The sequence below is a fragment of the Staurois parvus genome, unplaced genomic scaffold (assembly GCF_062004578.1).
Source record: "Staurois parvus isolate SC_StPar_1 unplaced genomic scaffold, SC_StPar_1.0 ptg000917l, whole genome shotgun sequence".
Classification (NCBI taxonomy): Eukaryota; Metazoa; Chordata; class Amphibia; order Anura; family Ranidae; genus Staurois; species Staurois parvus.
The window spans coordinates 2,192,669-2,264,757 of NW_028318713.1; the positions used below are offsets into that span (position 1 = coordinate 2,192,669).

Here is a 72,089-nt window from a genome sequence, read left to right on the forward strand (position 1 = left end):
TAGTGACGTGTGCTTTGGGTCATTGTCCTGCTGGAAGACCCATCACCTCTGACACTGGAGACCCAACTTTCTGACACCGGGCCCTACATTGCATCCCAGGATTCTTAAGATCTCTGGAGATCACTCGTCACCTTGAGCTCGTCCACAATTTTTGTTCTCCAATCCTCAATTCTTTGCTGCTCTTCCTCTCCTCCATGCTCCATGTGACACCCAACAGAAAGGTGGCGGCCATTTTTTCACCATTTTCGGTGGTTCCCGGAGTGATTTCTATATGGTCCGCGCCTGGTCCCTGATACGGGGAGTTCGATGACACAAACAGGAACATCACAGACTTGGAATGCCATTATTTCTTAGAAGGTGCCAATAATGTCCATTTTGGGGGGTTTTGCCTGGAATGGGTCAGATTTGTCTTTTTGTTTCTCCACTTTTTTGTGTCACAGCAATACAAACAAAAGAAATAAACATGAGAACTCCGAAACATTTGTCATGGCCATTGACCCACTAACAGAGCAAAAATCAGCCGATTATTCATAGGTCCGATTTTCAGATGAAAAATCGGTCGAATTTCGACCCATGTATGGCCGGCCTTAGGTTCCATGTACACGAGCCTATCCTTACCGCCGGCCCGCAGGAAAACACAAAAAACGGTCGAATTTCAACCCTATGTAACTATGTCATGATTTACAGTGAAGGAAATGTGTATTTGCTCCCCAGCTGATATTGAATGTTCACCCCTCACACAGAAATGATCGGTCTAAACATCGAATGTTCGGTGTATTATAACACTGAGAGACAGAATATAACAACAAATTCAGCAGAAATGCGTCTAACAAATGATGACTGATCTGCATGTTCATGAGGGAAATAAGGATTTGATCCCCTTTACAAAATATGACTTAGTACTTGCTGGCAAATCCCTTGTTGGCAATCACAGAGGTCAGAGTTTTCCTGGAGTTGGCCCCCAGGTTTGCACACATCTCAGGAGGGATTTTGGCCTACTCCTCTTGGCAGATCTCTCTCCAAGCCAAGGTTTGGTGGCTGACGTTTGGCAACCCGAATGTTCAGCTCCCTCCACAGATTTTCCATTGGATTAAGGTCTAAAGACTGGCTAGGCCACTCCAGGACCTTAATGTGCTTCTTCTTGAGCCGCTCCTTTGTTGCTTTGGCCGTGTGTTTTGGGTCATTGTCATGCTGGAACACCCATCCACCACCCATTTTCAATGCCCTGGCTGAGGGAAGAAGGTTCTCACCCAAAATTTGATGGTGCATTGCCCTGTCCATCGTCCCTTTGATGCGGTGCAGTTGTCCTGTCCCATTAGCAGAAATACACCCCAAAGCAGAATGTTTCCACCACCATGTTTCACAGTTGGGATGGAGTTCTTGGGGTCATAGGCAGAATTCCTCCTCCTCCAAACACGGCGAGTTGAGTTGATGCCAAAGAGCTCAACTTTGGTCTCCTCTGACCACAACACTTCCAACCAGTCCTCCTCTACATCATTCAGATGCTCAGTGGCAGACTTCAGACGGGCCTGGAAATGTGCTTTCTTGAGCAGAGGGACCTTGCGGGCACTGCAGGATTTCAGTCCTTGTCGGCGTAGTGTGTTACCAATTGTTTTCTTGGTGACTGTGGTCCCAGCTGCCTGGAGATCATTGACAAGATCCTCACGTGTAGTTCTGGGATGATTCCTCCCTGTTCTCATGATCATTGACACTCCACGAGGTGAGATCTTGCATGGTGCACCAGACCTAGGGAGACTGACATTTGTTTTGTGTTTCTTCCATTTGTGAATGATTGCACCAACTGTTGTCACCTTCTCACCAAGCTGCTTGGCCATAGTTTGGTAGCCCAGTCCAGCCTTGTGTAGGTCTACCATCTTGTCCCTGACATCCTTGGACAGCTCTTTGGTCTTTGCCATGGTGGAGAGTTTGGAATCTGATGGTTTGATTGCTCCTGTGGACAGGTGTCTTTTATACAGGTAACACAATGAGATTAGCAGCACTCCCTTTAAGAGACTGCTTCTAATCTCAGCTTGTTACCTGTATGAGAGACACCTGGGAGCCAGAAATCCTGCTGAATGACAGGGGATAAAATCCTTCTTTCCCTCATGAGCATGCAGATCAGTCATCATTTGTTAGACGCATTTCTGCTGAATTTGTTGTTGTATTCTGTCTCTCAGTGTTACACCGAACATTCCATTGTTAGACCGATCATTTCTGTGTGAGGGGCGAACATTCAAAATCAGGGGAGCAAATACTTATTTCCTTCACTGTAGCTATGTAACCATATAATTATGCACCTACTGTCTATACAGTGACCATGTGATGATGAAATCTGACTTTTTCACAAACTTCTACAGTTGCAAGAAAAAGTATGTGAACCCCTTGGGATTACGTGGAGTTTTGCATGAATTGGTATAAAATGTGCTCTGAACATCATGTAAGTCACAACAATAGAAGAACACAGTCTGCTGAACATAATACTACACAAACATTAGATGTTGCCATGGTTTAATTGCACATAATATGTAAATATTCACAGTACAGGGAGGAAAAAGTATGTGAACCTTTGGACTTAATAACTGGTTGACCCTCCTTTGGCAGCAATAACCTCAACCAAACGTTTCCTGTAGTTGCAGATCAGACCTGCACAACGATCTGGAGTCATTTTGGACCACTCCTCTTCACAAAACTGTTTCAGTGTAGCAATATTCTTGGGATGTCTGGTGTGAATCACTCTCTTAAGGTCATGCCACAGCATTTCAATCGGGTTGAGGTCAGGACTCTGACTGGGCCACTCCAGAAGGTGTATTTTGTGCTGTTGCAGCCATTGTTTTGTTGAATTACTTGTATGCTTTGGGTCATTGTCCTGTTGCATCACCCATCCTCTGCGGAGCTTCAGTTGGCGGACAGATGGTCGTACGTTTTCCTGCAAAATGTCTTGATAAACTCTGGAATTCATTTTCCCATCAATGACAACAATCAGTCCAGCCCTGAGGCAGCAAAGCAGCCCCAAACCATGATGCTTCCTCCGCCATGTTTCACAGTGGGGATGAGGTTTTGATGTTGGTGTGCTGTGCCTTTTTTTCTCCACACATAGTGTTGTGTGTTCTTCCCAAACAACTCAATCTTGGTGTCATCTGTCCACAGTATATTTTGCCAGTAGTGCTGTGGAACATCCAGGTGCTCTTTTGCAAACTTCAAACGTGCTGCAATATTCTTTTTGGACAGCAATGGCTTCCTCCGTGGTGTCCTCCCATGTACTCCATTCTTGTTTAATGTTTTCCTTATTGTAGATGTGTCAACAAAAATGTTAGCATGTGCCAGAGATTTCTGTAGGTCTTTAGCTGACACTCTGGGATTCTTCTTTACCTCATGCAGCATTCTGCGCTGTGCTCTTGCAGTCATTTTTACAGGATGACCACGCCTAGGGAGAGTAGCAACAGTGCTAAACTTTCTCCATTTGTAGACAGTCTGTCTTACCGCGGACACATGAACATCAAGGCTTTTGGAGATACTTTTGTAACCCTTTCCAGCTTCATGCAAGTCAACAATTCTTGATCGTAGGTCTTCTGAGAGCTCTTTTCTGCGAGGCATGGTTCACATCAGACAGTGCTTCTTGAAACCAGTAAACCCAAAACAGGTGTGTGTTTTTTAAGGGCAGGACAGCTGTCAGCAACACATCCAATATCATCACACTGATTGGAGTCAAGGTTGGCTCACTCCTGGCTCCAATTAGCTCTGGGAGAAGTCATTAAGCTAGGGCCTCACATACCTTTTCCTCCCTGCACTGTGAATGTTTACATGTTATGTGCAATTAAACCATGGCAACATCTAATGTTTGTGTAGTATTATGTTCAGCAGACTGTGTTCTTCTATTGTTGTGACTTAGATGACGTTCAGAGCACATTTTATGCCCAATTCATGCAAAACTCCACGGAATCCCAAGGGGTTCACATACTTTTTCTTGCAACTGTATTCTAGTATCCATTGAAAGGATACAATTGTATCTGTGTGATGTTTTTGGACACACGTATAAAGCCCGGTTCCATGAGGTCCGGCTGTACAGCTGATATATTGGTCGTCCTGACTCTTGTGCTGCTCCATTTATCTCCGTCAGTAAATACTCCTTCTGTGCGTTTATTCAGATTCTATCCGAGTGTTTATTTGAAATGAGTTTATTATCCACATAGAGGGGCGCATTCTACCCTCCGCCGCCATAAAAAACTGGGGTGGTGCCATAAAATAGACTGCGGTGGGGTCTCTGTGTTTTCCCAACGTTACGATCTGACGTGTTACGTTGTTTCAAGAAACTTTGTGATCCATAGAGGGAATATTTTGGGTACCGGCAGGACGACTACCAGTGGAGGAGCTGAAAGTTGTCAGTTCTGAGATGGGATTTGCAGGTTTTCAATAAACCAACAATTGACTTCAGTCTCTGTCTTCAAGAGCTTAGAATCTAAGGCTTCATACCAGGGGCGGACTGACAACTCATGGGGCCCCCGGGCAATAGGGGATCATGGGGCCCCTGTGTCCTTGCCAAAACTCAAAAAAGCCTATGAAAAAGGTACCAGGGGCATCTCATGGGGCCCCCTACTGACCCCGGGCCCTCGGGCAGTGCCCGAGTTTCCAAATGGTCAGTCCGCCCCTGCTTCATACACACAATAATAGAGCCAACTTGGACAGGAGCCAATCACCCTACCAGCATGTCTTTTGGAGTGTGGGAGGAAACCCATGCAAGTACAGGGAGAACAAACTCCATGTAGATAGCTTGTTGACCAGGATATTAACCCGGTACTGCAAAGTAGATGTGCTAACCACTAAGTGGTGGCGGACTGACAACTCATGGGGCCCCCGGGCAATAGGGGATCATGGGGCACCTGTGTCCTTGCCCACACTCAAAGCACACCCAAAAAAGCCTATAAAAAAGGTACCAGGGGCATTTCATGGGGCCCCCTACTGACCCTGGGCCCTCGGGCAGTGCCCGAGTGCTCGAATGGTCAGTCCGCCCCTGCCACTAAGTTATTGTGCTACCTAACTGATATACACTATCTTGCCAAAAGTATTGATCGTCCGGCCTTTCCACGCACATGAACTTTACTGGCCTCCCAGTCTTAGTCTGTAGGGTTCAATATTGAGTTGGCCCCGCCCTTTCCACCCACATGACCTTTAATGGCCCCCAGTCTTAGTCCGTAGGGTTCAATATTGAGTTGGCCCCGCCCTTTGCAGCTATAACAGCTTCAACTCTTCTGGGAAGGCCGTCCACAAGGTTTAGGAGGGTGTCTATGGGAAGGTTGGACCATTCTTCCAGAAGCACATTTGTCAGGTCAGGCACTGATGTCGGGGGAGGAGGCCTGGCTCACAGTGTCCGCTCTAATTCATCCCAAAGGTGTTCTATGGGGTTGAGGTCAGGACTCTGTGCAGGACAGTCAAGTTCCTCCACCCCAAACTGGCTCCTCCATGTCTTTATGGACCTTGCTTTGTGCACTGGTGCGCAGTCATGTTGGAACTGGAAGGGGCCATCCCCAAACTTGTTGAAATTGTCCAAAATGTCTTGGTATGCTGACGCCTTAAGAGTTCTCTTCACTGGAACTAGGAGGCCAAGTCCAATCCCTGAAATACAACCCCACATCATAATACCCCCCTCCACCAAACTTTACACTTGGCACAATGCGGTCAGGCAAGTACCGTTCTCCTGTTAACGGCCAAACCTAGACATGCTCTAGAGTCCAGTGGCAGCGTGCTTTACACCACAGAATCCGACGCTTTGCATTACACTTGGTGATGGAAGGCTTGGATGCAGCTGCTCGGCCATGGAAACCCATTCCATGAAGCTCTCTACGCTCTGTTGTTGGGCTTGTTGTTGGGCTCATCTGAAGGCCACACCAAGTTTGGCGGTCTTTAGCTATTGACTCTGCAGACAGTTGGCGACTTCTGCGCACTGTGCACTTCAGCATGCGCTGACCCCGCCCTGTCACGTGATGTGGCCTACCATTTGGTAGCTGAGTTGCTGCTGTTCCCAGTTGCTTCCACTTTGTTATAATCCCACTAACAGTTGAGCGTGGAATATTTAGTAGCCAGGAAATGTCACGGATGGACTTATTGCCCAGGTGACCACCTATCACGGGACCACGCTTGGAGTCACTGAGCTCCTGAGAGCGACCCATTCTTTCACCAATGTTTGTAGAAGCCGTCTGCATGCCTAGGGGATGATTGTATACACCTGTGTCCATGGAGGGGATTGGAACACCTGAACCCAATGATTTGGAGGGCGGGGACAATACTTTTGGCAATATAGTGTAGATTCCCTTGAATTAACAGTGGCTCCAGCTGTTTACTTTCTGAAGGTTCTTATTGCCGTCTGTGTATCCACTGGGGAGAGTTCATCTAATTTCCTGTTCTGAAAACACACTGTTACACTGAGAGGGTGTCAGTGGTAGCAGAAGTGAAAATCTCAGGGCAGAGACACTGCAGAAGTTTAGTCAATGACAAAGCTTCTAGCCTTTCCCTGCACTGCACTCCATTAAAAAGTATAGAAAGTTTGAAAAGTTCAGAGGTTAGTAGTAAGTAACGCACAGGGCAGGGGTCAGTAGTAAGTAACGCACAGGGCAGGGGTCAGTAGTAAGTAACGCACAGGGCAGGGGTCAGTAGTAAGTAACGCACAGGGCAGGGGTCAGTAGTAAGTAACGCACAGGGCAGGGGTCAGTAGTAAGTAACGCACAGGGCAGGGGTCAGTAGTAAGTAACGCACAGGGCAGGGGTCAGTAGTAAGTAACGCAGAGTTCAGATGTTTGTAGTATGTAACGCAAAGTGTGGAGGACAGCTGTATGTGGCACAGAATGCAAAGCTATGTAACAGAGAGTTTATAGATCAGTAGTATGTAATGCAGAATTAAGGGGCCAGTAGTATGTAGTATGTAATGCGGAATGCAGGGGTCAGTAGTATGTAGTATGTAATGCAGATTTCAGAGTTTAGTAGTAAATAAGTAACACAGAGTCCTTCTGTCAGTGGTATGTAACACAGAGTACAGAGGTCAGTAGTATGTAATGCAGAGTGCATGGTCAGTAGTATGTAATGCAGAATGCAGGGTCAGTAGTATGTAATGCAGAATGCAGGGTCAATAGTATGTAATGCAGGGGTCAGTATTTTTTAATGCAGAATTCAGAGGTAGTAGTAAATAAGTAACATAGAGTCCGTCTGTCAGTGGTATGTCATAGAGTGCAGAGGTCAGTAGTAAGTAATGCAGAGTCTATGGTCAGTAGCGTGTAATGCAGAATGCAGGGGTCAGTAGTATTTAATGCAGAATTCAGAGGTAGTAGTAAAGAAGTAACATAGAGTCCTTCTGTCAGTGGTATGTAACACAGAGTATAGAGGTCATTAGTAAGTAATGCAGAGTGTATGGTCCGTAATGCAGAATGCAGGGGTCAGTAGTATGTAATGCAGAGTGCATGGTCAGAAGTATGTAATGCAGGGTCAGTAGTATGTAATGCAGAATGCAGGGTCAGTAGTATGTAATGCAGAATGCAGGGTCAGTAGTATGTAATGCAGGGTCAGTAGTATGTAATGCAGAGTGCATGGTCAGAAGTATGTAATGCAGGGTCAGTAGTATGTAATGCAGAATGCAGGGTCAGTAGTATGTAATGCAGGGTCAGTAGTATGTAATGCAGGGTCAGTAGTATGTAATGCAGAATTCAGAGGTAGTAGTAAAGAAGTAACACAGAGTATAGAGGTCATTAGTATGTAAAGCAGAATGCAGAGGTCAGTAGTAAGTAATGCAGAGTGCAGAGGTCAGTAGTATCAGTAGTGCTCAACACACAATACTACTGTGGACGAGCTACTTTACTGGGGGGGGTTCCACCTGGCAAGGTACCCCCTGCATGCTGAGTTCGTGTGGCCTGGTATGGCTCAGGAAGGTGAAGGGGGTGCATGCCTATTTCCCCTCTTTTCTGGCCAGACAGGCTGCATGTTTGGATTAATGGTCTAGTATGGATTTTTAGGGGCACCTCAAGCATTAAAAAAAAAAAATTGAGTAGGGATTTCCCTTAAAATCCATCTTAGACCAGAAAGGGTCTAATAGGCACTTCCTGGGGGACCTCAAGCTTTGATTCGTTCTGGGATACACAAGCGTAAAAATAATGGAGGATCCAGGGGCAGACTGACAACTCATGGGGCCCTGGGCAATAGGGGATCATGGGGCCCCTGTGTCCTTGCCCAAACTCAAAAAAGCCTATGAAAAAGGTACCAGGGGCATCTCATGGGGCCCCCTACTGACCCCGGGCCCTCGGGCAGTGCCTGAGTTTCCAAATGGTCAGTCCGCCCCTGGGAGGATCCCATTGCTGTCTATTGTAATATGTCAGGAAGATATTTATACAGACTTGGAAAGTTACTAAAAAGTCCACAAATGTTGAATTTGGAAACAAAATGTGACTCTGCATAATGAACATAACTATAACTATACCCCCCTAACTGTCTTGATGCCCCCCCTCCCCCATTACACCCTGACAGCCCCGTGTAGAGACATACTAAGCTGAAGAGTCACATTAAGTGTGGATACAAAGTCTCAGCTGTCAATACAAAGTGTGGAAAGAAAACCTGCTAAGGAACACATTCAGACTTGTGTCACTAGTAATTATCTCACGTCACATGACATTTATTTACATTTAATCGCCGCATTTAAAGTCGCGGGATCTGTCAGCGAGCTGATGCACTTTTTTAGGCCGCGTTCAGCTGTCACCCCGTGTTTAGATAGGATCTCGAAACATACAAGCGAGCGCATGACAAGCTCAATTATGTGCAGAGGGGAGGTCTTATTCCGAGGAAAATATTCCAGATCATCGAAATCGCCATATCCACGCCGCTCCTTTTACAGATTGTTGTTTATGGAACTTCGAGCTTTTTAAAGGATTTTCATGAAATCTTAGTTGGCATCATTGTTAAAGCTCAAATCCGAGCAGAAAAAATGTATTCCTACACAGGATATAAATCAACTTTGTGTGCACCAAATATCTTTGCAACTGCAGATATTACATTGTAAAAGTAGGGGTGACGTCATCACTGTCCTGGTCATAGCCTGTGCAGAGAGCAAGATGTGGGAGGAGCAGAGCAGGCCACACCCACTACAGGCTGCCTGCAGAAAACTACAGGAGGGGGCGGAGACAAGACCAGTTACCTTGTACAAGGCAAGAGAGCAGCAGTGAGCGGTCTTTATTACAGGAAGTCTCACATTGGATTCTGCACAGATCTGCAAGAAATACACAAAGCTCACCGAGACCAGGGGTGGACTGACAACTCATGGGGCCTCCGGGCAATAGGGGATCATGGGGCCCCTGTGTCCTTGCCCAAACTCAAAAAAGCCTATGAAAAAGGTACCAGGGGCATCTCATAGGGCCCCCTACTGACCCCGGGCCCTCGGGTAGTGCCCGAGTTTCCAAATGGTCAGTCCGCCCCTGGCCGAGACCCAAGTGCTGATATTTTCTTAGAGGAATTGGCCCTGTGGTGTTCTGACTACCAATCGGTCTCATTATGTAACTGTAGCAGGGGAGGACTGACAACTCATGGGGCCCCCGGGCAATAGGGGATCATGGGGCCCCTGTGTCCTTGCCCACACTCAAAGCACACCCAAAAAAGCCTATAAAAAGTTACCAGGGGCATTTCATGGGGCCCCCCACTGACCTCAGGCCCTCGGGCAGTGCCCGAGTGCTCGAATGGTCAGTCCGCCCCTGAACTGTAGTCTTCATTGTGCATTGCCAGTTAACTCCAATGCACTTTGCCAAACATGGTGACATTTTGCCAAAATCGCCTGCTTTTTGCAACAGTTTGGGGGGAAATGTAAACTTTCAGTTTCACTAATCCCTACATGGAAAAAGAAACTTCATACCTGTTCCTGCAATCTCTAGAAAGTCCACGGATGCAATAGATAATATACATTGTGAATGATGTTAAAGTGGAATTTTAGCCCAACTCCCAGGTGGCTCCGCCTCCCCTCGGGTGCAACAGGCTCTGCCCACCCTTCAGCTGATTTTGCATGCATGCGCAAAGACAAGAACAGTGTCGGACTTCTCTGGCGGCAGTCTTTGGATATTTATGTGAAACTCTGCGTGTGTGCAGATGGTTGGGGAATCTGGCGCATGCACAGATGTGCCGCAGGGCTCTCTTGGGACCCAAAGCCCTGCGGCACATCTGCAAATGGACAAGAAGGAGAACCAGGGCCAGATCTAGCTTGGGGGATCCAATCGGGGGGTGCAGTACAAAAAACTCAGGGGGCGCCAGGTGAGCATTGTGTGTGAGTCACTGACAGTCTGCCACAAAATCTCATGACCTGGGAAACACTATTATGCATTAGGTTTTCATTCAGTTAGGATGATTAAACAAAACCTGTTCCCACTTTATATCAGATGTCTCCATCAGACCCCATCAGAGTGCCCCCTTACATCAGTGTTCCTAATAAATCCCCCCCTTACGTCAATTCTCTTCATATGATTAGTTATCCCCATCAGAGTGCCCCCCTACATCAGGGTCCCCATCAGAGTGCCCCCTTACATGAACTGTCTTCATCAGAGTGTCCCCTTACATATGATCAGTTATCCCCATCAGAGTGCTCCCTTACATCAGTGTTCCTAATAAAGTCCCCCCTTACATCAGTTGTCTTCATATGATTAGTTATCACCATCATAGTGCCCCCCTACATCAGGTGTCCCCATCAAAGCACTCCATAACATCAGTGTCCCTAATAAGAGTCCCCCCTTACATGAACTGTCTTCATCAGAGTGTCCCCTTACATATGATCAGTTATCCCCATCAGAGTGCCCCCTTACATCAGTGTTCCTAATAAATCCCCCCCTTACATCAATTCTCTTCATATGATTAGTTATCCCCATCAGAGTGCCCCCCTACATCAGGGTCCCCATCAGAGTGCCCCCCTACATCAGGGTCCCCATCAGAGTGCCCCCTTACATGAACTGTCTTCATCAGAGTGCCCCCTTACATCAGTGTTCCTAATAAAGTCCCCCCTTACATCAGTTGTCTTCATATGATTAGTTATCACCATCATAGTGCCCCCCTACATCAGGTGTCCCCATCAAAGCACTCCATAACATCAGTGTCCCTAATAAGAGTCCCCCCTTACATGAACTGTCTTCATCAGAGTGTCCCCTTACATATGATCAGTTATCCCCAACAGAGTGCCCCCTTACATCAGTGTTCCTACTAAAGTCTCCCCTACATCAGTTGTCTTCATATGATTAGTTATCTCCATCAGAGTGCCCCCTATATCAGGGTCCCCATCAGAATGCCCCCTTACATCAACGTCATCTTCAGAGTGCCTCCTTACATCAGTGTTCCTACTAAAGTCCCCCCTTACATCAGGGTCCCCATCAGAGTGCTCTCTTACATCAGGAGTCCCCATCAAAGTGCCCCTTTACATCAGTTTCCTTAATAGAGTCCCCCCTTACATGAACTGTCTTCATCAGACTGTCCCCTTACATATGATCAGTTATCCCCAACAGAGTGCCCCCTTACATCAAGGTCCCCATCAGAGTGCCCTCTTACATCAAGGTTCCCATCAGAGTGCCCCCTTACATCAAGGTCCCCATCAGAGTGCCCCCTTACATCAAGGTCCCCATCAGAGTGCCTCCTTACATCGGTGTTCCTACTAAAGTCCCCCTTTACATCAGTTGTCCTCATATGTTCGTTATCCCCATCAGAGTGCCCCCCTACATCAGGGTCTCCATCAAAGCGCCCCCTTTACATCAATGTCCTTAATAGAGTCCCCCCTTACATCAGTTGTCTTCATATGATTAGTTATCCCCATCAGAGTGCCCCCTTACATCAGGTGACCCCATCAGATTGCCCCCTTACATCCAGTATCCTCATCAGAGTGCCTTCTTACATGGATTGTCCTCATCAGAGTGCCCCCTTACATCCAGTATCCTCATCAAAGCGCCCCCTTACATCAATGTCCCTAATAGAATCCCCCCTTACATCAGTTGTCTTCATATGATTAGTTATCCCCATCAGAGTGCCCCCCTACATCAGGGTCCCCATCAAAGCGCCCCCTTTAGATCAATGTCCTTAATAGAGTCCCCCCTTACATCAGTTGTCTTCATATGATTAGTTATCCCCATCAGAGTGCCCCCTTACATCAGGTGACCCCATCAGAGTGCCCCCTTACATCCAGTATCCTCATCAGAGTGCCTCCTTACATGGATTGTCCTCATCAGAGTGCCCCCTTACATCCAGTATCCTCATCAAAGCGCCCCCTTACATCAATGTCCCTAATAGAGTCCCCCCTTACATCAGTTGTCTTCATATGATTAGTTATCCCCATCAGAGTGCCCCCTTACATCAGGTGACCCCATCAGAGTGCCCCCTTACATCAGGTGACCCCATCAGAGTGCCCCCTTACATCAGGTGACCCCATCAGAGTGCCCCCTTACATCCAGTATCCTCATCAGAGTGTCACCTTACATGGATTGTCCTCATCAGAGTGCCCCCTTACATCAACTGTCTGCATCAGACTGGCTCATGAATCAGTGGATACACTCTTAGAGACCTGAGAGGGGCACAGCTAAAATTTAGAGGGGCACAGCCCACCCCAGCACCCCATCTAGATCCGGCCCTGGGGAGAACCAAATGTACTTCTCGCCCAGGCAAGACACATTGAAGTGCTTCCTTGCAGCACAAGTAGATTACAATGTTAACAAAAAAACAGTAGCGTCTCCAGAGCGGTGACACCATCAAGTAGGGAGTGATATTCCCTGCCTGGGGGGGGAGGAATCACAATCTTTTGTCGCACCAGGTGATACCAACTCTAGTGATGCCACTGGATAAAAAAATAATGTTCATTTGTACGACAGGCAGGGGGGGGGGGGGCAGGGCAGCACAACATGACCCTTAGGGTGAGGGTTTGCTTTAAAGTGGTTCTAAAGACTGAGCATTCTATGCATGAAGATGAAAAACCTTCTGCGTGCAGCAGCCCCCCCCCCAATACTTACCTGAGCCCCATCGCGATCCAGCGATGTGGTGCACGAGAGGCTCGACTCTCTGGGAAATCTCCCTCCTCATTTACTGAAACAGCAATGGGAGCCATTGGCTCCCACTGCTGTCAATCACAGCCAGAGAGCCAATGAGGAGAGAGAGGGGTCGGGGCTGAGCTGGGACTCCGTGTGTGAATGGATGCGCAGAGCAGCGGCTCAGGAGTGAGCTTGGGTGGGTGCCCTCCTAGCAAGCTGCTTGCTATCTCTGGGGGCAGGAGGGAGGGGCCAGGAGCACCAGCAAAGGACCCAAGAAGAGGGTCAGGGCTGCTCTGTGCAAAACCAATACACAGAGCAGATACAATAAGTATAACTTTTTTTTTTTTTTTAAATGCCTTTAATATCAGTTTACATTTTTTTTGTCTTTAGCACAGGTGCAGTGTTTGCTGGACAGTGTTGGCAGCAGGGGCGGAATGACAACTCATGGGGCCCCCGGGCAATAGGGGATCATGGGGCCCCTGTATCCTTGCCCAAACTCAAAAAAGCTTATGAAAAAGGTACCAGGGGCATCTCATGGGGCCCCCTACTGACCCCGGGCCCCTGGGCAGTGCCCGAGTTTCCAAATGGTCAGTCCGCCCCTGGATGGCAGTTCCTTTGACCGACCTTGCATGTTTTCTGGAGTTCCCTTTAAGAGAGCTTCTATCCTTTCCTGCGACTGAATTCCTGGGATAGTAAATTCTCCACAACCCGTCTGCTCAGTTACAGCTGGAGATGCAAATGTTAGAGGACACCGCGGATTTCATTTCAGCGCAAGTATTTATCGCATTATTGTACCGAGGATTAAACCAAGAAGAATGCGCGGCCACCTTCCTGCCAGACCTGGGAAAGTGCGGCACCTCTTACAGGACGCGGATAGGCCACGCCCACTTCTGTCATTTCAGATGGAAATATGAGATGCTTCCTATAAGAGAATTTGTTTTCTGCATTTTTCCAGTGTCTAGAATATTCCCATCATACACCTGACCGACATATCGAATACGCGGAACACGGGACTTTCCTCCGAGCACTGCGCACTACCAGGCACGAAACGCGAGTATAAGCCGGGTTCACACTGAATGCGACATTTCAATGGAAGTAGCGCGATTTCAAAGCCACGGACTGGTGTGATTTGAGGTGCGACTCGCCTGACATCTGTGCGACTTTATGCAAATCGCAGAAAATACTTTCACAATCTGTGCGGTTCCATTGCTGACAATAGGGTGCAGTTTGTCGTGTGATTTGGAACTGTCAAAGCGCATGACAAGTCACACTGGGGTGAACCAGGGCTTATAGAAATGTATTAATAAAGGATTTGTTACATTACACCCGGACAAAATTCAATAATAAAGAAAAAAAAGACATTTCGGGATTTACAGCCGGCAATATATATTCATTGACCACCTTAACCCCTTCATGACCATTGTCAAAACCAACCTCAAAGTGGTTGTAAAGGTAGGAAATGCCAATAGCACAGGTGGGGGACCCCAGAAGAGGAAGAGCCCAGAGCGCACCCCAGGAGAGGAGGAGCACAGAGCGCACCCCAAAAGAGCAAGAGCCCAGAGTGCACCACAGAAGAGGAAGAGCCAAGAAAGCAGGTGGGGGACCCTAGAAGAGGTGGAGCCCAGATGCAGGTGTGAGACCCCAGACGAGGAGGCGTCAAGAGCACAGATGTGGGACCCCAGAAGAGGAGGAGCCCAGAGTGCAGGTGGGAGACCTCAGAAGAGGAGAAGCCAAGAGCACAGGTGGGGGACCCCAGAAGAGGAGGAGCCAAGAACACAGGTGGGGGACCCTAGAAGAGAAGGAGCCCAGAGCGCAGGTGAGGAACCCTAGAAGAGAAGGAGCCCAGAGCGCAGGTGGGGAACCCTAGAAGAAGAGGAGCCCAGAGTGCAGGTGTGGGACCCCAGAAGAGGAGGAGCCCAGAGCACAGGTGGGGGACCCCAAAAGAAAAGGAGCCAAGATCACAGGTGGGGGCCCCTAGAAGAGGAAAAGCCAAGAGCACAGGTTGGGGACCTCAGAAGAGAAGGAGCCCAGAGCACAGGTGGGGAACCCTAGAAAAGGAGGAGCCCAGAGTGCAGGTGGGAGACCTCAGAAGAGGAGGAGCCAAGAGCACAGATGTGGGACCCCAGAAGAGTAGGAGCCCAGAGCACAGGTGGGGGACCGTAGAAGAGGAGGAGCCCAGAGTGCAGGTGTGGGACCCCAGAAGAGGAGGAGCCCAGAGCACAGATGTGGGACCCCAGAAGAGGAGGAGCCCAGAGTGCAGGTGTGGGACCCCAGAAGAGGAGGAGCCCAGAGCAGAGGTGGGGGACCCTAGAAGAGGAGGAGCCTAGAGCATACGTAGGGGACCCCAGAGGAGGAGGAACCAAGAGCACAGGTGGGGGACCCTAGAAGAGGAAGAGCCGAGAGTGCAGGTGTGGGACCCCAGAAGAGGAGAAGCCAAGAGCACAGATGTGGGACCCCAGAAGTGGAGGAGAAAAAGGTGGAGATGGGGGACCCTAGAAGAGGAGAAGCCCAGAGTGCAGTTGGGGGAACTCAGAAGAGGAGGAGCCAAGAGCACAGGTAGGGGACCCTAGAAGAGGAGGAACCAAGAGTGCAGGTAGGGGACCCTAGAAGAGGAGGAACCAAGAGTGCAGGTGGGGGCCCCGGAAGGGGAGGTTCGGGGCAGCTATGTGCAATATCATTACACCGAGTAGGTAAGTATAACATGTTATTTTAGAAAAAAAAAATAGAGTTTATAATCACTACATTGTCCAAACCCAATTTTACAATATGTGTTGGTAAAACTGTATTATCGCAACTACCTCGTGTATCCAGGTGAATTATATCAATCTTTTTGGGCTTTCATTGGGTGGTAATGTTAATGGTTATCTCCTGATTTTGTTTTACTGTCAAAGGAAAACTAACCAAAAATAGTAACAAAAAATCTTTGTAATTACCATTACCCAGCACCAAAAAAACCCTGCAAATGAAATTCTATTCCTCACAATCGCAGTGATATCACATGTGAACTATCTGTTCTTTATACCCGTTGTAGGGCTAAGAAATATTATCAGTTTTTTGTCCTGCCTAAACACTAAAACCTTTTTTTCCTCCGTAAGTACATTGACCCTAACTGACACCATGTGTTGTCTAATAACAATTGATGAAACTTTTATTTACCCTGGTGATGCCTATAAAGTCCGATTTAGGGGGGTTGCTTTTCTCCTATAGAATTTTGCACTTTAGGGATGTTTGGCATCCAGTAGATACACCTCAGGTTCTCCTTTCTTATATATAAATACCACATTTAGTGACACAAATCTACGCAAAACGAGGGAAAGAATGAATGGAGGGAATTATTGGGACTATTTGGGAGCCATTGATATTATCCGTTGCATCCCCTCTGAAGACGTGCGTGGCACAAAACGTGTAGGAGGAGCCAATATGCCGTGACGTCACGCCGCCGGAGCCTCGTGAAAGTCCGGTGGCCATCTTGCTTATGGAAGGTTAGTCCGTTTTTCACTGCTGTGTCGTTCTTACGATTTTTCCATTTGGATTTGCAATTCCTGAATAAATACTTTTTATGATTACCTACTAAACTATGGGCACATTTCTATGTCTTCCTATGTGGAGCGATTGATTTATAGAGCCCACCCGATCCACTACAGTATCCAGAGGAGGGAGTTCCTGTCACACAGGCTGCTACACCCATCCATCCCTTAAAGGGGACCTCTGTCTGACTGGATCCCATACTGCCCAGGAGTATCTGACGTACCATCCAGAGGGAGGATAGACCTGGCTTAAATCCATTTTCTTAAAAGGGACCTCTGTTGATTGATTCAATGCGTAATACCATTACGCATCTGGTGAGTGCGTATTCTTACCCCACTGTTTCAGAGCACCAGCACTGAAGTATTGCTGCAGTTGACAACATATTTGCACGGATTGTCACCTGTGGATTATTATTACTTTGATGATATTTATTAATTATTAATACGGACATTTTTTATTGTTTATTTTAATCGCTGCACTTTCTTGTTTTCAGATTTGGAAAGGCCACCATGTCTACTGGACACCCTGTGCTGTCTTACACGCCGCCTGTCACCGATGTGGTTCTTGCGCCCGCAGCACGCAATCCTTTTACAGTTCAATGCTGGGAAAACAGTTTGGCTTGTCTCAGTCCGTCTTCTTGTTGAAGCAGAACCTCCAAGTTCACAGCTGGCCTCCTTTCCAGATGTGTGCCTACAGGAGACCGTGGAGCCCTCTGTCTGCCATTGAGAACATTAGGAAAACCTTGGATCATCTCCAGCCCAGAGGCCGGCCGTTCGGGAGATGCTGGAAGACAGGGAAGCTCCAAAATGTGTCTCCAAATTTGCCCGCACTGTTTCCTCCACTGAGAGCCTCTTCCGCCATGGGTTCATCACTGCCAGTTCCAAAGGTCATGGCGTAAACCCCTCAGTGGCTAAACGGTAGACATGCCAAGTCATGGGGAGGGTGGAATATGGGATTTGTGTCAAATGTGCGTTTATGCTTTAACAGTACCTCTTACAGTCTCGTGTTTCAGGCACAGCTGGAGGGTACGAGAGGCATTAAATCTGACCTTTTCGGAAATTTACAAGTCTGTATTAATAAATTCATTACATGTCACAACATACAGTAACTGTACAATTTTTATAATGGTCCTTTTTTTAAAAAAAAAATTATCATCTTTTTCATTATTAACCCCTTGCCTGCCGAGCACTTTTACCCCCTTCCTGTCCAGGCCAATTTTCAGCTTTCAGCGCTGTTGCACTTTGAATGACAATTGCGCGGTCATGCAACACTGTACCCATATGAATTGTTATAATTTTTCACACACATAAAGCTTTCTTTTGGTGGTATTTAATCGCCACTGGGGTTTTTTTTTATTTTTTGTGCTATAAACAAAAAAAGAGCAAAGAATAAAAAAAAGTTTTTATTTGTTTCTATTACAAAATTTTGCAAACGGGTAATTCTTCTCCTTCACTGATGTGCGTTGATGAGGCTGCACTGATAGGCAGCACTTATGGGCACTGACAGGCTGCATTGATGAGGTGGGATGGATAGACAGCACTGATGGGCACTGATAGCCAGAACTGATAGGTGGCACTGATGAGCTGGCACTGATGGGCACTGATAGACAGCACTGATGAGCTGGCACTGATGAGGCGGCACTGATAGCACTGATGGGCACTGATAGGCAGCACTGATGGGCACTGATAGGCTGAACTGATGAGGTGACACCAATGAGGAGACACTGGTGGGCATTGATGAGGAGGCACTGACTATACTGCACTGATATACAGCACTGATGGGCACTGATAGGCGGCACTGATGGGCGGTACTGACTGGCGGCACTGGCTGACAACACTGACTGGCAGCATTGATGGGCGCAACTACTGGGTGGCACTGATGGGTGGCACTGTTGGGCACTGCTGGGCAGCACTGATCAGCACTGACGGTTAGTGCCCTGATTATCAGTACAGATATCCTCTGTGACATTTGCCATTATTGGCAGTACTTTCCTCGCGCTGTGACAGTGTAAGGAAAGTGCTGCTGATAACCGGCAACTGCATTTACTTTGTGATCTGCTGTGTCATTGGACACAGCTGATCACGTGGTAAAAGGCCGCTGTGATTGGACATACAGACATACAGTATATTTGAAATGTATTTTTAAAAATATTTTTCATATATTTTGTAATAAAAATGCATTTCAACATGCAGTGTGTGTGTATATATATATTTATTGAAATATATTTTTAAATATATTGAATATGGTCAAAATTGTAGCATTTCAAATATATGTAAATATACTTGGGAAGAAGAAGAATAGTCTGGAGTGCCCCACACTATATATATATATACCGTATTTTTCGCTCCATAAGACGCACCTAGGTTTTAGAGGCAGAAAACAGGAAAAAAAATTCTGAACTAATGGACTGCAGACACAGTACAGGAGATGACCAGAGACTGCAGACACAGTACAGGAGATGACCAGAGACTGCGGACACAGTACAGGAGATGACCAGAGACTGCGGACATAGTACAGGAGATGACCAGAGACTGCGGACATAGTACAGGAGATGACCAGAGACTGCGGACATAGTACAGGAGATGACCAGAGACTGCGGACATAGTACAGGAGATGACCAGAGACTGCGGACATAGCACAGGAGATGGCCAGAGACTGTGGACAGCACAGGGATGACCAGAGACTGCGGACAGCACAGGGATGACCAGAGACTGTGGACAGTACAGGGGATGACCAGAGACTGTGGACAGTACAGGGGATGACCAGAGACTGCGGACACAGTACAGGAGATGACCAGAGACTGCGGACAGTACAGGGGATGACCAGAGACTGCGGACAGTACAGGGGATGACCAGAGACTGTGGACAGTACAGGGGATGACCAGAGACTGCGGACACAGTACAGGGGATGACCAGAGACTGCGGACATAGTACAGGAGATGACCAGAGACTGCGGACACAGTACAGGAGATGACCAGAGACTGCGGACACAGTACAGTAGATGACCAGAGACTGCGGACACAGTACAGGAGATGACCAGAGACTGCGGACACAGTACAGGAGATGACCAGAGACTGCGGACACAGTACAAGAGATGACCAGAGACTGCAGACACAGTACAGGAGATGACTGCTGACCTTTGGGGAGGGGGGGGGTACCTGAATTTGACAGGTACCCGCTCTTACTTCCGCTGAGTTGTTCTTTGATCTTACCTGTTCCTCTATCCAGCGGCGCGCTGTCTTCCCGGCTTCTGTAATGTCGGCGCTCGGCATGACAGCCGGATGCCCAGTGCGCATGAGCGAGAAGCACTTGCGCTTTGTGATTGGTCCGGTGGCTTCTGGGATCTGTCATGTGTCCCAGGTACCGCCTTACCATTCACAAAAAGCACCACTTCTTGCGCATGCGCACTTGGCACCCGGCTGGCGCCCACACTACAGAAACCGGTTAGACAGCGCACCGCTGGATAGAGGAACAGGTAAGATCAAAGAACAACTCCGCGGAAGTAAGAGCGGGTACCTGTCAAATTCAGGTACCCGCCCCCCCCCTCCCCAAAGGTCAGCAGTCATCTCCATAAGGTCCCGCTGCAGAGCTGAGTGGCCGGCCCAGTATTCTGACACGGCGGCGGTGGAAATACCGGACCGGCCACTCCATATTCGCTCCATAAGAAGCACTGACATTTTCCCCCCTTTTTTAGGGGAAAAAGTGCGTCTTATGGAGCAAAAAATACGGAATATACATTTCTTTTATTTCATTTTTTTAAATTGAAATATACTTTTAAATATATTGAATATGGCTAAAATTGTAGCATTTCAAATATATGTCAATATATTTGGGAAGAATATTTTAAAAATATATTTCAAATATATTTTCCTTCTAGAAATGCAGAGATTGCTCTGCTCCGTAGGGGATGTACGGGTGTGAGAGCTCAAGTGGTTAACAATGCCATTTGCCTGGTGAAATATTAATCTCCTGCTAATCCTGCTCCTCATTATATCCGGTTACATTAAGTCAGAGATAACCGCACAGCACTTGCCATTGATTTTCGTTGTAAGGGTCTTGCATGCTTTGCACATGTGTTGCCTTTGACATCCTTACAATGTTGCTAAGCCTTGCTGCTTTCTTGTGACCTATAAATGTTCCGTGAGGTTGCCTGGAAGGTCTCAGGATCTTCTCAGTATTCGATTCCCGGGCCCTTGCTGGCATCGGATCCATGAAATTCCGCCAGAGTGCTGCACTGGGAAAGGGGCAGCTGAGCTCAGAAGGGTTTTTTGCTTTGAATGCAGGATCACAGCGGGAACAATGAGCCGGGAGGGGTAACCGTACACGGGACAAGAGGGACAGTTTGGTCAGAAATAGACCTTGGCCGGGGTCCAGGTATCGCACAGTAAAAAATACTTTTTACACTCAAGCAAAGTAGACAGATGATCTGCGAACTTTCAGAATCAGCAAATTGCTATGGACACTTTAAAAGGTCTCTTCTATTTCATAGAGCATAGTGAAGGTTCGGCTTCTCCTAAAATATGTGTGGGGCACGCCAGCCTATTCCGAGATGTAGAAATTCCTCCGAAAAGAATGTTTAAGGCTTGGTCGCTTCAACCCCCCCATGGGCTGCATTGGGTAGCCGTGCCCAACACACAGAAAAGGCCATTTGCCTTGTCCTATAGCTTCAGTGTGCACCAGCCATTCTCAACCAGGGTTCCTCCAGAGGGGCTCCTTGAGTGCCTAACTGATCCTTCTACATTTGTGCTCAAAAGTATGCATACCCTGAAATTTTTTTATAACATTGATATTGAAAATGAGGGATCATGCCAAAAAAATCCCAGTTAAAAAATGCCTCACAACACCTTGACACACCTTTTTTGTAGCATTGGTGCAGTGAAGGCTTCTTTCTGGCAACTCAACCATGCAGCTCATTTTTGTTCAAGTATCATCTTATTCTGCTCCTTAAAAACAATCACTCCATCTTTTTCCAGAGAAGCCTGTATTTCTCCTGTGGGGGTTTTCTTTGTATCCCAAACAATTCTTCTGGCAGCAGTTGTGGCTGCAATCTTTCTTGGTATACCTGACCTTGGCTTGGTATCAAGAGATCCCCGGACTTTCCTCTTCTTAATAAGTGATTGAACAGTACTGACTGGCAAATTCAAGGCTTTGGACATCTTTTTATATCCTTTTCCATTTTTATAAAGTTCCATTACCTTGTTACACAGGTCTTTTGACAGTTCTTTTCTGCTCCCCATGGCTCAGTATCCAAGCCTGTGCAGTGCATTCATGTGAGAGCTAACAAACTCATTGACTATTTATATACTGACACTAATTGCAATTTAAAAAGCCACAGATGTGGGAAATTGAACTTAAATTGCCATTTTATCCTGTGTATGTTACCTAGGCCAAACATCCCAGGGGGCGGAGACTTCTGATCTGGACCATTTGGGTGATTTCTGTCATCATTATGATTTTAAAATGAGCCAAACGGCTATGTGATAATAAATGGCTTCATATGATCATCATCCTTAACCACTTCCAGTCCGGACACTTTCCCCCCCTTCCAGTCCGGACACTTTCCCCCCCTTCCAGTCCGGACACTTTCCCCCCCTTCCAGTCCGGACACTTTCACCCCCTTCCAGTCCGGACACTTTCCCCCCCTTCCAGTCCGGACACTTTCCCCCCCTTCCAGTCCGGACACTTTCACCCCCATCCAGTCCGGACACTTTCCCCCCTTCCAGTCCGGACACTTTCACCCCCTTCCAGTCCGGACACTTTCCCCCCCTTCCAGTCCGGACACCTTCACCCCCTTCCAGTCCGGACACTTTCCCCCCCTTCCAGTCCGGACACTTTCACCCCCATCCAGTCCGGACACTTTCCCCCCTTCCAGTCCGGATGCTTTCCAGCCCTTCCAGTCCGGACACTTTCCCCCCTTCCAGTCCGGACGCTTTCCAGCCCTTCCAGTCCGGACACTTTTCCCCCTTCCAGTCCAGGCCAATTTTCAGCTTTCAGCGCTATCACACTTTGAATGACAATTGCGCGGTCATGCAACACTGTACCCATATGAATTTTTTAGCATTTTTTGAGACAGATAAAACTTTATTTTGATGGTATTTATTTACCACTGGGATTTTAATTTTTTTTGCTATATAAATAAAAAAGTCCAAACATTTTGAAAAAAAAAAGTGTTTTTCTTATAACATTTTGCAAATAAATAATCTTTCTTCATAAATCTTGGCCAAAATGTATTCAGTTATCTTTTTAGTAAAAAAAAAAAAAACCCAAATTAGTTTATAAACAAAAATTATAATTTAAAAAAAAATGTTGACATTTTTATTTTATTTTTTTATATTATTATTTATGTTTTTTTTTTTACATACTGTCACCCTAGTGACACTATACTACTTGTAGGAGGGCGAAGAAGATTTTTTATTTTTTTTGTTTTTTACACTGATTACACCCATAAAGGCTGTAAATGCAATCAACTCTCCTTCTCTCTGGCTGCATTATTGCAGCCATTGAGAAATACTGTGTGAGCTGTGATTGGTCACACGGTACAAGGCTGTTGTGAATGGCCCTGTACCATGTGACCTCTGTGATCACTCCCAGATTTCGCTAGTAGTAAGCAATGATGTCAGAAGTGACATCTTGCTTACACCTATTCAGTGCTGACGTCACGCCGCTGCACGATTTGTTAATAAATACTACACTATGGAAAGCACTTTTTGCTCTTGGTGAGCCTTTATTTTGCTAGAGCCTGCACTAGAGAGGATGAGCTTTCTACACCGATTGCCGTGGCAAGCTGCATCTGAGGTTTACAGGCGTTTACGCTGCTGTAGTGGCAGCTGATAGTTCCGGTGAGTTTACAATTCACTGGGAGACGGTGGTGGTATTCTTGCTGATTACACTTGCAAGTCTAAACGTTCCCATCCTATCTTTGGGTATTACCAATGTCCATATACACAATTCGGTGTTCAATACGTGTTGATCCGCCACCCTCTTGACAGCAGACAGACCAATAAGTAGCAAGAATACCACCACCGTCTCCCAGTGAATTGCCAACTCACCGGAACTATCAGCTGCCACTACAGCAGCATAAACACCTGTAAACCTCAGCCAATCTCAGATGCAGCTTGTCGCGGCAATCGGTGTACAGAGAGTATCCTCTCTAGTGCAGGCTCTAGCAAAATAAGGCTCGCCATGAAAAAAGTGATTTCCATAGTGTAGTATTTATTAATAAAACCAAATGTGCACAAATAAAGGTAAACACAAATATGCCAGCTTACATTTTTGACCGCTGCCGACCCGGGATTGTGCAGCGGCGTGACATCAGCACTATAACTCCTCACTGGCGCATTTCGTCCAATAGGACGTTCTCAAGGGGTCCTATTGGACGAAACGCGTTTGGGAGGCTGTATATTATTATACAGGATTTATATAGCACCAACAGTCAGATGCAGCTTGTCACGGCAATCGGTGTAGAAAGAGCAGGCTCTAGCAAAATAAGGCTCGTCATGAAAAAAATGATTTCCATAGTGTAGTATTTATTAATAAAACGAAATGTGTACAAATAAAGGTAAACACATATATGCCAGCTTACATTTGTGACCGCTGCCAACCTGGGATCGTGCAGCGGCATTACGTCAGCACTGTAACTCCTTTCCAACGCGTTTTGTCCAATAGGACCCCTTGAGAACGTCCTATCGGACGAAACGCGTTGGGGAGGAGTTACAGTGCTGATGTCATGCCGCTGCACGATTTAATAAATTAATAAATACTACACTATGGAAAGCACTTTTTGCTCTTGATGAGCCTTATTTTGCTAGAGAGGATGCTCTTTCTACACCGATTGCCGTGGCACGCTGCGTCTGAGGTTTACAGGCGTTTATGCTGCTGTTGTGGCAGCTGATGGTTCCGGTGAGTTTGAAATTCATTGGGAGATGGTGGTGGTACTCTTGCTACTTATTAGGCTGTCTGCTATCAAGAACACTCTTTGAGGGTGGTGGATCAGTGGCGTCCCTAGGGGGGTGCGGGCCACACCTGGTGACACCATCACAGGGGGTGCAGGAGTAGAATGCCAGCACAGTGACAGCTGCCCCCAGTCCGGTGTAGCGGTAAAATGACTATCCCCTGCAGCAACTGTGCACGTGCCAGGGTCAGGCCGAAGAAGCCGATTGCCGGCTCTGTGCTAAAGTCGGAGATTGGCTTTCAACGGCCTGAAACCGCCGGCACATGTGCCATTGCTTCAGGGGATACATATCTTCAAAGGATACTCATTTTACCGCTACACTGGCACCGCTCCTTCCTCTCTGGAGGGGTGACACCACGTGTTACAGCCCCGGGTGACACCAACCCTAGGGACGTCTCTGAAGTGGACCTTCCCCCTGCATGTAATAGTGCCCCGTCTCCTCTAACTCTCTCACATTTTTTTTAATGATAGTTTATTTGTGCTACAAAGCAGCACTTCCACATTTCTCACCTGGCAAGAATGTCAAAGTCAGCCTGTGAGGACGGCAATATAAGAGCTGCAACTGCCAACTTGTTAACCACTTGCTGACCCGCTCAGCTGGGAGCCGGCGGCAACTGCAGGCACCGCGATGTACTGGTACGTCGCGGTGAATATGAATTTGTGCAATCCACAAAGGGAAGAAGGGTATCATGTGATCACTACGATTGGCTTCCATTCATGACAGCTTGCTTATTGTTGATATGTTGTGATTGGCTACAGCTAATCACATGGTACAGGGTGCTTTGATTAGCCCAGGTATCATGTGATCGCTAGGATTGGCTTCCATTCATGACTGTTTTGCTTACTATTATGATGCTGTGGTTGGCCTACATCTATCACAGGGTACCTGGGCTAATCCAAGCACCCTGTACCATGTGGTTAGCTGTAGCCAATCACAACATATCAACAGTAAGCAAGCTGTCATGAATGGAAAGCCCTTCATGACAGGTAACTATTGCTTATAACAGTGATCATCACTATTATAATTAATAGTGTGTAAAAAAAATCTGTGGTAAAATGGGTGAGCATGAGTTACTTTACAATAATTTACTGTTTGTACGTATGCACCCTGTTAGTTTATGGGTCATTGTGTTTGTGACCTTTTTCTGTTTTGTTTTTATTACATTCCCTGTTACATCAGAAACATCTTTGGCATTGATTTGGAAAACTGAAATGCTTTTTTTTTTGTAAATGTCAACGAGCAGTGAACAGGCGCGGATGATTGGGGGGTGATGTCACAGCTACTTACAGTGTTGGTTTAACAGTCCCACCTTTTTTGTTTTCAACTGTCGCGTTGAATCTTGACACTTTTTGGCTCCAAGTCAGCCAGACATGTTTGGAGGTCTGAGAACCCGTGTTGTCTCAGCAGAGATAAATCACCTGAATATTTATTGTAGGAAAGAATAAACATCACAGTTAGGCTATGAAAAGAAAAAAAAAAAGACTAACATTAACAGAGGGGTGACACCACCAAGTATATATATATATATATAGTATATATAATTCCCCTGCAGTCTCTCCCTTTCCAGTATAATTCTCCTGCGGCCCTCCCCATCAAATATATTTACCCTCCTTTACACAATTATAGTTCCCCTGCAGTCCCCCCTCTTCATTTTTATCTACTACTACTTAAGCAGTGGCGTCACTATGGGGGTGCAGGGGGGTGTTGAGTGCACCCGGATGACACCCGCCAGAGGGGTGACACCATCCTGTGTATATATATATATATATATACAGTATATATACAATTCCCCTGCAGTCCCTCCCTTTCAATTATAATTTTCCTGCGCCCCCCCCTTCAGTTATATTTACCCTCCCTTACACAATTATAATTCCCTTGCAGTCCCCCCCCACCTCCCCTCTTCATTTTTATCTACTACTACTACTTTAGCCGTGGCATCACTATGGGGGTGCAGAGCGCACCTGGATGACACCAACCAGAGGGGTGACGCCATCAAGTATATATATATATATATATATATATAAATGTGTGTGTGTGTGCAGGGGCGGACTGACAACTCATGGGGCCCCCAGGCAATAGGGGATCATAGGGCCCCTGTGTCCTCACCCACACCCAAAAAAGCCTATGAAAGGTACCAGGGGCATCTCATGGGGCCCCCTACTGACCCCGAGCCCTCGGGCAGTGCCCAAATGCTCAAATTGTCAGTCTGCCCGTGTGTGTGAGGGGCCCCTTGTATGTATATACAGTATGTACAGACAAGGGGTCCCGTATATATATACCTACTTGATGGTGTCACCTCTCTGGTGGGTGTCAGGTGCCACTTTATCTATGAGAAATCTTTAGCTTACCTAAATGATAGAATTACCAAATTTGACAAAGCTTGGACTCCCCAGTCCTCCTGGTTCAGCACTGTAACTGTAAAGATATTATTATGTTTAACCTTTTCTTGGATACTCTAAAATGATTATTTCGTGGAACTAGTAGGATTGTTGGGAATTATTCAATATTTCCTTTTTTTTCTCTTTGTTAAACTTCACCGCAGCACCTATACTGTGATATTGTGTCGCTTTTCACTGTCCTATTTTTGTTTGTTTTGTTGTAACTATATTTGTAAAACCAAATAAAAATGTATTATGGAAAAAAAATACTAATTTCTTCATAAGTGTGAGTCAAAGTGTATTTTTCTACATGTCTTTCATAAAAAAATCCCAATAAATGTATATTAATTGGTTTGCATGAAAATTATAGCGTCTACAAACTATGGTATATATACTGGAGTTTTTTTCTTTTAGACCAGTAATGGCGGTGATCATCAACTTATAGTGGGACTGTGATAGTGCGGAGGGGAATCTGACACTAACTGACACTGGGTGGGGACTGACTAACTGACACTGACAGCACCAGTGACACTAACACAGTGATCAGTGATAATACTATACACTGTCACTGTACTGATGACACTGGCTGGGAAGGGGTTAAAATCTAGGGGCAATCAAAGGGTTAACTGTGTGCCTAACTATGAGTAATATATGTACTGCTTTTCCTAATAGATGTGGCTGTGTTTTCTCCCAGCTTTGCAGGGAGAAAACACAGCCACATCGCTGCTCCATGTACAGAGCCCTGTGCTGTTAGTAAGCAGGTTAGTAAGCTGATAGTTCCGGTGAGTTGGCAATTCACTGGGAGACGGTGGTGGTATTCTTGCTACTTATTGGTCTGTCTGCTGTCAAGAGGGTGGAGGATCAACACTTATTGAACACCGAATTGTGTATATGGACATTGGTAATACCCAAAGATAGGATGGGAACATTTAGACTTGCAAGTGTACTCAGCAAGAATACCACCACCGTCTCCCAGTGAATTGTAAACTCACCGGAACTATCAGCTGCCACTACAGCAGCGTAAACGCCTGTAAACCTCAGATGCAGCTTGCCACGGCGATCGGTGTAAAAAGAGCAACCTCTCTAGTGCAGGCTCTAGCAAAATAAAGGCTCAACAAGAGCAAAAAGTGCTTTCCATAGTGTAGTATTTCTTAACAAATCGTGCAGCGGCGTGACGTCAGCACTGTAATGCCTCCCAAACGCGTTTCGTCCAATTGGACCCCTTGAGAACGTCCTATTGGACGAAATGCGTCAGTGAGGAGTTACAGTGCTGACGTCACGCAGTTGGCAATTCACTGGGAGACGGTGGTGGCATTCTTGCGACTTATTGGGCTGTCTGCTATCAAGAGGGTGGCGGATCAACACTTATTGAACACCGAATTGTGTATATGGACATTGTTAATACCCACAGATAGGATGGGAACGTTTAGACTTGCAAGTGTAATCAGTTAAAGGAAAACGTCAAACAAGCTCAATAACTTTGACGAGGTAACTTCAGCATAGCAAGGCTTCCCTCGAGGGTCACCCAACAGTAGCTCAAACCGTAGAAATACAGAAAGGAGCCCCAGACCAAAACCAGATGAAAGAGTCCAAGATCATTTTAATTGTTAGTTAAAAAGTCGTACAAAAACATTGAATGTGTTTTGGGGACAACACCATTCCCCTTTCATCAGGGGCGTCCCTAGGGTTGGTGTCACCCGGTGCGATAACACTTGGTGACACCCCCTCCGACGATCCCCGCAGAATGGATCGGATCTGCGGATTGAGCTTTCCAGAAGGCAGGGAGAAGCAATCAAGCCTGCATCCTGTGGAATCATGATCAGTCCAAAGCAATCAGCAAGTGCTCCACTCCACCGCAGGTGCAGTCTACTTTCTCCACTGCAGGTGGTGCTCAACTGCAACGGCATTGCAGAGGAGAGGAAGTCAAGAGGAACCTGGTTCCTCTATGGTTTCCAGGGTCACTGGGGAAGCTATCCCATTGGATGCTGCCACCCCATGTGGCTCTAGTAGCCATCTTGGGTCAGGCAGAGCCTATTTAAGGCCTTAGCTCCCAGGCTTGGTATGTGTGGGTAGCATAGGGCAGGTTATTCATCTGACAAGGACAGTGATTAGTGGCAGGGAGAGGCTCCTGACAAGTAGGTAAAAGACAGGGACATGCCGTCCTACCTGGAGACCTCACCATTTGGGTCTGGAGAAGCCACAGTCCACCCCTCAAGAGAAATGCTGTTGGCACATCTAAGAGCCTGCTCTTCTACACGTTGCTTTCAGGTGCCTTCCTGCCCGGCTTGTTGTGAATTGCTGGATTTTGCATTCATACAAGTTCTGTGCTCTGCAACTGGAGCCTGAGTAATCACTTACAATGAAATAGAATCGGTGAACGCTTTTAAAACTAGCAGCTATAGCACATAACCAAGTAAAAACCTTTTAAAGACTAATAATAATAAAGTGCAGCGCTAAAATAATTCAAATAAATAAATGATGTGACAGTTCGTGGTAAAGTTCTTGATACAGGGGTTGATGGTGACTTCAAACTTCAGTGGCGTGCCAAGAAGGTATAGTAAAAATACGCACTCACCAGATGCGTATTTTTAAATACGCAAGAAAAGTGATATAACCAGAGGTCCCCCTCTCAGGATGGAATGGATGGGTTGTGCCATTTACGTACTATCCTCCCTCTGGGTGGTACACAGCTTTACAGATGTCTCCCTTGGTGGGTGCAGATAGGATCCAGCGGGAGGCCTCCTTAATGGATGGATGGACGCTTGTCAACCAGTAATGGAACAGCTCCCTCCTCTGGAATGGTTCCACATGTAACTCTGCCACTGTATCATCCGGGGTGGGCTCTACAAGTGAATGTTAGCTCGCCAAAGAGACAAACAAAAGGTAGCTGTCAGGAATAGACTCGCCAATGGTGGTGGGACTCACCTGCCTTGTGGGCTGTAGTACCAGGGCTGGCCAGCGGGTGCTCTCAGCAACCAGAAGCTCACTCCTGCAATCAGCCATCACCTGAGGCTGATTGCAGGAGGTGTATTTAAGGAATGGCCAGACCTGCAGTCAGTGCCTTGGTGTTTGTTTCCCATGTGCCCTGTTTCCTGTATCCTGTCTCCTGCCTGCTCGACTCTCCTGCTTGACTCTGACTCTGATAGAACTCCGCCTGCACTGACCCCGGCTATTCCTGTTGTACCTTTCTGCCTGATTGTTCCTGACCCGGCCTGCCTGACCACTCCACCTCTCCAGCCCTGACTGCACCTGTACCTATTAGTTCAAGGTTTGTTTTGTTTTTTCACTGTGTTTGTTTATTTTGTGCAGCTCATCATAAATATTATTATTATTTAATCATTTCTGAAGCCTGCTGCTTCCCTGTGTCAGTCCACACATCTCTGGTCATACCTGGATCCCTGACAGTAGCCCATAGTGTAGTAATAATGTATTAAATATTCCACGTGGTTAAAAAATATAGTAAACAAAATGAAGAAGCACTGACCATCCACAAGTATTGGATGGCCGCCGGACCTATGCTAGGTGCCGGCGGCATGACGTCACGGCGTAATGGCTCCTTTAACGTGTTTCCTGCTAAAGCACTTCTTCAGAAAGGGTCGCCATCCACGTAGTCGCTGCCACCGCACCACACTGCACCTCCCCATGCAGCGATTACAGGGGAGCTCAAAAAGAACTAAATTTACCTGACAGCCTAGAACCCAACTAGGAGGGTGCTACACACGGATTGCAGTTGCCTGAATGCAAAAATTGAATAATTACACATTTTCATGTTATCGTTGTTGCTGCATTTTTTTCCATTTTTCTAAAAGGTAGACTATGCCTTTAACAGCAAAGTGCTTGGCGTTGGAGACAAACGGCAAAGCTCAGGTCTCAGGGAAGGTCATACCGGTGGACTTCCAAAATGTTGTAAGAAGCAAGCGGGTGATGGATCCCAGAACTTAAATATCGGTTTACTGTTGACGCAGATCAGCTCAGGAAAAGAACGCGGATGCAAATGAACCTTCGTAGGTTTGTAGACTGTCTGGATGAACACACCGGTGGCAGTGTGACCACAGTTTACATGTCCAGGTTCTTGGGTCTGATTAATTCCCAAATTAAACAAAAAAAAATTGAGATCAGCAGAGCCACTAATGGGTGAGTCAGTGGCGTCCTGTGCAACGCTTTTTTTTTTTCGCAGCAGACGCGGCCTGGCCTCTGGAGCTTATTAATAAACAATTCTTTGTAATCAGTGAGCCCCCAGTGGAGGGGATTATTCTCAGAAGCCAGATAAAAAATAAACAGTTCTGGTAATAGTAAACAGGAATAATTAGAGATCGCAGACATCCTGCCCGCCACTGAGGATTTACACCAAGGGAGATAGAGGATTGACACGCCATTAGGGTCCAACTAGACCCAATCAGTAAAATCTTCTATAATCTTTACTGGGTAAATGTCCTTCAAAATGTTTTCTAAATCTTAATAAATCTGCAGCTTTCATTAAAGTACTTCCTAGAGGTCCTGCCATGAAGATCCTATTTCAGGACCTTCCTTCTAGTTATCTTCTAGTTCTGCTCCTGATTTGTTGGAGGCTACAAGCCACACATTGCTGACGGACGTGTTCCTCCAGTGTGACTATCCTGGAATTAGAAACTCCTCCTCCATGCAGTGCTGAGTATTCTTCAAAACACATCAGTGACTCCAGCATTGTCCTGCTGTGATCATTGATGTCACCGCTCTCTAGTGAATGGATAGGCTGCATTCTCAGTGATGTCACTGCTCTCTAGTGAATGGATAGGCTGCATTCTCAGTGATGTCACCGCTCTCTAGTGAATGGATAGGCTGCATTCTCAGTGATGTCACCGCTCTCTAGTGAATGGATAGGCTGCATTCTCAGTGATGTCACCGTTCTCTAGTGAATGGATAGGCTGCATTCTCAGTGATGTCACCGCTCTCTAGTGAATGGATAGGCTGCATTCTCAGTGATGTCACCGCTCTCTAGTGAATGGATAGGCTGCATTCTCAGTGATGTCACCACTCTCTAGTGAATGGATAGGCTGCATTCTCAGTGATGTCACCGGTCTCTAGTGAATGGATAGGCTGCATTCTCAGTGATGTCACCGGTCTCTAGTGAATGGATAGGCTGCATTCTCAGTGATGTCACCGCTCTCTAGTGAATGGATAGGCTGCATTCTCAGTGATGTCACCGGTCTCTAGTTAATGGGTAGGCTGCATTTTTAGTGATGTCACCGGTCTCCAGTGAATGGAGAGGCTGCATTCTCAGTGATGTCACCAATCTCTAGTGAATGGATAGGCTGCATTCTCAATGATGTCACCAATCTCTAGCGAATGGATAGGCTGCATTCTCGATGATGTCACCAGTCTCTAGTGAATGGATAGGCTGCATTCTCAGTGATGTCACCGGTCTCTAGTGAATGGATAGGCTGCATTCTCAGTGATTTCACAGGTCACCAGTGAATGGATAGGCTGCGTTCTCAGTGATGTCACTGTTCTCTAGCGAATGGATAGGCTGCATTCTCAGTGATGTCACCGCTCTCTAGTGAATGGATAGGCTGCATTCTCAGTGATGTCACCGCTCTCTAGTGAATGGATAGGCTGCATTCTCAGTGATGTCACCGCTCTCTAGTGAATGGATAGGCTGAATAGGCTGCATTTTTGTTCCTATTGCCAACTCCACTGTTCAGATGACATACATCAGGTCCAGGGGCGGACTGACAACTCATAGGGCCCCCAGGCTATAGGTGATCATGGGGCCCCTGTGTCCTTGCCCAAACTCAAAAAAGCTTATGAAAAAGGTAGCAGGGGCATCTCATGGGGCCCCCTACTGACCCCAGGCCCTCGGGCAGTGCCCGAGTTTCCAAATGGTCAGTCCGCCCCTGATCAGGTCCCATTCTGCCATCTTGATCCTCTTCAGCTTGGTGCCTCTTTCATGTTCAGGCAGCCAGCTTCTGATGGTGTTCTGGATCCACCATTTGGCTGCTCTGTGTACTCCATCCTGCAGCCTGGGGAACTTTGGATCTGCTTTAGGGCCTCTTGAACACTGACTACTGAGCCCATGCAAAGTAAATTCTGGGGAAGTTTCCCTGCCTAGAAAGCCCAAGTGCTGCGCACAGCCACCTATTGACACGAATGGTTGCACAAGGCTGTATTCGGGTTTATGCCGCCTCTTCCATTTACATGCGTATAGCGTATGGGCGTATCAAAAAAAAAAACTTAAAAAACTGAGTACAGGCATATGCAAAAAGTAAAGAGAAAATACATACATACTGTATGTATGCAAACAATAGAAAAATTAGATTTTTTGCATATGCCCGTTCACTATATTTGACCTCTACTTTGGGCCCCTTACTGGCTAAATCCTACCGCTTAAACTTCCGGAACATTTCCAAAATCCGCCCCTTTCTGACCAATGACACCACAAAACAACTTATCCACTGCATGGTTATATCCGGCCTCTATTACTGCAACTCGTCTCCTCACTGGTCTACCGTTATACAGGCTATCCCCCCTTCAGTCTATTATGAATGCTGCTGCTAGACTCATACACCTTACCAACCGATCAGCGACTGCTGCTAGACTCATACACCTTACCAACCGATCAGCGATTGCTGCTAGACTCATCCACCTTACCAACCGATCAGCGACTGCCGCTATACTCATACACCTTACCAACCGATCAGCGACTGCTGCTAGACTCATACACCTTACCAACCGATCAGCGACTGCTGCTAGACTCATCCACCTTACCAACCGATCAGCGACTGCCGCTATACTCATACACCTTACCAACCGATCAGAGACTGCTGCTAGACTCATCCACCTTACCAACCGATCAGCGACTGCCGCTATACTCATACACCTTACCAACCGATCAACGACTGCCGCTAGACTCATCCACCTTACCAACCGATCAGCGACTGCTGCTAGACTCATCCACCTTACCAACCGATCAGCGACTGCTGCTAGACTCCCACACCTTACCAACCGATCAGAGACTGCTGCTAGACTCATACACCTTAAAACTGATCAGAGACTGCTGCTAGACTCATACACCTTACCAACCGATCAGCGACTGCTGCTAGACTCATCCACCTTACCAACCGATCAGCGACTGCTGCTAGACTCCCACACCTTACCAACCGATCAGCGACTGCTGCTAGACTCATACACCTTACAACTGATCAGAGACTGCTGCTAGACTCATCCACCTTACCAACCGATCAGCGACTGCTGCTAGACTCATACACCTTACCAACCGATCAGCGACTGCTGCCCCTCTCTGCCAATCCCTCCACTGGCTTCCACTAACCCAACGTATAAAATTCAATGTACTAACCACAGCTTACAAAGCCATCCACAACACTGCCCCTAGCTACATCACCGACCTCATCCACAGATATCGCCCAAATCGCTCACTCCTCTCCTCCCATGATATCCTCCTCTCTAGCTCCCTCATCACCTCCTCCCACACTCACATCCAGGACTTCTCCGGAGCCTATCCCATCCTCTGGAACTCTCTACCACAGTATGTCCGGTCAGCCCCCACCCTGTCTGCCTTTAGGCGATCTTTGAAAACTCACTTCTTCAGGTAAGCCTACCCCACCTCCACCTAAGAACTGTACTTGAATCACCTCCACCAGATCCTCCCACGCAGCTATCACCTTTTGAATCACCTCCCCTTTCCTTTAGATTGTAAGCTCCATGAGCCGGGCCCTCACATTCCTTCTGTACTGAAATGTATTGTAGTTGTACTGTCTCCCTTATATTGTAAAGTGCTGCGCAAACTGATGGCACTATATAAATACATAATGCGTATAATTTTACGCATCTGGTGAGTGCGTAATTCTGCCATATTTCTCGGAGCACCACCACCTGAATTCTAACCAGTCACCTGGCACCTTATAGTCACATAGACTGTCATTTATATCGAACTTTTACTATCAGTTTGTTGCTTAATACCTTCTTTTCATTTGAATCATAATTTTAGCGCTGCACTATTTTATTTTTTCTATTGTAAGGTTTATGTTGGTTACCTTGAGTGCTCAGCTGCTGACTGGATAGCTCTCGCTTTTACATTATTATTATACTATATAAATCCTGTATAATAATATATAAATCCTGTATAATAATAATAATATATAAATCCTGTATAATAATAATAATATATACAGTGAGGAACAGAAGTATTTGAACCCCCTGCGATTTTGCAAGTTCTCCCACTTAGAAATCATGGAGGGGTGACATTCACATTGTAGGGGCATTCCTACTCTGAGAGACAGAATTTTAAAAAAATATTCAGGAAATCTCATTGTATGATTTGTAAAGAATGTATTTGTCTCGCACTGCTGAACAGAAGTATTTGAACACCTAAGAAACAGCAAGAATTCTGGCTCTCAAAGACCTGTTACTGCGCCTTTATAAAGTCCACCTCTACTCCACTCATTAATCTAACTTAGTAGTACCTGCCAGAGCCCTTTAAAGACACCTGTCCACCCCACAGTCAGTCAGATGCCAACTACTACCATGGGCAAGACCAAAGAGCTGTCAAAAGACACCAGAGACAAAATTGTGGACCTCCACAAGGCTGGAAAGGTCTACGGGGCAATTGCCAAGCAGCTTGGTGAAAATAGATCAACTGTTGGAGCAATTGTTAGAAAATGGAAGAGGCTAAAGACGACTGTCAGTCTCCCTCGGACTGGGGCTCCATGCAAGATCTCACCTCGTGGGGTATCACTGATGAGAAGAAAGGTGAGGAATCAGCCCAGAACTACAAGGGAGGAGCTGGTCAATGACATGGAGAGAGCTGGGACCACAGTTTCAAAGGTCACTGTCGGTAGAACACTATGCCGTCATGGTTTCAAATCATGCATTGCACGGAAGGTTCCCCTGCTCAAGTCATCACATGTCCAGGCCCGTCTGAAGTTTGCCAATGACCATCTGGATGATCCAGAGGAGACATGGGAGAAAGTCATGTGGTCAGATGAGACCAAAGTAGAACTTTTTGGTCTAAACTTCACTCGTCGTGTTTGGAGGAAAAAGAAGGATGAGTTGCATCCCAAGAACACCATCCCTACTGTGAAGCATGGGGGTGGTAACACCATGCTTTGGGGGTGCTGTTCTGCGAAGGGGACAGGACGACTGCACTGTATTAAGGAGAGGATGAATGGGGCCATTTATTGTGAGATTTTGAGCAACAACCTCCTTCCGTCAGTCAGAGCATTGAAGATGGGTCGTGGCTGGGTCTTCCAACATGACAACGACCCGAAGCACACAGCCAGGAGAACCAAGGAGTGCCTCCGTAAGAAGCATATCAAGGTTCTGGAGTGGCCTAGCCAGTCTCCAGACTTAAATCCAATAGAACATCTTTGGAGGGAGCTGAAACTCCGTGTTGCTCAGCGACAGCCCCGAAACCTGACAGATCTAGAGGAGATCGGTGTGGAGGAGTCGGCCAAAATCCCTGTTGCAGTGCAAACCTGACCGAGGACTACAGGAAACGTCTGACCTCTGTAATTGCAGACAAAGGCTTCTGTACCAAATATTAACACGGATCTTCTCAGGTGTTCAAATACTTATGTTCAGCAGTGCAAGACAAATACATTCTTTACAAATCATACAATGGGATTTCCTGAATATTTTTTTTTTAATTCTGTCTCAGAGTGGGAATGACACCTACAATGTGAATGTCAGACCCCTCCATGATGGAGAAGTGGGAGAACTTGCAAAATCGCAGGGTGTTCAAATACTTCTGTTCCTCACTGTAAATCCTGTATAATAATAATAATATATAAATCCTGTATAATAATAATAATAATAAATAAATCCTGTATAATAATAATAATAATATATAAATCCTGTATAATAATAATAATAATAATAATATATAAATCCTGTATAATAATAATAATAATAATAATATATAAATCCTGTATAATAATAATAATAATAATAAATAAATCCTGTATAATAATAATAATAATAAATAAATCCTGTATAATAATATTAATAATAATAATATATAAATCCTGCATAATAATAATATATAAATCCTGTATAATAATAATAATAATAAATAAATCCTGTATAATAATATTAATAATAATAATATATAAATCCTGCATAATAATAATATATAAATCCTGTATAATAATAATAATATATAAATCCTGTATAATAATAATAATAATAATAATAATATTTGTGTTTACACGAGCTCCGGCATATAACTGAATACAGCCATGTACAGCCATTCATATCTATAGGTGGATATAGACAGAACCTGGGTGTTCCAAGCGGGGGAGTTTACCTAGCGTGGACTCCAGTGTGCAAGAGGCCTAAAAAGAAAAAAATATATAGACAGTACATGTATCATAAAGAATAAAAAAAACTAAAATAAAAGAACTTTATATTGGGGATTTTATTAACAACAATGCATCATAAAATGAATTGCAAACCCAGAGAGAACTCCATGTATATCTGTTTATTTTATCCGTAATTCCCGCGTCCTTCATCTACAAACGCCAGGCACGAATGTGCGCTCCTTGCTCTACCCCAGATGACGTGAACCTGTTAATGGGTGATGTATGGCGTATCTGTCATGTTAATCCCCAGTAGTCGGATAGTTCATCATTTTCAGAATCTTAAACCTGATTGTGTCTGCTGTGTCTCAGCATTATGTGGGAGTTCCACACAGGCCTGACAGAGCCACAAATCATCCCGACACATTCCACGGCTGATCCGGGACATGATTTGAGGGGGAACCTCGGATGTCATCATATTTCACTCGATTGTCACAGTGAAGAAAAATTCATCGCCCTCCAGATAGGATTGGGGCACCAGAGCTGCTTTTGTTTTGATTCGCGTTCTTCAGATACGAGGAAAGTTCAGGAAAAGTGGAACCTATCAGAGAAAGACGGGTCAGACTAGAATCATGGGTCTGGAATGTGATTAATGGATAGTGAATGGATAGGCTGCATGCTCAGTGATGTCACCACCGCTCTCTAGTGAATGGATAGGCTGCATTCTCAGTGATGTCACCGGTCTCTAGTGAATGGATAGACTGCATTCTCAGTGATGTCACCAGTCTCTAGTGAATGGATAGGCTGCATTCTCAGTGATGTCACCGGTTTCTAGTGAATGGATAGGCTGCATTCTCAGTGATGTCACCGCTCTCTAGTGAATGGATAGGCTGCATTCTCAGTGATGTCACCGCTCTCTAGTGAATGGATAGGTTGCATTCTCAGTGACGGCACCGGTCTCTAGTGAATGGATAGGCTGCATTGCCAGTGCATTCTCTGTGATGTCACCGCTCTCTAGTGATTGGATAGGCTGCATTCTCTGTGATGTCACCGCTCTAGTGAATGGATAGGCTGCATTCTAAATGATGTCACCGGTCTCTAGTGAATGGATAGGCTGCATTCTAAATGATGTCACCGGTCTCTAGTGAATGGATAGGCTGCATTTTCAATGATGTCACCGCTCTCTAGTGAATGGATAGGCTGCATTCTAAATTATGTCACTGGTCTCTAGTGAATGGATAGGCTGCATTCTCAGTGATGTCACCGCTCTCTAGTGAATGGATAGGCTGCATTCTCAGTGATGTCACCACTCTCTAGTGAATGGATAGGCTGCGTTCTCAGTGATGTCACCACTCTCTAGTGAATGGATAGGCTGCATTCTCAGTGATGTCACCGGTCTCTAGTGAATGGATAGGCTGCATTCTCAGTGATGTCACCACTCTATAGTGAATGGATAGGCTGCATTCTCAGTGATGTCACCACTCTCTAGTGAATGGATAGGCTGCACTCTCAGTGATGTCACCGGTCTCTAGTGAATGGATAGGCTGCATTCTCTGTGATGTCACCGGTCTCTAGTGAATGGATAGGCTGCATTCTCAGTGATGTCACCGCTCTCTAGTGAATGGATAGGCTGCATTCTCAGTGATGTCACCGCTCTCTAGTGAATGGATAGGCTGCGCTCTCAGTGATGTCACCGGTCTCTAGTGAATGGATAGGCTGCATTCTCTGTGATGTCACCGGTCTCTAGTGAATGGATAGGCTGCATTCTCAGTGATGTCACCGCTCTCTAGTGAATGGATAGGCTGCATTCTCAGTGATGTCACCACTCTCTAGTGAATGGATAGGCTGCGCTCTCAGTGATGTCACCGGTCTCTAGTGAATGGATAGGCTGCATTCTCTGTGATGTCACTGGTCTCTAGTGAATGGATAGACTGCATTCTCAGTGATGTCACCGCTCTCTAGTGAATGGATAGGCTGCATTCTCAGTGATGTCACCGGTCTCTAGTGAAAGGATAGGCTGCATTCTCAGTGATGTCACTGGTCTCCAGTGAATGGATAGGCTACATGCTCAGTGATGTCACCACTCTCTAGTGAATGGATAGACTGCATTCTCAGTGATGTCACCGCTCTCCAGTGAATGGATAGGCTGCATTCTCAGTGATGTCACCATTCTCTAGTGAATGGATAGGCTGCGCTCTCAGTGATGTCACCGGTCTCTAGTGAATGGATAGGCTGCATTCTCAGTGATGTCACCACTCTCTAGTGAATGGATAGGCTGCGCTCTCAGTGATGTCACCGGTCTCTAGTGAATGGATAGGCTGCATTCTCTGTGATGTCACCGGTCTCTAGTGAATGGATAGACTGCATTCTCAGTGATGTCACCGCTCTCTAGTGAATGGATAGACTGCATTCTCAGTGATGTCACCGCTCTCTAGTGAATGCATAGGCTGCATTCTCAGTGATGTCACCGGTCTCTAGTGAAAGGATAGGCTGCATTCTCAGTGATGTCACTGGTCTCCAGTGAATGGATAGGCTACATGCTCAGTGATGTCACCACTCTCTAGTGAATGGATAGACTGCATTCTCAGTGATGTCACCGCTCTCCAGTGAATGGATAGGCTGCATTCTCAGTGATGTCACCATTCTCTAGTGAATGGATAGGCTGCGCTCTCAGTGATGTCACCGGTCTCTAGTGAATGGATAGGCTGCATTCTCTGTGATGTCACCACTCTCTAGTGAATGGATACGCTGCATTCTCAGTGATGTCAGCAGTCTCTAGTGAATGGATAGGCTGCATTCTCAGTGATGTCACCGGTCTCTAGTGAATGGATAGGCTGCACTCTCAGTGATGTCACCGCTCTCTAGTGAATGGATAGGCTGCATTCTCTGTGATGTCACCACTCTTTAGTGAATGGATAGGCTGCATTCTCTGTGATGTCACCACTCTTTAGTGAATGGATAGGCTGCATTCTCAGTGATGTCACCGGTCTCTAGTGAATGGATAGGCTGCATTCTTAGCTATGGTTTGATCACATGATTCAGAAAAGCAGAATATATTGGGCTCCGTCTCCATCCTGTTTATTGGCAATGTTCTCCTCCGCTCACACCTGACTTCCATTTACTATTTTTGAGCATTAACATTCAGAATTCCTCCGGCACCGCGCGTCCTCTTTGCATTTACTGTAAATATTTATATGGGTTGTTTCTGCAAAGGATGAAAGAAGTTCGCTTGTTCTACAAACATTCATTTTGGCTAAATATTAAGTTGTTACTTCCCTCATATCACCGTCCTGCACTATAAATAAAGGACAATTCTCTATAAATAGTAACAATCAATAGAATAAATAAATTACAAACCCTGAAGCCGTGTCACAGCCGAGAGATGAAAGTAGAAGAAGATGTTGCAATGACACGTATTGAGTCGGTGACCTGTGTGCCATCAGCAGTCGGTGAACTGGAATCACCGCAGATAATATGAAGTGACACCGGTACAAAGTACAGACAGTTCCACCTAGTAGTAAAATAAATGAAGGGATCAATAACATGAGGATCAAAGCCATTCACATTTGTTGGCAGTGAATCAATCGCTGTCATTTAAACCAGTGTTTTTCAACCAGATACCGCGGCACCTTGGGGCGCCATCTAGGTTACCCCAGGGGTACTGCGAGCACAGGAACCAGTGTGCCCTGGATCAGCATTTTGAGCTGTCATGGTGCAGATGGGTCGGCCACCAGCGCCATAACAACCAATGACACTCTAGGGCCAGGAAGCATGGCGTCGTTCATTACTATGATGGCGGCCATATTGCCCAAACCATGGTGACTCACTACTCTGATCCAGGTATAGTGGCATGCATGGCGCCCTCAGTATTCAGGAGGCTATGGATCAGGGGTGGACTGACAACTCATGGGGCCCCTGGGCAATAGGGGATCATGGGGCCCCTGTGTCCTTGCCCAAACTCAAAAAAGCCTATGAAACCCTATGTACCAGGGGCATCTCATGGGGCCCCCTACTGACCCCGAGCCCTCGGGCAGTGCGCGAGTTTCCAAATGGTCAGTCCGCCCCTGCTATGGATGTTTACCTTTCTGAAAACATCCTCCACCCCCTGCTATCTTTTGTGATACTGGAGTCAAAAGGTGGGGCTCTGATGTGTAGGGGGGATGGTGTGATTTTGGAGCTCTGGGAAGAATGCTCTCTGATGTGATGGGGGACTCTGTGGTGATGGGGGGCTAGGTGTGAGTCTGATATGATGGGGGCTGGCCTCATGTATAGGCAGGCATTTTATGTACAGGCAGGCCTCTGATGTGAAGGGGGGGCTCTGATCTGATGGTGGTCTTCTGATGTGAAGGGGAGACGTCGAAGCAAAAGGGATACTCTGCTATATTATGGGGACCTCAGTTGTGAAGGGGGGACTCTAATATGAATGGGAGACTCTGATGCAAAGGGGGGCTTCTGCAGGGACAGGGGGGACTCTGATGTAAAGGTAGGCTTCTGAAGGGATGGGAGGGACTCTCATGTGAAGGGGGGCTTCTGGAGGGAAGTGAGGACTATCATATGATGGGGGGGGGATTCTGATGTGCAGAGGGGACTGTGTCATTGGGGGGGGGCTTTGTGAAGGGGGGGAATCTGTGGTAATAGAAGGCCTCTGATGTATAGGTGTGAGTCTGATATGCTGGGGGGGTTCATGTATAGTCAGGCCTCTGATGTATAGGGAGGCCTCTGATGTGAAAGGGGGACTCTGATAGCATGGGGGTCTTCGAATATGAAGGGGGGATGCTGAAGTAAAAGGGAGACTCTGATATATTATGGGGACCTCTGATGTGAAGGGGGACTCTGATCATATGGGGGTTTTCTGATGTGAAGGAGAGACACTGGAGTAGAGAGGAGACTCTGATATATTATGGGGACCTCTGATTTGAAGGGGGGGACTCTGATAGGAATGGGGGACACTGATGAGAAAAGGGGCTTCTGCAGGAACAGGGGGGACTCTGATATGAATGGAGGCTTATGAAGAGATGGGGGAGACTCTGATGTGAATAAGGAACTCTGATGTGAAGAGGGGCTTCAGAAGGGAAGTGGGGACTCTCATATGATGGGGGGGGGCTCTGATGTGAAGAGGGGGCAATGTGATTGAGGGGGACTCTTGTATGAATGGGGGATTCTGATGTAAAGTGGGGCTTCAGGGGGGACTCTGATGTGCAGGGAGGCTTTTGCAGGGACAGGGGGAACTTTGATGTGCAGGGAGGCTTCTGAGAAGATGGGGGGGGACTCTGATGTGAAGAGGGGCCTCTGATGTATAGGTTTGAGTCTGATATGATGAGGGGTCTCATGTATAGGCAGGCCTCTGATGAATAGAGAGGCCTCTAATGTGAAGGGTGGACTTTGATCTGATGGGGGTCTTCTGATGTGAAGGGGAGATGCTGAAGTAAAAGGGAGACTCTGATATACTGTATTATGGGAACCACTGATATGATGGTGGGAGGGGCTCCTATCTACAGGGAGGCTTCTGATGTATAGGATGGACTCTGAAGTAAAAGGGGACTGTGGTATGACAGGGGGGTCTCTGATGTGAAGGGGGGCTTTTGGAGGGATGGGGGGGGTACTCTGATATGAATAAAGGACTCTGATGTGAAATGGGAACCCTGATGTGAAGGGGGGGGCTTCTGAAGGGAAGTAGGGACTCTCATATGATGGGGATATTCTAATGTGAAGTTTATTTTCTAATAGAATTAAACAGAATAGAAAAGAATACAGCCACCTTCTGAACTTCGAATTTTGAAAAGAATAGAATAAAACAAAACAGACAATAAAATAAAAGAAGAGAAAAGAACAGAATAGAATGGAAAGAATAGAATAGAATGGAAAGAATATAACCGTCTTCTGAAATTCGAATAGAATGCATTTGACATTGAACAGAATAGATTAGAATAGAAAAGAATAGTAAATAAAAGAATAGAAAACAAAGGAATAGAGTAGACTAGAAAAAAACAATAGAACAAAATAGAAAGAAAACAACCATCTTCCAAAAATTTTAATTTCGAATAGAATAAATTAGATCCCGAATTCAGTACTTATCGATTCGGTCAAACTGACTTCAATTCGGCCGAATTCGGAAAATTCAAATCAAATTAGAAAATGAATAAACAAAACCAAACCAAACAAATTCTGAAAAGGAATTCAATGAATTTTAACTAATTTAACTAAACAAAATTATTTAAATAAATCGAAACAAAAAAAAAAACTTAGTTCTGCTCGTGTCTAATAAAAATTGATCAGCCTATCATGTGATCAATAATAAATCCATCTTGTGCTGCTGTGTTCTCCTTCAATCTAGAGATGTCCCCCGCAGCATTTTTTTTTTTGCCACTAGAGGTCCTCGGTCTGATGGCCAGCATGATTGAACCAACTTCCTCAGGTTGTCCCGGACGAGCCCCCAGTCTGTGACTGGACAGTGAAAGGAGAAGCAGGACAGTGATGAGCTCATCTCTCTGCCACTCTGCTCTCTCCTCCTATCAGCATGCTTCTTGTCTGCAGCACGACATGACCTGTCTGGCTCCTTCTTTCTCTTGCACTGTAGCACTGTTGTACAGGGGGTACCGGAGGTCACACTTAGGTACTCACACTGGCGTATTAATGAATAAAGAGCGGTCTTCGTGTATGGAGTTTAGTATTGATTAGACCCGAGTCTTTTGTTTCTAGATGGCGACCATTTCCCCCCCTTTTCTTTTTTTTTTACCTCTCCATTCTACGTCTGCTCGCACGTTTTATTTTCGTCCCTCCAATAAGGTAGATGTGTTTTTTCAATAATCGCTTTGTAAAACATCTCATCCCCGCTGGGAACAGATATTCAATAAACACAGCGAGGGGAACCTCTGGAGCTGCGTCTGCTCCGTTCGGGGATAAAACGCCGCATTCCACGGGTCAGAGTTTCTGCAGCAGCCAGATGTGGATGAAAAGCAAATGCCCGTTTTATTGTTGTTTTGCTAAGAAACAGAAGAAGGTTTGTAGAAAGACATTTTCCCTCGCAACGAGGACCCGGCATGTGGTTTGAATCACTCGTACGGTAGGTGCGCTCCGCCCCGACGTGGAAATTTTGGATTTTATCTACCTGCCGAGGGATTCTTGTTTCCATCCCAGTGCGTATCTCTTACATCTGGTTTGTCCTGCCAGCTGTAGACCTATGGCTTCTGGTATAATCACCAGGGATGAATACAATTAGCGTTTGCTGCATCAAAATTTTGGTAAAATTTGGGACATTTCCTCAGAACTTTATTACTTCTTCATGGCGCAACACATGTACGGTAGATACTCTCCATTTAGTCACATTTTATCTACCTGCCGAGGGATTCTTATGGCTTCTGATGTAATCGCCAGGGATGAGCCAAAATTTTGGTAAACTTTATGACATTGCCTCAAAATTTACTATTTTGCCAAAATACATTGGAGATAAAGGAGAAGGCAAAATGAACCTTTTCCTGGTGGCAGAATAAATATATGGTTCCTTATGGCGAGTGGTCCCTAACACCAGCCATCGGCTGGCTCCACTGTTCTGTGCTGAGAGCACTCTCACTGTGAGTTCTTAGTTATAGTTCCTGGCCACTGTTTATAAGAGTCGGGGTGGGGGGCGCTCTTGATCATGTGACTGCTGTCCCTTAGAATCCCTTAAAGGGCCACCAAGAGATTAATCCCTTCCCATCCAGTACTGGTGTCCCTGTGGCCTCTCGTATAATCACCAGGGATGAACGCAAGTAATGTTTGCTGCATCAAAATTTTGGTAAAATTTGGGACATTTCCTCAAAACTTACTCTATTAGTCACATTTTATCTACCTGCCGAGGGATTCTTGTTTCCATCTCTTACATCTGGTTTATCCTGCCAGCTATAGCCCTATGGCTTCTGATGTAATCGCCAGAAATGAGCAAAATGAGTTTTCCCTTCACCAAAATTTTGGTAAACTTTACGGCATTTCCTCAAAATGTACTATTTTGCCAAAATACATTGGAGATAAAGGAGAAGGCAAATGAACCTCTTCCTGGTGGCGTAATAGATATATGGTTCCTTATGGCGAGCGGTCCCTAATGCCAACCATCAGCTGGCTCCACTGTTCTGTGCTGAGAGCACACTCACTGTGAGTTCTTACTTATAGTTCCTGGCCACTGTTTATAAGAGCTGGGGGGGGGGGAGGTCTTGTTCATGAGACCTTAGAATCCCCTAAAGGGCCACCAAGAGATTGATCCCTTCCCATCCAGTACTGGTGTCCCTGTGGCTTCTGGTATAATCACCAGGGATGAACGCAATAAGTGTTTGCTGTATCAAAATTTTGGTAAAATTTGGGACATTTCCTCAAAACTTACTCTATCACTTCTTCATGGCACAACACGTGTACGGTAGATACACTCCATTTAGTTACATTTTATCTACCTGCCGAGGGATTCTTGTTTCCATCCCAGTGCATATCTCTTACATCTGGTTTGTCCTGCCAGCTATAGCCCTATGGCTTCTGATGTAATCGCCAGGGATGAGCAAAATGAGTATTCCCTTCACCAAAATTTTGGTAAACCTTACGGCATTTCCTCAAAATTTACTTTTTTGTCAAAATACATTGGAGATAAAGGAGAAGGCAAAATGAACCTCTTCCTGGTGGCGTAATAGATATATGGTTCCTTATGGCGATCAGTCCCTAATGCCAACAATCGGCTGGCTCCACTGTTCTGTGCTGAGAGCACACTCACTCTGAGTTCTTACTTATAGTTCCTGGCCACTGTTTATAAGAGCTGGGGGGGGGGGGGTCTTGTTCATGAGACTGCTGCCCTTAGAATCCCTTAAAGGGTTACCAATAGGTTAATCCCTTCCCATCCAGTACTGGTGTCCCTGTGGCTTCTGCTATAATCACCAGGGATGAACGCAATTTGTGTTTGCTGTATCAAAATTTTGGTAAAATTTGGGACATTTCCTCAAAACTTACTCTATCACTTCTTCATGGCACAACACGTGTACGGTAGATACACTCCATTTAGTCACATTTTATCTACCTGCCGAGGGATTCTTGTTTTCATCCCAGTGCATATCTCTTACATTTGGTTTGTCCTGCCAGCTATAGCCCTATGGCTTCTGATGTAATCGCCAGGGATGAGCCGAATGAGTTTTCACTTCACCAAAAGTTTGGTAAACCATACGGCATTTCCTCAAAATTTACTATTTTGCCAAAATACATTGGAGATAAAGGAGAAGGCAAAATTAACTTCTTCCTGGTGGCAGAATAAATATATGGTTCCTTATGGGGAGTGGTCCCTAACACCAGCCATCGGCTGGCTCCACTGTTCTGTGCTGAGACCACTCTCACTGTGAGTTCTTAGTTATAGTTCCTGGCCACTGTTTATAAGAGCCGGGGTGGGGGGAGCTCTTGATCATGTGACTGCTGTCCCTTAGAATCCCTTAAAGGGCCACCAAGAGATTAATCCCTTCCCATCCAGTATTGGTGTCCCTGTCGGTTTTGGTATAATCACGAGGGATGAACGCAATTAGTGTTTGCTGCAACAAAATTTTGGTAAACTTTGGGACATTTCCTCAAAATTTACTCTATTACGTCTTCATGGCACAACACGTGTACGGTAGATACCCTCCATTAAGTCACATTTTATCTACCTGCCAAGGAATTCCTGTTTCCACCCTAGTATATATTGCCAAACGTATTGGTTGGCCACGCACATGAACGTTAATGGCCTCCCAGTCTTAGTCCGTAGGGTTCAACATTGAGTTGGGCCACCTTTTGCAGCTATAACAGCTTCAACTCTTCTGGGAAGGCCGTCCACAAGGTTTAGGAGGGTGTCTATGGGAAGGTTGGACCATTCTTCCAGCACATTTGTGAGCTCAGGTACTGATGACGAGAAGGCCTGGCTCGCAGTCTCCACTCTAATTCATCCGTGGAATATTTAGTAGCAAGGAAAATTGTGGTTGGATAAAATTAGCTTCAAGAGCACAAGTTCCCCCCTCCCCCCACTACTGTCCTTATAGAACACTGCTAAAGTTGAAACCTCTGCCACATTGTGCCCCACTCCTCCATACAACATGCCCAGCCATTGTCCTTTATATCCCAAGGAAGGAATGTCCACACAAGAATAGGATTGGTGTACCTTACTGGTGGTATTCAGGAAATGACATCACATCAACATACATTCTGAAGTCGCTCGGCAATACATAGTCGACCACTATAGTCAATGGTCCACAGCAGTCACATGTGAAAGCATATGCAGCACTTTAAAAAGCCATCTCCCTCTAACAGTCTCTCATTTCATCCAGAGTCATTTGGACTCATTGAAATAAGGTCTCTGCTGCTATCTCCTCCATCTCTCCCGGGACCCTTCAGGGGAATAGCCTCACTCAGAGAACTCTTGGCCTGGCCTAAAAGGCCTTTTGAAACCTGCCCTAGCCCCCACCTCAGAAAGGACAGAAAGTCTTGAGCCGGCTCTCCTGGGTGCAGGACTGCTCCTCCCCGACCTCCTGCCCTGAACAGGGCCTTCACATCCTGGTTACATCTATACTGGTGTATGGGGCTTCGCTTCCATGCCTCAACTGCACTAGGGCATCTGCCACCCTGTCCTACCAACTAAGCAATGACTCAGCCATGACATCACTGCAGGAGGGCTCCACCTAAAAGGGGCCTAACACCTGATAACACTCTGTAACCAGGCACTAATCTGGTACAGAGACACCTAGTGGCAAAGTAGCTAACTGCACTTGTCTACAAGCCTTACCACAAGGCAAAGGGTGTGAAGCCAACTTTACTTCCATTTCCTTGTAGAATACCACTGAGGCCCCCAACAAAAGTCAAATATCAACTTCCTGTAAGTCAGAGAATCGGCTTGCCCCACTCATATCCCACAATGCAATGCTCTAAAATTCAGAAAGGAGCCAGATGCCCAGGGAAGGGGGGATTCTGGGGGCCCTATGCAGAGGTATACAGAAACATATACCCTGGCGCTTTATGGTGTCTGCATTCTGTAGATCAGGGGGAGGCAACCTTAAAGAGGTGGAGATCTACCTGAACCAGGGGCGCACTGACAACTCATGGGGCCCCCGGGCAATAGGAAATTATCGGGCCCCTGTGTACTTGCCCACACTCAAACCACACCCAAAAAAGCCTATGAAAGGTTCCAGGGACATCTCATGGGGCCCCCTACTGACCCCGGGCCCTCGGGCAGAGCCCGAGTGCCTAAATGGTCAGTCCACCCCTGACCTGAACTACATGGCAGAAGACAAAGATCACCGGGCACAGTGTCATCCAGTGTCACCTCCTCATACCTGATCTAATTGCCATACTACCATGTCACGATTGTGTTCATTGCACGGCAATCAGGGGTTTAAATCAGGTGGTGAGGAGGCAACATATCGCCTCCTTACCACCTGTCAAACACACTTGGATCACTTTGTAGAGGAGCAGCACTTGTGAATGAGCCCTCAGTTGCATCCACTAGAGGCACTCTTAGGGCTCATTCACATGTTACAGGTTGGGGGGTGGTAAAACACTGTGGTTGAGTCACAGTTTTACCACCCCCAATCCCTACACCATTTAGCTGCTAAGGCCGCAACCAAAGGTGTACACATGTTGCAGTCAGAATTACACCCCCTGTTGCTTTTGGTGGGTGCTACTGCCTGTTAATCGAGACCCATTGAAGTAAATTGGGCCACTCTGCAAGCCCCCCGAAATTGCATGCTTCTGCAAGGTCCAAGGGGTTAAAGCAGGTGGTGAGAAAGCAACACGCCGCTGCCTGTTGAACCCCTTGTTTGCTGTACTGCACAAGGTTGCAGAGCACTTGCAGAGAAGCCTCATTCACTTGAATGGGTCATGCTTGGCAGGTGCAAGTGTACACGTTCCTGTGTTAAAAATGGCTGTGTGTATAAGTGGGTGCTGCAGCGACCGTCAGCTGGAACCGAACAAAATCAGCAAAGGGAGAATGTCCCCAGCACACCGAGGATCACCAATATGGGTCCAAAAGTTTTAATAAATGATTACATAGTTACAGAAAGGCAACGTTTTGGAGTCTCGCAGGACATGCCCCATGCCTGATGAAGGGGTCCTATGAACAGGGGCGGACTGACCATTTGGAAACTCGGGTACTGCCCAAGGGCCCGGGGTCAGTAGGGGGCCCCATGAGATGCCCCTGGTAGGTACCTTTTTCATAGGCTTTTTTGAGTTTGGGCAAGGACAAAGGGGCCTCATGATCCCCTATTGCCCGGGGGCCCCATGAGTTGTCAGTCTGCCCCTGCCTGTGAGACTCTGCAACGTTGCCTTGCTGTAACTATGTGATCATTTATTAAACCTTTTGGACCCATATTGGTGATCCTCGGTGTGCTGGTGACATTCTCCTATGCTTGGCAGATGCTACACCCACCGACCATGACAGGGTGTAGGAGCCGCGCTACAAAGGAGACATCAACTTATGCGGCTCTTGCTTCCTACTACAACTTCACAAGTAGTCCCTCAGCATTGCACTCTGATGCTCTGGGATGGTGGGTCAGCAAGCCCAGGCCATGATCTACCAGACACCTGGCCGAGATCTACCGGTAGATCACAATCTACTGGTTGCTGACCCACACACTGTACAGAAAGGTTCAATTCAGAAGTTTTTGGCTGGATAAACAACCCATTGTAGACAACAAGAAATCATCCAACTCCTCCACATGGTCCTGTACTCTACTCCACATGTATGCAGTGCATTTGACAGCCGCTGTCCATAGGAATGGCCCTAACAAGACTTCAGAAAGGTTACATGATAGTTTTGTTATGTATAAGGAGTTCCTAGAAATTAGGAAAATCAGACAGCCCGGAGATTGGCCGCAGGCTCGGCATCATTGGAGAATTCCACGGCTCGTTCAGGAAACTTATTCTCTTATTTTTGCTAGAGCTGAGATGATGACAGATTGAGTGAAATTCAGTTTTTATAGTCAGAGGTCACATTAAATTTAGCATAAACCTTTCATTTTTATTATTGTTATTTAATATATTTTGTCATTTGCTCAGTTGCTATTTTGTAGATTTAAGAGGAAACTCTGAGCCAAAGTATCAAGAGAGAAGAGAGAGAGAAAAAGAAAGAAAGAGGGAGAGAGAAGAAAGAGAGAAAGAGAAGAAAGAGAGAAAGAGAAGAAAGAGAGAAAGAGAGAGAGAGAGAAAGAGAGAGGGGGGGCAGAGAGAGAGAGAGAGAGAGAGAGAGAGAGAGAGAGAGAGAGAGAAAGAAAGAGGGAGAGAGAAGAAAGAGAGAAAGAGAAGAAAGAGAGAAAGAGAGAGAGAGAGAAAGAGAGAGAGGGGGGCAGAGAGAGAGAGAGAGAGAGAGAGAGAGAAAGAAAGAAAGAAAGAGAGAGAGAGAGAGAAGAAAGAGAGGGGGGGGGCAGAGAGGGAGGAGAGGGAAATAGAGAGGAGAGAGAAAGGAGAAAGAGAGGGGGGGGGGAGAGAGAGAGGAAGAAAGAAAGAGAGAAAGAGAGAAAGAGAGAGAGAGAGAGAGAAAGAGAGAGAGAGAGAGAAAGAGAGAGAGAGAGAGAAAAAGAGAGAGAGAGAGAAAAAGAGAGAGAGAGAGAGAAAAAGAGAGAGAGAGAGAGAAAAAGAGAGAGAGAGAGAGAGAAAAAGGGAGAGAGAGAGAGAGAGAGAAAAAGAGAGAGAGAGAGAGAGAGAAAAAGAGAGAGAGAGAGAGAGAGAAAGAGAGAGAGAGAGAAAAAGAGAGAGAGAGAGAGAGAAAAGGAGAGAGAGAGAAAGAGAGAAAAAGAGAGAGAGAGAAAGAGAGAAAAGGAGAGAGAGAGAAAGAGAGAAAGAGAGAAGGAGAGAGAGGAGAGAGAGGAGAGAGAGAGAGAGAGAGAGAGGGAAGGAAGGAAGAAAGGAAGGAAGGAAGGAGAGAGAGAGAGAGAGAGAGAGAGAGAGAGAGAGAGAATAAGAGAGAGAGAGAGAAAGAAGGAAGGAAGGAAGGAAGGAAGGAAGGAAGGAAGGAAGGAAGGAAGGAAAGAAGGAAAGTAAGAAAGAAAGAAAGAAAGAAAGAGAATTAGAGGGAGAGAGAAAGAATGAGAGAGAAGAGAGAGAGAGAGAGAGAGAAAGAAAGAGAGAAAGAAAGAAAGAAAGAAAAAAAGGAAGAAAGAAAGAACAAAAGAAAAAAGAGAGAAAGAGAGAAAGAAAGAAAAAAAGGAATAAAGAAATAAAGGAAAGAAAGAAAGAAAGAAAGAGAGAAAGAAAAAAAGGAAGAAAGAAAGAAAGAAAGAGAATTAGAGGGAGAGAGAAAGAATGAGAGAGAAGAGAGAGAGAAAAAGAGAGAGAAAGAAAGAAAAATAAGAGAGAGAATTATATATATACCACAATCAGCCATAACTTTCTAATCCCCCCACCTAGTAATGAGTAGGTCCTCCTATTGCTACCAAAACAGCCCGGACACATCAAAGAAAGGAGGTCACTAGGCCTCATAAGGTATGCTGTGGTATCTGGCACCAAGCCATCAGCAGCAAATCCTTTAAGTTCTGTAAGTTGTGAGGTGGGGGGTTCTTCATTGATTGGACTTTTTTTTTCAGTACATCCTACATATACTCGACTGGATTGAGATATGGAGAATTCGGAGGCCAAATCAACACCTCAAACCGGTTGTTGTGTTCCTCAAACCATTCTTGATCCATTCTTTCTGTGTGGCAGGGTGCATTATTCTTCTGAAAGAGGCCACTGCCATCAGGGAACACCATTTCCATGAAGGGGTGTACTTGTCCCCAACAATGTTTAGGTAGGTGGTACGTGTCAAGTAACATCCACATGATGGCAGGATCCAAGGTTTCCCAGCAGAACATTGTCCAAATCATGACACTGCCTCTGCCAGCTTGCCTTATTCCCATTTTGCAGGTAAGTGACGCATACTCAGTGAAAAAAGGGGGAGAGAACAATGTTCTTGGACAACTTGCCAGCCAGCTTGCTAACAACCGAATTAACCTGTCTAACAGTATGCGTTTATAACAGGGGTTTAATTAGCACACATTTGCAAATACATACGTAAGCCACAGAGCCACGACACGGCACCCTGGTAATCTGTGGTCCCAACTCTAAAATTTGTGAGTCCCCATAGTAGAGGCACATGCATTTATTGGATAGATCATGGGCAGGTGGACCTGAGGGAGCCACCCCTCTTAAAGGCAAAGGAGTGCACTGGACCCCAGCATGTAGCACAATGGCAACCAGGGTCCTAGTGCACCCACGTACCAAAAACTCAAACATGCATAAAAGTGGCCACCCGCCCAAGTCTATAACTGGCTTGTGAAGCAAGGACACATAAACAGGCATCACATAGTGAAAAAAGGGGGAGAGAACAATGTTCTTGGACAACTTGCCAGCCAGCTTGCTAACAACCGAATTAACCTGTCTAACCTAACTAAACCCCTGTTATAAACGCATACTGTTAGACAGGTTAATTCTGTTGTTAGCAAGCTGGCTGGCAAGTTGTCCAAGAACATTGTTCTCTCCCCCTTTTTTCACTATGTGATGCCTGTTTATGTGTCCTTGCTTCACAAGCCAGTTATAGACTTGGGCGGGTGGCCACTTTTATGCAAGTGACGCACACTCACCCGGCCATCCACATGTTGCAAAGGAAAATATCATTCATCAGACCAAGCCACCTTCTTCCATTGCCCCGTGGTCCAGCTCTGATGCTCACGCACCCATTGTAGATGCTTTTGGCTGTGGACATGGTTTAGCATGGGCATTCTGACTGGTCTGCGACTACACAGCCCGATACACAACAGAGAGAGCGAGAGAAAGGAAAGATAGACAAGGGCAGAGATTATATATATATATTGCGAGAGAGAGTGAGATAAAGAAAAGAGAGTGAAATAAAGAGAATCTGTGAGAGAGAACAAGACAAAATGTCAAAGATTGAGAATGTGTGAGAGAAATTACAAGAGAGATAGAGAGAACATAAGAGGATATCAAAAAAAGAGAGACAGACACAATTATTCAGTATTACGAGTTTTACTTCAAAGTATGAACTTTTCATATGATTGGATGGAGATAGCAGAAAGCATACAGTATGTGTGAACACTAGAGAAGATTCTGGCAAGAGGTTGTGTGTCACCAAAGAGGTTGTGTGTCACCAAAGAGGTTGTGTGTCACCTATCTTAGTATCCCTGCTATTGTGGCATCATTGAGTGTCAGGTTGCTGGAGAGAGGCTGGAGATGCAATCAGGTAAGAATGCATGGGATTTTAAGATTCAGAGTAGGTGATATGACAGGAAATGGTCAATAGAAGTGATCTCGAATCTCATGAATTTGGATGTTCTGAGCCAAATCCAAATTTTGATGGTATTCTTGGCAGTTCAGATTCCCAGAAGACTTCTTGAAAAAAAGGCTGCTCCAAAGGCTGTTTCTGTCGTATATCTGCTTTTGCTGTTGCCCAAGCACCCTTACTTTGGCTGTCAGTGCCACCAAGCACCCTTCTATCTTAGCATCCCTGGTAGATGTTGGAGCATCATTGAGTGTCAAGATCCAGGGAGAGGCTGAAGATGCAATCAGGTTAGTATGCCATGGAATTTACATTAGATTCAGTGTAGGTGGTTAGGACAATAGGGAAATGGTTAAAAGGGTTGATTCCAAATTTGCTGTTGCCTGAGAACCCTTAGTTTGGCTGTCAGTGCCACCAAGCACCCTTCTATCTAAATAACCCTGGTGGACATTGTGGCATCATTGAGTGTCAGGTTCCTGAAGAGAGGCTGGAGATGCAATCCGGAAAGAATGCCATGGAATGTTTAGATTCAGTAGAGGTGATATGACAATGGGGAAATGGTCAATAGAGGTGAACTCGAATTTCATGAATTTGGATGTCCTGAGCCAAATCCAAATTTTGTTGATATTTTTGTCAGTTCAAATTCCCAGAAGACTTCTTGAAGAAAGGCTGCTCCAAAGGATGTTTCTATCATATATCTGCTTTTGCTGTTGCCCAAACACACTTACTTTGGCTGCCAGTGCCACCAAGCACCCTTCTATCTTAGCATCCCTGGTAGACGTTGGGGCATCATTGAGTGTCAAGATCCAGGGAGAGGCTGGACATGGAATCAGGTTAGTATGCCATGGAATTTACATTAGATTCAATGTAGGTGGTTAGGACAATAGGGAAATGGTTAAAAGGGTTGATTCCAAATTTGCTGTTGCCTGAGAACCCTTAGTTTGGCTGCCAGTGCCACCAAGCACCCTTCTATCTAAATATCCCTGGTGGACATTGTGGCATCATTGAGTGTCAGGTTCCTGAAAAGAGGCTGGAGATGCAATCCGGGAAGAATGCCATGGAATGTTTAGATTCAGTAGAGGTGATATGACAATGGGGAAATGGTCAATAGAGGTGAACTCGAATTTCATGAATTTGGATGTCCTGAGCCAAATCCAAATTTTGTTGGTATTCTTGTCAGTTCAGATTCCCAGAAGACTTCTTGAAGAAAGGCTGCTCCAAAGGCTGTTTCTGTCATATATTTGCTTTTGCTGTTGCCCAAACACACTTACTTTGGCTGCCAGTGCCACCAAGCACCCTTCTATCTTAGCATCCCTGGTAGACGTTGGGGCATCATTGAGTGTCAAGATCCAGGGAGAGGTTGGACATGGAATCAGGTTAGTATGCCATGGAATTTACATTAGATTCAATGTAGGTGTTAGGACAATAGGGAAATGGTTAAAAGGGTTGATTTCAAATTTGCTGTTGCCTGAGAACCCTTAGTTTGGCTGCCAGTGCCACCAAGCACCCTTCTATCTAAATATCCCTGGTGGACATTGTGGCATCATTGAGTGTCAGGTTTCTGAAGAGAGGCTGGAGATGCAATCCGGGAAGAATGCCATGGAATGTTTAGATTCAGCAGAGGTGATATGACAATGGGGAAATGGTCAATAGAGGTGAACTCGAATTTCATGAAGCTGGATGTCCTGAGCCAAATTCAAAATTTTAATGGAATTTTTGGCAGTTCGGATTCCCAGAAGGCTTCTGGGAGAAAGTGACCAAAGACTGTTCCAAAGGCTGTCTCAGCTGTAAATCTGCTTTTGTTGTTGCCCGAGCACAGCACCAAAGAGGCCCCACAGCTGAGATCTTGGCAGATCAGGGACTGGTGAGTATAGCCAGGAGATGTGGGTGGGAGTGTTACAAAAAATAAATGTTTAAGTGCAGTTATACTCTAAACTGTTACATTCATATGTCTCTAATAAATAAATGAATTAGTAAAAGAATAGAATTTGTTAGTATTTACAATATAGAGTGGAACTTCAATCAGTAGTGAAGTCCCACTATAGTAGTTTGCTCCTTCCTTTCAGTGTGTAACTGAGTTACAGGGTTTTTTCTTTTTTTGGGTGGGTTCCAATTTTTGTAAATACCCGCTCCCCCTTACACAGTCCTCACCTAGATGAAGATGCTTTTCTCTGCTCCCTTTATTCCTGCAGCCTCCTGAGACACGTTACATGTCCTGGGAGGCTGTAGGACCCGTCACAAAGTGCCACACTAGCCCCCACATGTGCAGTGGGGAGCTGGTTGTTGTTCCTCAGGAAGCCGCAGCTGGCTCCTGTATCCAAGATGGCGGTGCCGGGGTCCCATAGCAGTAAGGCCCCATGTACACGGGACACTTCTGAACGATGGAAACTGACTGCTGGAAAACATGGGTTAAAAAATGTCTGTTTAGCTGCGTTTGCATAACGTGTTTATGTGCGTTTGCATTTAGAAGCATTTTTTAACCTCTTCACACCGGCCAAACGCAAATGTGTGGCCTCCCGGTGTCTGGGCCTAGATGCCGAGTGGCCGCACATTTACGCGCTCCCAGCACACATGTCTGGTATTCACAGAAAGGTACCGATCTCCTCTTTCGATCGGGACTTTTCCCGATCATGTGACCTCCGTGACGGCGCATCACGGCGGTCACATGACCCTAAACCCCGCCACGCCTCCTGGCTTCTGAAACTCTTAAAGGGCCGGGAGTCGCTGGCGTGAAAGGGGTTAAGGATAAGCACAGGAGAACCTCCCAAATGCCCAGAATGCACTGAAAAGTGGTAAATATTAACTATTTCAGACTGCTTTAGAGAAATACAGAGAGTAGAAGCAGAGACAGCAGTATGTGTTGAGATTAGCTTAGGTGTGAGTTGCTCATTAACATTTCTTTTGTTTCCAAGGGTGGAAAAGGCGTCTGGTGGAGGGAGTCATTAAGGTAGGGGGTAGAGGGTCTTCATGAGGAATTTGAGGTGTGAATGCTCATTAACATTTCTTTTGTTTCCAAGGGTGGGAAAGGCGTCTGGTGGAGGGAGTCATTAAGGTAGGGGGTAGAGGGTCTTCATGAGGAATTTGAGGTGTGAATGGTCATTAACATATCTTTTGTTTCCAAGGGTGGGAGAGGTCTGAGGTGTGAATTGGTCATTACAATGTGTGACAAGCTTGGTAGGAACATCCTGTGTTCAGTGTTTTGTCCATCTGAGTACCGTACCTTGAAAATGCTGTGCATGCATTTTTCATGATGAAAAAAGGCTCTGTACAGCATCGGGAACTGGAAGAGTTAAAAAAGATTTTCAAACGCTTATAAACGCGATTTACAAGCGTTTTTCGTTTGAAACGCTGATAAAATCGATTGCTGAATGCAAGTTTTCTGTGTTAAAAAAAAATTATTGTAAACTCAACTGCCTGTAAACGACTGTAAAGGAAGATGTGTACATGGACACATAGGAAAACATTAGGGAGAGTTCAGGGGCTGCTGAAAAAAACGCTGAACAGCTCCTAAACATCGGTTTATCAGCTGCAGTGTACATGAGCCCTAAGAAGAACAGGCTGCAGGAAGACAGCGCTGGGTCCAGGGGCGGACTGACCATTTGGAAACTCGGGCACTGCCCGAGGGCCCGGGGTCAGTAGGCGGCCCCATGAGATGCCCCTGGTACCTTTTTCATAGGCTTTTTTGAGTTTGGGCAAGGACACAGGGGCCCCATGATCCCCTATTGCCCGGGGGCCCCATGAGTTGTCATTCCGCCCCTGGCTAGGTCCCAGACACTGGTAAGTACCTGATTTTTAAAAGCCTGCCCCTACAGTATTTATAGCGGTTAACTTTTTAAAAAAATTAAAAAAAGAAACTGAAGTTCCTCTTTAAATTCTTCCACTTTTATTTTTAAGTCAATGTTATTCTTCAAAACTTCCTCAAAAAAAAAAATAATGCCCCATTATAATCGCTGGGCTTCCTGGCAGGAATATACAAAACAACTGTTTATTTTATTTGTGTTGAACTCAGCGGAACGCGCCAGATATAGAATCCTATTCTGAGGAAAAAAAAAAAATTCAGCCATTTATTTTTGTCTAACGCGAGACCTATTATGCTCTGAGCACAATAGTAATAATTAGAATTTATGTGTAGGTCGCCTCCTGAAAGGCAGCGAGGACGATCCCAAATTCCTCATTATGTTGCTTGGAGACTCTAAGTATTTTCTTTGTTCCCAATTGACATTAAGATTATGGCTTTCTCCCTCCAACAAAAGAATTTGTTTTTCATTCTCGAGGACCACATGCGCTGCTGTGTAAGTGTGTATATGTGTCCCTAAATAAACAGTCTTTTCCCAGAATCCTGTGCTTCCATGGTAGAGTCAACCCAAGTTAATTTGATTCCCTTAAAACACAGTTTTATATCCTTATACTGTTGATTAGTCTGGTGAGGAAAAAATACAGGGCCCATCCACATGTATGTGTTGTAGCCACACGTTGCCTGCCTCTGCCTAACCGCCTTCCTTTGAGAGGGCCAGTGAGATATCATGGCATCTTGAGGGTCAGGATCTAGAGCAGGGATGGGCAAACTTTTTGACTTGAGGGCTGCAATGGGTTCATATATTGGACCCGGGGGCCGGACTAAGAGTAGATGAATGATGTGTATGTGTCATCCATAGTAAGTATAGTAATATTCCCCCATAGTAAGCATAGTAATTCATCCCCCATATAGTAATTCATCCCCCATATAGTAATTCATCCCCCCTATAGTAATTCATCCCCCATATAGTAATTCATCCCCCCTATAGTAATTCATCCCCCATATAGTAATTCATCCCCCATATAGTAATTCATCTCCCATAGTAATTCATCCCCATATAGTAATTCATCCCCCATATAGTAATTCATCCCCCATAGTAATTCATCCCCCATATAGTAATTCATCCCCCATAGTAATTCATCCCCCATATAGTAATTCATCCCCCATAGTAATTCATCCCCCATATAGTAATTCATCCCCCATATAGTAATTCATCCCCCCTATAGTAATTCATCCCCCCTATAGTAATTCATTCCCCATATTAATTCATCCCTTATATAGTAATTCATCCCCCCTATAGTAATTCATTCCCCATATTAATTCATCCCTCATATAGTATTTCATCCCCCATAGTACTATTCCCCCCCAAGTAGTAAGCCAAGTCCCCCCTGTGTCAATTCACTTACCTTTGCTCCGCACGTTCCTCTCGCCGTGTTCTCGCGCCGTTCCGGTCTTCAGGGCGGACTGTGAGAGGAGCCTAGCTTCCCTCACGTTCCTCACACTGCCCCGCCTACACACATTCTGACAGCCGATGTTTGCCGCGCTCCGCGGGCCGGATTAAAAGGTCCTCCAGGCCGTATACGGCCTGCGGGCAGTAGTTTGCCCATTGCTGATCTAGAGAGAGAATCCATGGTAGGTTTAGATTCAGTGTAGGCAATGGGACACTGGGGGAGATGGTCACTAGAGTTGATCCCGAATTTCATGCATTTGGATGTCCCATGTCAAATTGTCCCATGTCAAATCTAAACTTCAATGTTGCTTTTGGCAGTTCAGATTTTCAAAAGACTTCTGGCAGAAAGTGACCGAAGGCTGCTCCAGAGGATGTTTCTGCTGTAATGAGGATGTTTCTGCTGTACTGTATATATACTTTTGTTCTTGCCCGTGAACCTTTAGTTAGGCTGCCAGAGCCACCAAGCACCCTCCTATCTTAGTATCCTTGGTGAATGTTGTGGCATCATTGAGTGCCAGGTTCCTGGAGAGAGGCTGGAGATGCAATCAGGTAAGAATGCCATGGGATTTTGAGATTCAGTGTAGGTGATATTATAAGGAAATGGTCAATAGAAGAGATCTCAAGAGAAGAGATCTCAAGTCTCCTGAATTTGGATGTCCTAAGCCAAATCAAAATTTTAATAGTATGCTTGGTAGTTCAGATTCCCAGAAGACTTCTAGAAGAAAGTGACCAAAGGCTGTTCCAAAGGCTGTTTCTGTCATAGATCTGCTTTTGCTGTTGCCTGAGGACCCTTACTTTGGCATCATTGAGTGTCAGGTTCCTGGAGAGAGGCTGGAGATGCAATCAGGTAAGAATGCCATGATATTTTGAGATTCAGTGTAGGTGATATTATAAGGAAATGGTCAATAGAAGAGATCTCAAGTCTCCTGAATTTGGATGTCCTGAAGCAAATCAAAATTTTAATGGTATGCTTGGTAGGTCAGATTCCCAGAAGACTTCTAGAAGAAAGTGACCAAAGGCTTTTCCAAAGGCTGTTTCTGTCATAGATCTGCTTTTGCTGTTGCCCAAGCACCCTTAGTTTGGCTGCCAGTGCCACCAAGCACCCTATCTTAGTATTGCTGGTAGACGTGGTGGTATCATTGAGTGTCAAGATCCAGGGAGAGGCTGGAGATGCAATCGGGTTAGTATGTCAAGGAATTTTTAGATTCAATGTAAGTGGATAGGACAATGAGGAAATGGTCAAAAGAGTTGATTCCAAATTTGCTGTTGCCCAAGCAGGGGCGGACTGACCTTTTGAGCACTCGGGCACTGCCCGAGGCCCGGGGTCAGTAGGGGGCCCCATGAAATGTGACTTCCTTTTATAGGCTTTTTTGGGTGTACTTTGAGTGTGTGCAAGGACACAGGGGCCCCATGATCCCCTATTGCCCGGGGGCCCCATGAGTTCTAAGTCTGCCCCTGTGCCCAAGAACCCTTTGCTTGGCTGCCAGTGCCACCACGCACCATTCTATCTAAATATTCATGGTGGACATTGTGTCATCATTGAGTGTCAGGTTCCTGAAAAGAGACTGGAGATGCAATCAGGCAAGAATGTCACGGAATGTTTAGATTTAGTGTAAGTGCTGTGACAATGAGGAAATGGTCAATAGAGGTGAACTTCAATACCATTTGCATATCCCAATCCAAATCCAAAATTTTAATGGTATTTTGGGCATTTCAGATTCTCAGAAGGCTTCTGGAAGAAAGTAACCAAAGGCTGTTCCAAAGGCTGTGTCTGCTGTATATCTGCTTTTGTTGTTGCCCGAGTACAGCACCCTTAGTTTCGCACTTCGATTTTAATATCCCTGGTAGACGTTGGGGCAATATTTAAGCATCATGATTCGGTCAGAAGCTGAAGATGCAATCAGGTAAGAATGCCATGGGACATAAAAAATTTAATGTTGGAGACACTGGAGAAGATGATCCGTAGAGGTGATCATGAGTTTCATGAATGTCCTGAGCCAAATCCAAATTTCAGTGTTTTTTTTGGCACTTCAGATTCCCAGAGGGTTTCTGGGAGAATGCAATTAAGGGCTACTCCAAAGACTGCTTCAGCCTTATATCTGCTTTTGCTTTTGTCCAAGTACCCTTTACTTGGCTTCCAGTGCTACCAAGCACTCTTCTATCTTGGTATCCCTAGTAGAAATTGTAACATCACTGAGTGGCAGGATCCAGAAAGGAAAGGAGGCCAGAGATACAATCAGGTAAGAATGCCATGGGGATTTTAGATTCAGTGTAGGTGAATGAAAATGTGGAAATGGTCAACAGAGGTGATCTTGAATTTCATGAATTTAGATGTTCTGAGCCAAATCTACATTTCAATGCAACTTTTGGCAGTTCAGATTCCCAGAAGGCTGGGAGAAAGTGACCAGATGCTTTTCCAAAGGCTGTTACTCTTGTATATCTGCTTTTGCTGTTGCCCTAGCACCCTTAGTTTGGCTTCCAGTGTCACCAAGCACGCTTCTTTCTTAATATCCCTGGTAGACATTGTGGCATCATTGAATGTCAGGTTCCTGGAGAGAAGCTGAAGATGCAGTCAGGTAAGAATGTCATGGGGTTTTTAGATTCAATGTAGGTGATATGACAATGGACAAGCATCCTTGGTAGACGTTGGGGCATCATTGAGTGTCAAGATCCAGGGAGAGGCTAGAGATGCAATCAGGTTAGTATGCCATGGAATTTACATTAGATTCAGTGTAGGTGGTTAGGACAATAGGGAAATGGTTAAAAGAGTTTATTCCAAATTTGCTGTTGCCTGAGAACCCTTAGTTTGGCTGCCAGTGCCACCAAGCACCCTTCTATCTAAATATACATGGTGGACATTGTGTCATCATTGAGTGTCAGGTTCCTGAAGAGAGCCTGGAGATGCAATCCGGAAAGAATGCCATGGAATGTTTAGATTCAGTATAGGTGATATGACAATGGGGAAATGGTCAATAGAGGTGATTTTGAATTTCATGAATTTGGATGTCCTGAGACGAATCCAAATTGTAACGGCATTTTTGGCCGTTCACATTCCCAGAAGGCTCCTGGGAGAAAGTGACCAAAGGCTTTTCCAAAGACTGTTTCTGCCATATACCTGCTTTTGCTGTTACCCAAGCACCCTCAGCATGACTGGCAGTGCCACTAAGCACCCTTCTATCCAAGGGCGGACTGACAACTCATGGGGCCCCTGGGCAATAGGGGATCATGGGGCCACACTCAAATCACACCCAAAAAAGCCTATAAAAGGTACCAGGGTCATTTTATGGGGCCCCCTACTGACCCATGGCCCTTGTGCTTGAATGGTCAGTCCACCCCTGCTTCTATCTTAACCAGAGCACTGCACTCACACACGAGCAGTGGTCCGGCTCTCCAGGAGTACAAAACACCCACTTATACTGTATTCCAATCAACAGCACTCTCTATCTTGAACCAATGTTGTTGATTGGAGCAGTATGTAGTGGGGTATGTGTGTGTGTGGGGGGGGGGGGTATGCCTGACCACTGGAAAGCCATACTGCTGCTTGTGAGTGAGAGCAGCGGTCCGACTCTTCATTGAGATGCCCATACAGAGCATTTTATTCCTTGCAGCAGCATTTGGCAACAGAAAAAAGAAAAACTAATACTGTATATGCAGGCTGACTGCATAAAAATAATAAATATAAGTATCGAAGATTCAGCTGAGCTTTAACATATCCCCCCCATAGATTATAACGGCCCCTTGTAGCAGATGTTTATGTATAACTCTGGCTGGCACAAGTGAGAGTTTGCATATTCCTTTGCCAAGTCGATGTGCGGAGTATGAACGGGTAGAACTGTTACCAGCGGCACATCGGATCCTGCACAATGTCTCATCCTGTGAAGGAAAGTTACACGTTGGCTTTTTCTTGAGTTTTCTGAAATGTTTGACAAATCTGAGCGATTACTGGAAATGGTCAGGCAGAGGAGTTGTCAGCGCAGCTTAGTACGTTACAGCTGTCCAGACGAAGAATTTCCCAGAATCCTGCAAGACAGTCAAAGCCATTCATCGATTTATGTGCTGGTCTGTATTGATCCGGCTCTATGTTATAGATACCAGATGACCATCTCCTCCGGCCTTCTTTGGTTTTTATAAAAGTCTTGTACTTTGCAACATGTGATTGGTTTGAATTGGCCAAGTGCAGTGCAGGGGCGGACTGACCATTCGAACACTCGGGCACTGCCTGAGGGCCTGGGGTCAGTAGGGGGCCCCATGAGATGCCCCTGGTACATTTCATTGGCTTTTTTGGGTGTGGGCGAGGACACAGGGGCCCCATGAGTTGTCAGTCCGCCCCTAGTGCAGTATGTAGGATAAAGGTGCCAGATGGATATCAGGGATGGATGGGAGCAGTAACACTGAGGCAGCTCTTCTTAGAGTGGAAGCAAGGCTGTAATGCAGTAACAAGAAAAAGAGAGGAAGGCGCCTCTAAGGGCACTGCCTGAGGGCCCGGGGTCAATAGGGGGCCCCATGAGATGCCCCAGTTATCTTTCATAGGCTTTTTTGGGCGTGGTTTGAGTGTGGGCGAGGACACAGGGGTCCCATGATTTTCTATTACCCGGGGGCCCTATAAGTTGTCAGTCCACCCCTGGTTCAGAGTAGGGGAGATGGAGGCAATACAACGAGCCAATTAGTTGTGCTCACGTCCTAAGAAGGAACATGCTGATTGGTAGAGAAGCAGAGTGGCAGAGAGATGAGCACAGCTGTCTTCTGCTTCTCCTTCCACTGTCCGGCACCAGGCTGGGGAGAGGACAAAACCTGTAAGTGAAAGTGAAACCGCAGCAGAGAAAATCAGGTTTCCTTTTCTATCAGACACGGCAGTCCTGTGTACATCTCAGGACTGGTGGACAGAAATACAAGTCCATTAGCAGGTGAAACATTTTTTTAAACTGTATGTAGTTAATATGTGTATTTAGCTGTGTTGCTGGAGTTCAGCTTTAAGTAAAATTATTTATTGAAAATATTATTAATGCAGGAGACGGGCATTGTAATGGATGTGGATTTACATCACTGGACAGCGAGACTGTTGGTGGATTTTATTGAAAATATTCTGTCTGTATTTATTTACACTTTAGATTTTTTTAAAAGAATGAGTAGGGGTACTATGTACTATGTGACTTTTTCATGTACAGGGGGCCACTATCTGGGTTAACATGGGCTTCCAGGTTCTAATAAGCTCCATGCCAACAGACCCCCACCCCCACCGGGCCAGGGTTGTGAAGAAGAGACCGTTGTCCTCATCAACATAGGGACATATTGCTCCAATAAGCCCCATGCACACAAACCTCCACCACCACTGGACCAGGACTGTGGAGAAGAGGCCCTGGTCCTCATCCATATAGGGACACATTGTTCTGATAAGCCCCATTCTCTCTGACCCCCACCACCACTGGGTCAAGGTTGTGAAGAAGAGGCCCTTGTCCTCATCAATATAAAGGCAAATTGCTCTGATAAGCCCCATGCCCATAGACCCTCACCACCACTGGGCCAGGGTTGTGAAAAAGAGTCCCTTGTCCTCATCAACATAGAGACAAATTGCTCCAATAAGCCCTATGCCTATAGACCCCCACCGCCACTGGGCCAGGGTTGTGAAGAAGAGTCCCTTGTCCTCATCAATATAGAGGCAAATTGCTCCAATAGGCCCCATATGCACAGACCCCCACCAGTATTAGGCCAGGGTTGTGAGGAAGAGACCCTTGTCCTCATCAACATAGAGGCAAATTACTCCAATAAGCCCCGTGCACACAGACCACCACCACTATCAGGCCAGGGTTGTGGGGAAAAGGCCCTTGTCCTTATCAACATGGAGACAAATTACTCCAATAAGCCCCATGCCCGCAGACCCTCACCACCACCGGGCCAGTGTTGTGGGGAAGAGACCCTTGTCCTCATCAACATAGAGGCAAATTGCTCCAATAAGCCCCGTGCACACAGATCACCACCACTATCAGGCCAGTGTTGTGGTGAAGAGGCCCTTGTCCTCATCAACACGGAGACAAATTACTCCGATTAAGCCCCATGCCCACAGACCCCCACCACCACTGGGCCAGGGTTTTGAAGAAGAGGCCCTTATCCTCATCAATATAGAGGCAAATTGCTCCAATAAGCTTCATATGCACAGACCCCCACCAGTACCAGGCCAGGGTTGTGGGGAAGAGGACCTTGTCCTCATCAACATGGAGACAAATTACTCCGATAAGCCCCATGTTCACAGACCCCCACCACCACCGGGCCAGTGTTGTGGTGAAGAGGCCCTTGTCCTTATCAACATGGAGACAAATTACTCTGATAAGCCCCATGCCCGCAGACCCCCACCACCACTGGGCCAGGGTTGTGGGGAAGAGGTCCTTGTCCTCATCAACATAGAGGAAAATTGCTCCAATAAGCCCCGTGCACACAGATCACCACCACTATCAGGCCAGGGTTGTGGGGAAGAGGACCTTGTCCTCATCAACATGGAGACAAATTACTCCGATAAGCCCCATGTTCGCAGACCCCCACCACCACCGGGCCAGTGTTGTGGTGAAGAGACCCTTGTCCTTCAACATGGTTACAAATTCCTTTGCCAGGGCAGCCCCCCCCCTGGTAAGGTGCCTCCCTTGTGTTGAAAGCAAGTGGCCTAGCATGGTTCAGGAAGGGGGGCACACACTTGTCCTCCGCCTTTCCTGCATACTCGGTTAAGGATCTGGTATGGAATTTTGTGGGAGGTGGGCCCTCCTGCTCTTCAAAGAAACATCCAATTTAAATGAGACCCAACATTGTAAGCCAAGCGCAGTCTTTATCAGTGGGATCACGACAAAGAAGTGATTTCTATACTGAAAAAAGTCTCTCCTCGAATCCAGAAGGTCCTCCCCACTTCAACGTATTTTGTGAGTCGCGAAATCTTCACACTTCTATCTGTTAAAGGTTAGAACAATAAACATTTTCATTCATTTATTCACACCATCCCTCGAAGCGCAGGCGATTTAATTGCGCCCTGCTGGGGTACAGTTTACATCTCGCCCCGGTGACGGCCCTGCAAAATGGCTTCCAGAATTTACGTATGACAAGCTAGGTCAATAATTTAGAGAAGCGAAGACAAGCCAGGCAGCTCGTTAGTCTGAAGAGTATCATTTTCACACGCATTCAGATCGGGGACATGATCCCCAGCCCGCCTAAACGCTTGATGTAAAAAAAAAAAAAAATGCATTTAATTGCCCTGCGGTAATTTCGCATGTCAAAATGGAGATTTCAAATGATTACCACATGGTCTGCCAGCGTCGTTATAGGAGGAAACGTATGAGCTGTGCCCCACCAAATCTTCTCTTCGGGTTTTAAATAGACCGAAAAAATTGTGCTGTTATTTTTAGCGATGTATAAAAGGCAACGAGCACAAGATGGGTGCGACTTTGCTCGCGGCGTTCCTAGGAAAACGCATGCAAATAACATGTGCACGGGAGGTAGCTGGTGTATTTATCTTTCTGGTTGCACGCTTTACCTGGAGGAATTCGGACAGAAATGACGGCTGGAATGCAGGTGCAAAAAAAAAGAAAAAAGAAAAAAAAAAAGAATATTGACTTGTCAGGTGACCTGCGCAGGTTTCGGATCTCTGCAAATGATGATGTGTTTTGTAATATGGCAGAAGGATAATATATGTCTTGCAGACCTAAATACATGTCAGTTAGAGTACGAGGGGAAGGTGTGCTGACTAGAGGCGATGGAGGGGGAACAGCTGCATGGAGGTTTCAACTCAGAAATTCAAACCAAATTCAACCAAAGAATAAAGAATTGACCTTTGACCTTGACCTTTGACCACAGGCTCCGCCCAAAAAGTAACCCTGGCACTGAACTAGATCAAGCCTCGATCTAGGTATTTTTTTCTTTATTTTTTATTTTATTTTTTAATATTTATTCATCTTTTTTTTAACAAACAGTTTTTTTGTTTTTTTTTCTCTATGCAAGGAGAGAGAAAGATACAATGTATCTATGTATGTCTCTCCTGCATTCAGAAAGAAAAAAACAAAACAAGGGGGGCGGCCAGTGAGAGATCATATGAAAAATGGCCCAAAATATTAAAAATAAAAATAATTTTTGTTTACTTTAGCTGTGTGTTTCTTGTTACTACCATAACCTACCACCAAAGAACAACCCAAAATAAAATTTCCAGCTCTTGACGATCGCAGCGACACCATATATGTATGTTATTATTGTTTGTACCCGTAGTGCAGCCCAGAAACAATAGTGCGCTTTTTTTTATACCTAAAACACAGACTCTGATACCAATTTAAAAAATAAACAATCCTGATCTTTGACCCTGACCCTTGACCTTTGACCACAAGCTCCACCCAAAAACTAACCCTGGCACTGAACTAGATCAAGCCTCGATCTAGGCATTTTTTTCTTTATTTTTTCTTTTATATTTTAATAAAAAATAGTTTAAAAAAATTTGTTTACTTTAGCTGTGTGTTTCATGTTACTACCATAACCTACCACCAAAGAACAACCCAAAATAAATTCTCCAGCTCTTGACGATCGCAGCGATACCATATATGTGTATGTTATTATTGTTTGTACCCGGAGTACAGCCCAGAAACAATAGTGCGCATTTTTTAGTTTTATACCTAAAATACACTGACACCAATTTTTTTTTTTAAATTAAAAATCCTGACCTTTGAGCCTGACCTTTGACCTTGACCTTTGACCACAAGTTCTACCCAAAAACTAACCCTGGCACTGAACTAGATCAAACCTTAATTTTGGTATTTTTTTCTTTATTTTTTGTTATATTTTTTAATAAAAAATAGTAAAAAAAAAAGTTTGTTTACTTTAGCTGTGTTTCTTGTTACTACCATAACCTACCACCAAAGAACAACCCCAAAAACATGTGACCTTTGACCCTGACCTTTGACCCTGACCTCGACTCTAACCCTGGCACTGAACTATATCAAACCTTGATCTAGGTATTTTTTCTTTTCTATTTTAATATTTATTTATCTTTTTTTTAACAGTTTTTTGTTTTCTCTATGCAAGGAGAGAAAGAGATACAATATATCTATGTATCTCTCTCCTGCATTCAGAAAGAAAAAACAAAAAAACAAGGGGGGGCGGCCTGTACAGTGAGGGATCAAATGAAAATTGGCCCAAAATATTAAAAATAAAAATCATTTTTGTTTACTTTAGCTGTGTTTCTTGTTACTACCATAACCTACCACCAAAGAACAACCCAAAATAAATTCTCCAGCTCTTGATGATCGCAGCGACACCATATATGTGTATGTTATTATTGTTTGTACCCGTAGTGCAGCCCAGAAACAATAGTACACATTTTTTTTTATACCTAAAACACAGACTCTGATATCAATTTTAAAAAAATAAATACAAAATCCTAACCTTTGACCACAACCTCGACCCAAACACTAACCCTGGCACTGAACTAGATCAAACCTTGATCTAGGTATTTTTTTCCTTATTTTTTCTTTTCTTTTTTAATAAAAAAATAGTAAAAAAAAAGAAAAAATTTTGTTTACTTTAGCTGTGTGTTTCTTGTTACTACCATAACCTACCACCAAAGAACAACCCAAAATTTTTTTCTCTAGCTCTTGATGATCGCAGCCACACCATATATGTGACTTTTGACCCTGACCTCGACTCTAACCCTGGCATTGAACTAGATCAAACCTTGATCTAGGTATTTTTCTTTATTTTTTCTTTTCTTTTTTAATATTTATTCATCTTTTTTTAACAGTTTTTTTTTTCTCTGTGCAAGGAGAGAGAAAGATACAATGTATCAATGTATCTCTCTTCTGCATTCAGAAAGAAAAAAAAAAAACCGGGGGGGGGGGCAGCCTGTACAGTGAGAGATCAAATGAAAATTGGCCCAAAATATTAAAAATAAAAATAATTTTTGTTTACTTTAGCTGTGTGTTTCTTGTTACTACCATAACCTACCACCAAAAAACAACCCAAAATAAAATTTCCAGCTCTTGACGATCGCAGCGATACCATATATGTGTATGTTATTATTGTTTGTACCCGTAGTGCAGCCCAGAAACAATAGTACACATTTTTTTTTTATATCTAAAACACAGACTCTGATATCAATTTTAAAAAAATAAATAAAAAATCCTGACCTTTGACCCTGACCTTTGACCACAACCTTGACCCAAACACTAACCCTGACACTGAACTAGATCAAACCTTGATCTAGGTATTTTTTTCCTTATTTTTTCTTTTCTTTTTTAATAAAAAAATAGTAAAAAAAAAAGAAAAAATGTTTACTTTAGCTGTGTGTTTCTTGTTGCTACCATAACCTACCACCAAAGAACAAACCCAAAATAACATTTTCCAGCTCTTGACGATCCCGGCGACACCATATATGTATGTTATTATTGTTTGTACCCGTAGTACAGCCCAGAAACAATAGTGCACATTCTCATACAAATTTTAAAAAATAAATAAAAAATCCTGACCTTTGACCCTGACCCTTGACCTTTGACCACAAGCTCAACCCAAAAACTAACCCTGGCACTGAACTAGATCAAACCTTGATCTAGGTATTATTTTCTTTATTTTTTATTTTATTTTTCAATAAAAAATAGTAAAAAAAATAATAATTTTTTGTTTACTTTCACTGTGTGTTTCTTGTTACTACCATAACCTACCACCAAAGAACAACCCAAAATAAATTTTCCAGCTCTTGACGATCGCAGTGACACCATATATGTGACCTTTGACCCTGACCTTTGACCACGACCTTGACGCTAACCCTGGCACTGAACTAGATCAAACCTTGATCTAGGTATTTTTTCTTTATTTTTTCCTTTATTTTTTAATATTTATCTTTTTTTTAATAAACAGTTTTTTTTCTCTATGCAAGGAGAGAGAGAGAGATACAAAGTATCAATGTATCTTTCTCCTGCATTCAGAAAGAAAAGAAAAACAAGGGGGAGCGGCCTGTACAGTGAATGATCAAATGAAAATTGGCCCAAAATAGTAAAAAAAAAAAAATCTATTTTTTAACTTTAGCTGTGTGTTTCTTGTTACTACCATAACCTACCACCAAAGAGCAACCCAAAATACATTTTTCAGCTCTTGATGATTGCGGCGACACCATATACAGGTGAAACTCGAAAAATTAGAATATGGTGCAAAAGTTCATTTATTTCAGTGCAGCAACTTAAAAGGTGAAACTAATATATGAGACTCATTCCATGCAAAGCAAGATAGTTCAAGCCGTGATTTGTCATCATTGTGATGATTATGGCTTACAGCTCATGAAAACCCCAAATCCACAATCTCAGAAAATGAGAATATTGTGAAAAGGTGGAATATTCTCGGCTCAAAGTGTCCCACTCTAATCAGCTCATTCAGCCATAACACCTGCAAAGGGTTCCTGAGCCTTTAAATGGTCTCTCAGTCTGGTTCAGTAGGAATCACAATCATGGGAAAGACTGCTGACCTGACACCATCACTGACACCCTCCATAAGGAGGGAAAGCCTCAAAAGGGAATTGCAAAAGAAGTTGGATGTTCCCAAAGTGCTGTATCAAAGCACATTAATAGAAAGTTATGTGGAAGGGAAAAGTGTGGAAGAAAAAGGTGCACAAGCAGCAGGGATGACCGCAGCCTGGAGAGGATTGTCAGGAAAAGGCCATTCAAAAGTGTTGGGGACTTTCACAAGGAGTGGACTGAGGCTGGAGTCAGTGCATCAAGAGCCACCACACACAGACGGATCCTGGACATGGGCTTCAAATGTCGTATTCCTCTTGTCAAGCCGCTCCTGAACAACAAACAACGTCAGAAGCGTCTTACCTGAGCTAAAGAAAAACAGACCTGGTCTGTTGCTCAGTGGTCCAAAGTCCTCTTTTCTGATGAGAGCAACTTTTGCATCTCATTTGGAAACCAAGGACCCCGAGTATGGAGGAAGAATGGAGAGGCACAAGGACCCCAAGTATGGAGGAAGAATGGAGAGACACAAGGACCCCGAGTATGGAGGAAGAATGGAGAGGCCCAAGGACCCCGAGTATGGAGGAAGAATGGAGAGGCACAAGGACCCCGAGTATGGAGGAAGAATGGAGAGGCACAAGGACCCCGAGTATGGAGGAAGAATGGAGAGGCCCAAGGAGCCAGAGTATGGAGGAAGAATGGAGGGGCACAAACACCTCGAGTATGGAGGAAGAATGGAGAGGCACAAGGACCCCGAGTATGGAGGAAGAATGGAGAGGCACAAGGACCCCGAGTATGGAGGAAGAATGGAGAGGCCCAAGGACCACGAGTATGGAGGAAGAATGGAGAGGCCCAAGGACCACGAGTATGGAGGAAGAATGGAGAGACACAAGGAACCCGAATATGGAGGAAGAATGGAGAGGCCCAAGGACCCCGAGTATGGAGGAAGAATGGAGAGGCCCAAGGACCCCGAGTATGGAGGAAGAATGGAGAGGCACAAGGACCCCGAGTATGGAGGAAGAATGGAGAGGCCCAAGGACCCAGAGTATGGAGGAAGAATGGAGAGGCCCAAAGACCCCGAGTATGGAGGAAGAATGGAGAGGCCCAAGGACCCAGAGTATGGAGGAAGAATGGAGAGGCCCAAGGACCCCAAGTATGGAGGAGGAATGGAGAGGCACAAGGACCCCGAGTATGGAGGAAGAATGGAGAGGCACACACTGCAAGATGCTTGAAGTCCAGTGTGAAGTTTCCACAGTTTGTGTTGATTTGGGGAGCCATGTCATCTGCTGGTGTTGGTCCACTGTGCTTCATTAAGTCCAGGGTCAACGCAGCCGTCTACCAGGAGATTTTGGAGCACTTCATGCTTCCTTCCGCAGACGAGCTTTATGGGGATGCTGACTTCATTTTCCAGCAGGACTTGGCACCTCCCACACTGCCAAAAGCACCAAAACCTGGTTCAATGACCGTGGGATTACTGTGCTTGATTGGCCAGCAAACTCGCCTGACCTGAACCCCATAGAGAATCTATGGGGCATTGCCAAGAGAAAGATGAGAGACATGAGAGCGAACAATGCAGAAGAGCTGAAGGCCGCTATTGAAGCATCCTGGTCTTCCATAACACCTCAGCAGTGCCACAGGCTGATAGCTTCCATGCCACGCCGCATTGAGGCAGTAATTGCTGCAAAAGGGGCCCAAACCAATTACTGAGTACATATGCAGCTTCTACTTCTCAGAGGTCCGATATTGTTCTATGTACAATCCTTGTTTTATTGATTGCATGGAATATTCTCATTTTCTGAGATTGTGGATTTGGGGGTTTCATGAGCTGTAAGCCATAATCATCACAATGATGACAAATCACGGCTTGAACTATCTTGCTTTGCATGTAATGAGTCTCATATATTAGTTTCACTTTTTAAGTTGCTGCACTGAAATAAATGAATGAATGCACCAGATTCTCATTTTTCGAGTTTCACCTGTGTATGTGTATGTACAGTATGT

General features: G+C 45.4%; 1 long non-coding RNA gene across 1 annotated transcript; it reads left to right on the forward strand.

Annotated features, from left to right (window-relative positions):
- Positions 1-16,667: 16,667 nt before the first annotated feature.
- LOC149442067 (uncharacterized) lies at positions 16,668-17,634 on the forward strand. Its single transcript, XR_016307246.1, has 2 exons — positions 16,668-16,848; positions 17,028-17,634. It is a non-coding gene; the product is annotated as an uncharacterized LOC149442067 (long non-coding RNA).
- Positions 17,635-72,089: the final 54,455 nt, after the last annotated feature.